Source organism: Cyprinus carpio, chromosome A4 (assembly GCF_018340385.1).
Source record: "Cyprinus carpio isolate SPL01 chromosome A4, ASM1834038v1, whole genome shotgun sequence".
Classification (NCBI taxonomy): domain Eukaryota; kingdom Metazoa; phylum Chordata; class Actinopteri; order Cypriniformes; family Cyprinidae; genus Cyprinus; species Cyprinus carpio.
Genome location: NC_056575.1, coordinates 52744 through 124832, shown reverse-complemented (window position 1 = coordinate 124832; position 72089 = coordinate 52744). Strand labels below are relative to the sequence as shown.

General features: G+C 37.1%; 5 protein-coding genes and 2 non-coding genes across 12 annotated transcripts in view; 1 reads left to right on the top strand and 6 right to left on the bottom strand.

Moving 5' to 3' along the window:
• Positions 1 to 32502: 32502 nt before the first annotated feature.
• Positions 32503 to 36892, bottom strand: LOC109073523 (60S ribosomal protein L18a). Its single transcript, XM_019089632.2, has 5 exons — positions 36788 to 36892; positions 35765 to 35944; positions 33114 to 33243; positions 32767 to 32876; positions 32503 to 32648 (listed from the first exon to the last, which is right to left on the bottom strand). Exons 1-5 carry the CDS (start codon positions 36803 to 36805, stop codon positions 32556 to 32558), a joined length of 531 nt encoding a protein of 176 aa, XP_018945177.1. The 5' UTR covers positions 36806 to 36892; the 3' UTR covers positions 32503 to 32555.
• LOC122141761 lies at positions 32950 to 33084 on the bottom strand. The gene has a single exon (XR_006158085.1). It is a non-coding gene; the product is annotated as a small nucleolar RNA SNORA68 (small nucleolar RNA).
• LOC122141760 lies at positions 34486 to 34621 on the bottom strand. Its single transcript, XR_006158084.1, has one exon. It is a non-coding gene; the product is annotated as a small nucleolar RNA SNORA68 (small nucleolar RNA).
• A 3305-nt stretch (positions 36893 to 40197) lies between the features above and the next one.
• Positions 40198 to 57249, bottom strand: LOC109081435 (dual specificity protein phosphatase 16). 2 transcript variants are annotated; one of them, XM_042736975.1, is made up of 7 exons: positions 56871 to 57249; positions 48941 to 49467; positions 47791 to 47926; positions 43408 to 43571; positions 43178 to 43337; positions 42860 to 42983; positions 40198 to 41338 (listed from the first exon to the last, which is right to left on the bottom strand). In XM_042736975.1, exons 2-7 carry the CDS (start codon positions 49163 to 49165, stop codon positions 40528 to 40530), a joined length of 1620 nt encoding a protein of 539 aa, XP_042592909.1. In that variant the 5' UTR covers positions 49166 to 49467; positions 56871 to 57249; the 3' UTR covers positions 40198 to 40527. The 2 variants fall into 2 exon arrangements, with proteins under 2 accessions (XP_042592909.1, XP_042592918.1); XM_042736984.1 differs by having other exon boundaries at positions 48941 to 49464.
• Positions 57250 to 58908: 1659 nt separating this feature from the next.
• LOC109074331 (cAMP responsive element binding protein-like 2) lies at positions 58909 to 60439 on the top strand. Of its 2 annotated transcripts, none has more exons than XM_019090383.2 (3): positions 58909 to 59095; positions 59647 to 59844; positions 59920 to 60439. In XM_019090383.2, the coding sequence occupies exons 1-3, from the start codon at positions 59081 to 59083 to the stop codon at positions 60079 to 60081; spliced, it is 375 nt and encodes a 124-aa protein (XP_018945928.1). In that variant the 5' UTR covers positions 58909 to 59080; the 3' UTR covers positions 60082 to 60439. The 2 variants fall into 2 exon arrangements, with proteins under 2 accessions (XP_018945928.1, XP_018945929.1); XM_019090384.2 differs by having other exon boundaries at positions 58910 to 59023.
• Positions 60440 to 64653: 4214 nt separating this feature from the next.
• LOC109074336 (probable G-protein coupled receptor 19) lies at positions 64654 to 68409 on the bottom strand. The gene is made up of 2 exons (XM_042736966.1): positions 68273 to 68409; positions 64654 to 66085 (listed from the first exon to the last, which is right to left on the bottom strand). Exon 2 carries the CDS (start codon positions 66058 to 66060, stop codon positions 64798 to 64800), a length of 1263 nt encoding a protein of 420 aa, XP_042592900.1. The 5' UTR covers positions 66061 to 66085; positions 68273 to 68409; the 3' UTR covers positions 64654 to 64797.
• Positions 68410 to 70301: 1892 nt separating this feature from the next.
• Positions 70302 to 72089, bottom strand: part of LOC109074335 (TANK-binding kinase 1) — a 16765-nt gene continuing 14977 nt past the window's right edge. For 3 of the 4 annotated variants that reach the window (XM_042736931.1, XM_042736948.1, XM_042736940.1), the window contains exons 20-21: positions 71967 to 72038; positions 70302 to 70702 (exon numbers count right to left, since the gene is read on the bottom strand). In XM_042736931.1, coding sequence (XP_042592865.1) covers positions 70651 to 70702; positions 71967 to 72038 — 124 coding nt within the window. In that variant the 3' untranslated portion in view covers positions 70302 to 70650. Of the gene's footprint in view, positions 70717 to 71966; positions 72039 to 72089 lie in introns of all 4 variants that reach the window. The other variant, XM_042736954.1, reaches the window with a different exon arrangement.

Here is a 72089-nt window from a genome sequence, read left to right as displayed (position 1 = left end):
AAATGTCAGCACACATTTCATTGCAGCGAGTACACTAGGCATAGCTTCAAGCGTGGTATGATGCTCCTGGAGTATTTGTTTAAGTGTTAATTTCTCGCCACTAGAAATCGATCTAGCCAGTACTTTACGCAGGAATTGTTGGGCCACAACAAATTCTGAATGAATCACTTCTGAATTAGTTAAGTTCATCATATCTTGTGCGAGTTGAGGATCCAAGAAAGTGCTGTCACACTGTGGATCAAAAGCTGAAAGAGCTTCAATTAACTTGCTATTTCTTTCTCCGAAACGCTCCGAGATTTCTGCAAGCACTGCGTCCAAAGTACTGTAGAATAATCGTCTGAGCTCTTGTTGATTTCCCAAATCACCTTGAGCCTGGCCAATGCTTTCCTCCAGCAGATATTCTTGAAGGCCCTTGTTGATGGTCCGCTTTCGTTTGGGAGGTCTTGGCATTTCAGTGTCGTCAGCCTTCTCCCACAGCTCTAAGAAGTCAGATTCACTGCGCAATTTCGTAAGGCATTCTGAGGCACATGTAACTAATTTGACTGCACTTAGAAGGTCCATGTCCTCTGACTGCATCAGTTTGTTTGGAGCATCAAGCAGCAGTAGAATCTTATACACCATGTGGGCAATGAATTTGAAGCTCGTCTCTGATACTTCCCTAATCAGGCCAGCTGCTTCCATGCGCACCTCCGTCTCGTATCTGCGGTTTCCATTGATCTCGGCTAACAACTCAGTAATCTCTTGAAAAGAATTCAGAATTGTTTTGACCGTTTGAAGATGCCCTGTCCATCGCTGTTCAAGTAATCTCTTAAGCTGCTGCCCTCCGTACAAGACAGCAACGGTTGGCTTCTTTATGAATTTATAAAGCAAGTTACACACATTAAAGAAGTCTTCAACCGCAGGCTCTGTGGATATTGCATGAACTACCACAAGATGGAGCTGATGATTGAAGCAATGCACGTACGGAATCACTCTTCCTAATTTGTCCTGCAAAATTTTCTGTACTCCTCCATTTTTTCCGGACATGAGAGAGGCCCCGTCATACACCTGGCTCAATATTTTAGAAGTACTGAGCCCATTCTTTTCAAGCTCTGTAATTATTGTGTTGGTAAGGGTCTGGGCATCCCCTTTTTCAGTTGTTGTCATGGAAAGAAGTCGCTCTGTGACTTGATAATTGTCCTTAACAAAGCGAACGATTATGGAAATATTTTCCATTCCAGTTGGGTCACGTGTGCCATCTACTTTGATTGTGTACCACGAGTCTGCAACTTCTCGAACTATTTCTTCAGTCACCAGACTGCTCATGTTTGCAATGATGTCATTTTGAATTTCGTGAGAACTGTATGTTGCATTGCGTGGTATTGACTTCATAACACTCCTTAATTCTGGGTCTTTTCGGAGGGTATATTCGAATAATGAAAGGAAAAGTCCACTTCCATCCTCTGTTAGACTATCAAAAGCATCTGTGCTTCCCCTTAGCGGCAAATGATTCACAACAAGAAACTCAATCATGTCCACTACAGAGGAGAGGTAGTAGCGATTCCTAGCTAATTGGTTACTGTTAACCATTGTGGAAATTTCAAGTCCACTTTCAGCCCGTTTTTCTCTGTCTTTCCAGAGTGTCATGCTTGTAATGTGTTCTTTTGACGCTGCATGTTTGTTAAGGCCTTTTCCCGCCTCTACAGCGTGCTTCCAATCACAGAAGCCCCTTACAGTGAAAGCGGAGTCTGATGGAGAAATTAAGTATTTCCTGCATGGAAAACAAAATGTAGCATCTGCTTCCATGGAGTATTCCAGCCACTCCCGTGACGTATACCATGACGCAACAAATGATCGATACTGGTTGTAGCAAAGGCGAAGAGGAAAACGTCTTAATTTAACCTGATTTGGTTTATCCTCACCAAGGTCGAAAGGCACTCTTGGCGGTCCAGGCGTGCATGAGCTGGAGCATGAGGGCAGAGGACCAATCGGTGTTGGTGTCTTGTCGACTAGCGTGTCTACTGAATTGCTGTTGGATGCTTGCAATTGCACGGTCGCATCTGGCAAACTATGAGACCGATTTATCATATATTTTCGTATATCCATTTTTTATACTGCTGTACGGTAATCTATCTAGTCATTACTGATGATTCACGCAATTGTAAGAAGCTCCCTGATAGGCTAGCGTTACTAGGAGACAAATCTCCGCCTACCACAAGTCTGACGGTCATGTCAGATTTTTGCCTGATATTTTTTAGTGGTTATGGTATGATTAAATCTCGATTCAATTTAAAATTAGTAACATTTTGTTTTTAAACTTTTTATTGAAATTACACCACATTTTATATCACATTGTACTTATTTAATTACGTTTTTATGTTCTCTTGTGCCAGGCTTGGGAGGGGGGTTTTTTGAGTTTTTATTGGGGTTTTATCTTGTTTTATATCACATTGTACACGCCGGGCCTGAGTAAAAGTAATGTTTTAAAGTTTGTCTAGAGGGCGTAACACTTACTTTGAGGCAAAGTGAAAACAGAAGGTATAAACTGAAAATCACAATTTTCCATTGGACAAATGTAAATATATATTTTGAATGGATTGCACTGATGTTTCACTTTTTTCAGTGAAGGATAAAATACCTTTTGGTGTAATGTAAAATCTGAATGCATGCTTCAAATGTAATTTATGTATTTTGTTTTTTTAAACACCTCTCATTGATTAAAAGTTGTTGCTGTTGTTTTATCCAGAGAGAGAGAGAGAACTAGGTAGAAGTAATGATGTGTAGCCTCGACTGTAAAGGAAAACTTTTGGAAAAACGACGTCATGCACCGGAGGAGAGTTTGCCATGAATGCTCACTTTGAGCAGAGGTTTTTCCCTCGTTGATGGACTCAGAGAAGATGGACTGAACTCCACTAGAGCGATGTATGAGCTGGGTGGAGTGTGCAGGCCGTGTTTTGTTTTTATTTGGATGATGTCAGTGTTCTAGGATTGCTGGCACTGTGGCTCCACTTCCAATGCCGCTTTGGAATGCCAATTTTATGCCTCCAAAAACACAGAAAGGAGTCAGAAATTAACATGGAATGTGGTCAGTGTGGTCAGAAACAGGTCAGGTGGCAACTTGGAAAAAAACTGAATTATCTTTCAGAAATAGCTTGATCATACACAATTAAAATAACATCCTATACGGCAAAAAAATTGATAGATAGATAGATAGATAGATAGATAGATAGATTTTTTCCCAAAAAAATTATTTCAAAATATACAAAAAATAAATAAATAAATAAATGCGAAGAATATTTGCTAAAATCTACTGATAAATTTTTAGCCATTTTTTGTACATTTTAAAAATATAAATTTCTTTTTAAAACCATTTAAAAATATATTTGAATTTAACAAAATATACATATGTCACATATTTGTTGTCTATAACACATGTGAAATAATAAATAAAGCCTAAATGTGAGATACTGTAAGACTGGAAATTTATTTTCTTGTCCCTGAAATACATTTTGGTATATGAATGTTGAAACCACATATATTTTCATTTTCAAACATAAATTTCATTGAGCTTCACTGTTTGCAACATATATTTAACATATTTTGGCCAAAAGAAAAACATAGTAACTATTACAACATTGACAGAAGCCACACAGACTCTATATAGAAATTGAAACATTGTTTCAAAGCAGCTTTAGAGAAAATCATGATGTTCATGTTATTAATGTCTTAATATCTTCATGCCTTATATTCGCATTTAGCAGATTAGAGCTGAGCGATATTAGATGGGAGCAATAATATAGTTATTTTGCAACGATAAACAATTAAGCAGGTGAGATTTGCTATATCAGGGTTATTACAGTTAACTAAAACTAAAATTAAGACCATGAAAAACATTTTTGTTACTTGAAATAAATTAAACTTTGAATTAAATTAAATATTAAAAAAACAAAACTTTTATTTCAGCTAGTTACAAAAGCAACGTTTGTTATTTTCAATGTAATAAAATTTTATAAAAACTATATGGACATTTATTTAAAAATAAATTAATTAATAAATACACATTTAAAAAATAAAAAAAAATGAAAAAATAAATATAAAAATAAAAAAACTAATATATAAAAATAAAAACTAATTTAAATATTAATAAAAACTATAAGAGTATCTCAGTTATAATATAAATAACGTCCTAAGTTAATATATACTGTATGTATATAAAGTTGTGCATATCCAAGAAGAGCTGGGCAAAAATATAGTTTTATTTTACAACAAAATAAAAAAAATGTAGGATATTGTATATAGTATATCATATACAGTATATACTGCTTTATGCGAGTACTCTGTATGTATGTGGATAAAACTGGATATAATATATATCCAACTTTATATATAGAACTGTACCATAATACAGTTTGCATTTTTGTGATGCTATAAACGATCACGCAGCTTAAATCTGCTATAGAGTAGCCTACTGTATATACTGTTTTCAGTAAGTAGTGTGTGTGGATCATATTGGATAGAATATCTAACTTTATATAAAGGGCTGTGTGATAATATAGTTAAATTTTGCTAGATATAAACAATCAAGCGTTAAAGATTTGCTATAGTATATATATCGCTTTTTTTTTTTTTTGTTACAAATAATAACAAGGCAGGGATTTGTTATAAAGTATATATTGCTTTACATGTACACAGGTGAATTAGGAGAAATTATATATCCAACTTTTAATATATCACATTTCTCTATGGTGTTTTTTATTTGTAACTACGGACATCCACGGTCTGATATTCTGCCACTCTGTCACAGCATGTCATACAAGCTCAGAACACTAACCAGAAACAATAAATGACAGAATTAGACAGAATGGGTTTCCACTGTTGAAATATCCTTTCAGTTCCTAAATCAATCATGTGAATTTGGAACAGGATGTCCATTTTTTAGGCTTTTTGTGTCCGTTTTGGCGTAGGAAGGGTCTCTGTGGTGCTGTAGGTGTTACTGATATCATGTTTTCCAGCTGTGCTGATGAGCTTGAAATCATCACGTGAACAGATGAGGAGTCACACTGAATTCTAAATATCTGCCACCCCTTAATGTTCCTCTCAGCACTGATAGTTTGGCCCATCTGCGACCTGACAGCGAAATCAGAGTGAAATCACTAAAGCCCGGATGAATCCCAGATGTGAGATAAATTAACCTTCAGCTAATAATTTGGCATTTGCTTTAGGTTCCTCTTTGATTCTGGGCTCCCCGTCCATGCCAATCCCTCAGGTAGCCGAAGAACAAACAGCTTTCAGCTCACGAAGGGTTTCTTCTTTTACCCTGTTGACGTGTTCGGCCGTCTCACGGGAGCTTTGCGGTCTCTGAAACAAAGCAGCACACACATCTCCTCTCAGAGTGATTTGCTTCCTGAGCGTACAGGAAACTCTCACTCGCACCGTGCTGCTCTGAAACACGGACCCCCCACTGCGCGAGACGGCTGCCAGATCCTTACAAACGACACACACTGCCAGCGTTTATAGAACAAAGGATGTCTGAGGTGCAACAGTTACTCTTAATTAAAGCAGTTCTTGAGTTTATCTCGCCATTCTGAGTTTATATTGCGCAATTCTGATTATAACGCACAATTCTGAGTTAATATCTCGCAATTGTTTATATTGCACAAATCTGAGTTTATGTCGTGCAATTCTGAGTTAATAGCTCGCAATTCTGAATTTATATCATGCAATTTTGTTTATATCGCACAATTGTTTAAATTGCACAAATCTGAGTTTATATCGTGCAATTCTGAGTTTATATCGTGCAATTCTGAGTTAATATCTCGCAATTCTGAGTTTATATCATGCAATTTTGTTAATATCTCACAATTGTTTACATTGCACAAATCTGAGTTTATATTGTGCAATTCTGAGTTAATATCTCGCAATTGTTTAAATTGCACAATTCTGAGTTTCTATTGTGCAATTCTGTTTATGTCGCACAATTCTGAGTTAATATCTCGCAATTGTTTAAATTGCACAATTCTGAGTTTATATTGTGCAATTCTGAGCTAATATCTCGCAATTGTTTATATTGCACAATTCTGAGTTTCTATTGTGCAATTCTGTTTATGTCGCACAATTCTGAGTTAATATCTCGCAATTGTTTAAATTGCGCAATTCTGAGTTTATATTGCGCAATTCTGAGTTAATATCTCGCAATTGTTAATATTGCACAATTCTGAGTTTATATCACACAATTCTGAGCTAATATCTCGCAATTGTGTTTATATTGCACAAATCTGAGTTTATATCGTGCAATTCTGTTTATGTCGCACAATTCGGAGTTTATATTGTGCAATTCTGTTTATATCACGCAATTCAGAGTTAATATCTCGCAATTGTTTATATTGCACAATTCTGAGTTTATATCGTGCAATTCTGAGCTAATATCTCGCAATTGTTTATATTGCACAATTCTGAGTTTCTATTGTGCAATTCTGTTTATGTCGCACAATTCTGAGTTAATATCTCGCAAGTGTCTAAATTTCGCAATTTTGAGTTTATGTCATGCAATTCTGAGCTAATATCTCGCAATTGTTTATATTGCACAAATCTGAGTTTCTATTGTGCAATTCTGTTTATGTCGCACAATTCTGAGTTAATATCTCGCAATTGTTTAAATTGCGCAATTCTGAGTTTATATTGCGCAATTCTGAGTTAATATCTCGCAATTGTTAATATTGCACAATTCTGAGTTTATATCACACAATTCTGAGCTAATATCTCGCAATTGTTTATATTGCACAAATCTGAGTTTATATCGTGCAATTCTGTTTATGTCGCACTATTCGGAGTTTATATTGTGCAATTCTGTTTATATCACGCAATTCAGAGTTAATATCTCGCAATTGTCTAAATTTTGCAGTTTTGAGTTTATGTCGTGCAATTCTGAGTTAATATCTCGCAATTGTTTGTATTGCACAAATCTGAGTTTATATTGTGCAATTCTGTTTATGTCACACAATTCTGAGTTAATATCTCACAATTGTTTAAATTGCGCAATTCTGAGTTTATATTGTGCAATTCTGAGTTAATATCTCGCAATTGTTTAAATTGCGCAATTCTGAGTTCATATCTCGCAATTGTTTGTATTGCACAAATCTGAGTTTATATCATGCAATTCTGTTTATGTCACACAATTCTGAGTTAATATCTCACAATTGTTTAAATTGCGCAATTCTGAGTTTATATTGTGCAATTCTGAGTTAATATCATGCAATTGTTTATATTGCACAAATCTGAGTTTATATCATGCAATTCTGTTTATATCGTGCAATTCTGTTCATATCGTGCAATTCTGAGTTATCACGCAATTCTGAGTTTATATCATGCAATTTTGTTTATATCGCACAATTGTTTAAATTATATCATGCAATTCTGAGTTTATATTGTGCAATACTGTTTATATCGCACAGTTGTTTATTTTGCACAATTCTGAGTTTATTTCGTGCAGTTCTGTTTATATCGCACAATTCTGAGTTAGTATCATGCAATTCTGAGTTTATATCTCACAATTATTTATATTGCGCAATTCTGAGTTTATATTGTGCAATTCTGTTTATATCATGCAATTCAAAGTTTTTATCTCACAAATTGGTGTTATTATATCTCGCAATTGTTTATATTGCACAATTCTGTGTTTATATTGCACAAATTTGAGTTTTTATATTGTGCAATTCTGAGCTTATATCTCACAATTCTGTTATGTATCGCAATTCTGGGTTTATATTTTGCAATTCTGAGTTCATAACTTGCAAATGTGTTTATATACCGAGTCTTCTGTAGAGCTGCTAAAATTGAATTTTTTTCATAATTAAGTAAACTGAATAATGACACTATTTGTCTTCTGAAATTGAAGTTGTTTTATAAATTATGAATTTTACAACACTGACACTGAACTGAGCACCATATAAATAAAAAATGACTTAACTTGTAATGCACGCTCACAAAGCTGCTCAGGCCAGAAAAACACAAACACAAGTGCTGTGTGAGAAAGGAGAGATGAAAAAACGAGATGAAAAACTAAATCCAACTCTTTATATAAGCACACACAGTGTGTCGCACACACTTCCCTCTGCTCAGCATCCTGAACATTTCCTGCGGGAAAAAGCTGCGACATGCAGCACAGTCAGGGGCCGGGCTGCACAAATTCATTTTTCAGAGGGAAACCATGTTTCCCCCTTAAGTACATTATACATGTACTGTGTGCTTATGGTGGTTAACCGAAGACTTCAAATTGTTTTCTCAAATCACAGAGTGTCCAAGTGAAATGAATGAGGCTCTACATGTACATCTGGCCGCACTTTTCAATTACTAACCCGCACATCGCGTCACGCGCAGAAAAAAATCAAATATGGATTCATACGAAAATTGAGCTGTCAGCTAATTATTAGGGTGTAAATGCACAGTAATCACTTACAATTAGTGGTCTTGGTTACCGTTTGGTCAGCATGTTTTAATTTGTGACGAGATCAGAGCTGACAGGCTGGACCAGTGTTTAATTTAAGGACATTATCAGGTATTAAAGGGCTGTGTGTCCTGTGCGGACGTCCTGTCCTTCTCCATCATGACCTGCTGTTTGAAAAGAGCAGCACACACGCAAACTCATTCATCAACTAAAAAATCAGCTCTGAGAATAACTAGCTGCTGAGGCAACTTTTTACTTGTATAAAATTTCATATCTGTGCTAATATTTTGGATGTTACCATGCACTCACCTATCTATCTATCTATCTATCTATCTATCTATCTATCTATCTATCTATCTATCTATCTATCTATCTATCTATCTATCTATCTATCTATCTATCTATCTATCTATTTGTGATTATGTGAAAGTATTCATTATATTATTATTATTATTATTTGATTTGAACAAACCTCTTTAATTAACGTATTAAACTTATTATATTTGTAATTGTGTATTATTATTATTATTATTGTTATGACTTGAACAAGCTCCTATAACCTAAGTAATAAAGTTATAATATTTAATTATTTATTATTATTATGTTTATTGTTTTTATTATTGTTGTTATTCAAACTTCTATAAACAAATTAATAAACATATTTATTGTTTAATAAATATTAATTTATTTATTTATTTATTTTGTGATTAAAAAACCCTTTATTAATTAAACTTATCATATTTACGTTTTTTAATTATTTATTTTTATTATTATTGTTATTACTAATTATTGTGATTTGAACAAACTCCTATGACCAAAGTGTTAAACTTATTCAATTTATATATTTATTTATTATCATGTGATTTGAACAAACCCCTATAACTAAAGCATTAAACTTTAATTTTTTATTTTATTTGTTTGTTTGTTTATTATGTGATTGAACACGCCCTATAACCAAACTATTAAACCTCAGGGACATTCCTGCTGTGTTTCTGCTCCAGATAGGAATGATTCCTCAAATTGTTTGTCTTGTTGAGGACTTTACTAAGTGATCAAATGCATAATTTTCATCTGACAGAAAATAAAGGAGGCAAACCAATCCAGTAGACAGAGATATACAGTCTCTAAAGACCATAATGTGCTCGGACTTGGAGTTCCGCTGTGTTCATGAATCACTCCTAATGAAGAGATAATTGCACAGGACTTTCCGTACCGTTTTTAAGATCCTGTATTATTTTTAGAAGTCTTCAGCCGGAAGCGAGATCATTGATGGAGTTTGACAACTGAACTTGTAACTAGCGCACTTCTCTAAGTGAAGATTCGCTGAAGGACTTGCTCTTCACACGCTGAACATCTGCTGTCAGATCCACTTAACGACTGCAGCGTTTCTCAGTGTTTAATTAGCACACAAGCTGTGACTGACCTTTCAGCCTCTCTGCTTTAATAAACGTCGCACATAAACTCGTTACCACATTCAACAGTTTCTCCAACACTACAGATAACAGATTTTTAACAACTGTCGTCATTAATAAAACAACTTCCTACAAGCAAGTTCTGCTCGGCTCCAAAATGTTTTACACAAACAATCTGCAATGTTTCTGTCTGTATGAATATGTAAATGAACCGTGAAACATATGTAGCCTACACATAAAATGCATACATTCAAATAACTTTTTTTTAGATGACTGATGACGTCAATGATACAAAGATTTAAATTAAACATTTTATAATTCAAATAGGCTAAAAAAAGTGTTAATGTTATTTATGATTTTACATAATTTTATAAATATTAAGTGCATATTTCTATATATTTGGATTACACGTGGTTTTATCATAAACCAAATCATAAACTTGAAGTGATGCATACATAAATGCACTCAAAAAAAAATTATGCCATAATTTTTCATTAACTATTTGATCGATTTGCTTTTATTTACAAAATCGTATTTTCAGACTGCATTTATTCAAATTGCTCAGAATAAGACTAAATCTGTTTCTGAAATTACATTTAACCACTTAAAAAAAAATATGATTAACATTAAAATTAGAGCAAGCAATATTCAATTAGTTAAACTGCATTAGATTTAAATAAATTGTATTCATTGATGAATAATATTGTGTATTTAAAACATAATCTCAATAATTTTATGGATGTTTGACTGAAAAAATTTCATGATTTATTGATTGGTTTATGAGTTTATATTAAAACTGTGCAATCCAAGTTTGATATGCAAATACATAAATCTCACATTTAGGCCTAAATATGAGTGTAGCTTGGGTTAATGCACTGTTGATTTTAAAGGTAATGAAGCGTGAGCATATAATTTGGTGATTGTGTTATGCAGCCAAACTCTAAACAGCAGTCAAGCTCAATTTGATTAGAATGGACCCACACTCACGAAATCTCCATAGCAAATGCTAAACGCGTTTCATGTTCACGGGGCTCAAGCTGAAACTTCTGCTGTGTTTGTCTTATCAAAGTGTGTCGGCACCGAGGCGGGTCGAGATCCAGGCCGCGATTTGACCCCTTCCACCAAAAACAGAAAACATCCATTTTAGTTCAAATAATCCGCGTGTAATTGAGTTTTAAAATGACGCAGACAGGAACAATCAAACGCGCAGCAGACGACGTGCTGAAACAAAGACACTAGTCAGCGGGAGTCCTGTCACCCAGCTCCAAAACCCATTACGCTTTCCCCAATCATTCTCTAATGGTCTGCGAAGCGGTCTGTTATGACACAGTATGTTTCACATTAACCAGCAGCAGTAGGAGTTTGCAGATAAAACTTATCGCCACCTTCCCTTTCCTCGGTTTGCGTGAGGCCTTGCAGCAAATAAAAAGTGATGTTTGTTAACTGCGCAAGCGGATTGTGTTCCATGTACATGGGCTCGCCAGCAGAAACTGCTTTTATTTCTTTATTCAATGGAGCATTTATGCAGCAGTTGCTGCTCAGTTATTTGTCTACACGTGAACGCCAGATGGAGGTGTTTAGATTTGACTTTCAGACTAGAGGTGGCCATCACAGGCTGATTTGTGGGGTAAAATTAGGATAAAGGTCACCCAAAAATGCTTGTTCATTCACCCAGGTCTGTTGCTTTGGAAAACATCATCAGCACTTTTTTTTTGTTCGTTTTAAAACACAGAAAGGCCATTTGCAGACTGAAAAGGCTTAATTAACAGGCCACTTTTATTATATTGTGGAATGGCTGGTTGACCATCATGCTTTGCAGTATATATGTGACCCTGCAGCACAAAAGCAGTCATCAGTAGCACAGGTATATTTGTAGCAATAGACAACAATACATTGTATGGGTCAAAATTATAGATTTTTCTTTTATGCCAAAAATCATTAGGATATTAGTAGAGTAGAGATCATGTTCCATGAAGATATTTTTTTAATTTCCTACCGTAAATATATTAAAACTTAAGTTTTGATTAATAATATGCATTGCTTAAAACTTCATTTGAACAACTTTAAAGATGATTTTCTCAATATTTAGATTTTTTTTATAGTTGTATCTCAGACAAATATTGTACTGTCCTATACTTCAATGGAAAGATTATTTATTCAGCTTTCAGATGATGTATAAATCTCAATTTTGAAGAATTGACCCTTATGACCCTTATGTTTTGTGCTCCAGGGTCACATATATATGTTTTTAATTTTAGGTTACTTACTAGTCTACACTTTTTCTGTGACTATATGTAGCATAACATGAGCAGAATCATCAGTTGAATGAGTAGCATCAGAGCAATTTATTTATGTTCATTTTTAGTTGTTAAAGAAAATAAATTCACATCTTCAATTCTGGCATTCATTATTATAACTTGTTGAGCATTCAAATGCGAAACATAATACGAATGCAACCTAAACAATAGAAAATAATTAGCCTATACACTATCAGCATGTCTGAACAAATCGTTTGAGTTAATAATTTAATGACTCATTCATAAACACAGCCACTTGGTTTGTTGCTGAATAAATCAGTTGAATGAATGAATGAATCAATGACTCGATCATTAAGACGTTGACTTGCCGTCAACTACTGATCGTTTTAGTTTCATAGTTACAATATACTTTCTGGTATAACACTTTATATTTCTATACTCAGTTTGTTTCGTATTTAAAACATTAATCTCATGCATTAAGCTCTGAGTCAATGAATCAATTGCTTCACACAATGATTCACTGATTCAAACCGCTCTGCACACTGTGAACATCTGCTGGTTAAAGCTGTTAAATGCACCAGCACATATATGTTCAGTAACATGTTATAGCGTGTGTGCTTTAATAAAGGCATTCAGATCCTCCAAACCCTGCTGTAATTCACACCCTGTCCTGTGAATCTGATAATTACCCTCAAAATACCCCAAACCCAAGCCTTCAAACTCCGGACCGCATGAGATGACAGAGCGCTGACAAATGTAAAAACTGACCTACTTTAAGACACTGCTGCTAAAAATGGATTCTGGCTTGTTATTGCAGACTTCCTTCGGTGAAATCTTCTGTGAAGTCGTTTATGGAATTGTTTTTGAGCATTTGTTTTTGTGTTAGTGTGTATGATTGTCAGTTTGTTTGTAGCTTTGTTTGTAGCTGTGATGGGTATGAGGAGCGACATGAAGACAGGCCAGATGATTGGCACTAAAACACTCTCAGTGCTGCCGAATGGAGAGCTGCTTAGAAAACTACGTTTCCACCACTGCAAAAAGCATTTTAAAAAGGAAAAAAGAAAAGGTCATTGCAATCTCACAAACTGCAAGATATAATCTCAAAATTATTAAATTATTATTATTGTTTATATATATCTATATATATATATATATAATATCTATATATATATATAATATATGTGTGTGTTGTGTGTGTGTGTGTGTGTGTGTGTGTGTGTGTGTGTGTGTGTGTGTGTGTGTGTGTGTGCGCGTGTGTGTGTATTACAATTCAGATTTTTTTTCTCTGAACTTCATGAATATATCTAAATTTTGAGAAAATTTTGAATTGTGAGAAATAAAGTTGTCCAAGTTGTTTTAATATTTAGCCATTCTCTGTGTATTTCTTTTTTTCTTGCACTTCTAAATTATAAGATATAAACTGAGAACTGTTTGGGAAAAAGTCTGAATTGTGATATAAAAAGTAACGATTACAATTTTTTTTTAATCCTGAGGCTTCCATAAATAAATGAAGGGAATTTATTACTAATGGTGATAACTAAGTTGCCGCATAAGTGTTTTTTTATTTATTTATTTTTGTTTTATTTATTTATTTTGCAAAATTTTTATCTCACAATTCTGACATTTTTCTTGTAACTCTGAGTGCAATCAATTCTGACTTTTTCTCCCAGTTCTCAGAATTGCAATATGTAAACTTTTTTTTCTCAGAATTGCAAGGAAAATATGAGATTGTGAGAAACTCAGGAACAAACACAGTTACAGAAAAGACATGCATTCTTTTGCATACTCCACTGGATTTGCACTGACATCTTATTGGGACTTTATTAAACGCAGGCATTAGGAGTTGGCTTAGAGAGTGAATGTTTATAGCGATTTCCGTGTGCCATGTGCTGTAACTCTGAAGCCCTCGGGAGCCGATCGGCTCTGGACAGAGACTGAGGGAAAGTGTGAGGAGAAATACTGTGACACGCACAAATGACCGGCATCAAAGCTGCTGCTGCTGGAAAAGCCATTACGAGCGAAGGAGAAGGAGAGGGAAAAAACAGACATCTGGGAAGCAGCAATATCTGCTTATTTCAACAGCCTTCATCACTAAAGAACTGGAACCGTCAGTCAATTTCAGACTGTTTAGAGGCTCTGTGTGTGAAGCAATGTTGGATAGCAACTTCTCTTTGATTCTCAGATCTGCACTGACAACAGTCACTTGTTTAGTACCTTAATGTATCTGTGTTTTTGATCGAAACGACTCAGTGAAGGATTCAGTGTGTCACATATTAAAACAGTCACTTGTTTTGCTCCTTAATGAATGGCATTTCTGAATGAAACACTGAGTGAATGATTCAATGACTCCCTAATAAACTTCTTTCTTAGGGCAGTTGTGGCTTAATGGTTAGAGAGTCAGACTTGTAACTCATAAATTGCAGGTTTGAGTCTTGGTACTGGAAGGGATTGTAGATGGGGGAGTGAATGACCAGTGATCTCGTTCAGATTTTTTGATTTCGGATGAGGGCTGTATGGGATAAAAGAGCTGAGGATAAGCGCTAAAGCAGCTCCAGTTTCATGGATGAGGAGACGCACATCATCAGAGGAGTCTGGGAGATGTCACTGCACACTCACTGCATGAACACAGGGACAGAGACGAGTCTCAGGCAAGAGTAATGAACAGCATGTGTGTGTGTGTGTGTGTGTGTGTGAGGTGATGCCAGGCAGATGACTGTAAATAAAGGGCTCCTGACTGTCTCGGCATTAGAAGTCATACAATCTATGACTTGACTTGAGCGAGGAAAAATATTATATTACCAACATTTATCTTTATGTTATTATTTATATATCTGATTTATAAGTAAAAAAAAATTATATTTAAACATCCATTCAGATATGACGTTAAAATGATTAATCCTATTATGAATTTTAAATGTTTAATCTTGATTTTTTTAATTTTAATGTGAGTTGTGTTTTTTTGGTGTTGTTGTGTGTTTTGTTTAGTGTTGATTGTTGTTTGTTTGCCAAAGTATTGCGTTGTTGTTTTTGTTGTGTTTTTTTTTATTTATAAGATATTGAATCATTCACTCAACTGATTCGTTCAAACGTTCTGATTAATTAAGGAACAAAACAAGTGACTGTTTTCATTAATGAAACATTGAATCATTCACTCAACCACAAAACAAGTGACTGTTTTCATTAGTGAAACATTGAATCATTCACTCAACCACAAAACAAGTGATTAATGGAAGATCAATGAATCATTCACTCAACTGCTTCGTTCAAATTGTTATGATTCATTCAAGGAAACGAAACAAATGACTGTTTTCATTAATGAGAACATGAATCAATTCATCTACCACCGATTCGTTCAATCGTTCTGGATCATTAAGCGATACAAAACAAGTGACTGTTTTCATAATTCATTGAATCATTCACTCCCACCGATTCGTTTTACAAGTTCTGATTCCCCATTTATAGGAACAAAACAAGTGACTGTTTCATTCGTGAACCATGGAATCATTCACTCCAACACACAAAAAATGGGACTTGTTTTCTTAATGAAAACATTGAATCATTCACTCAACCGATTCGTTCAATTGTTCTGATTCATTAAGGAACGAAACAAGTGACTGTTTTCATTAGTTAATTATTTGAATCATTGAATCATTCACCTAAACATGTGAATGTTTTAATTTTTTAATTATTGAAATCATTGAATTTCATTAGTCATTTTTTGTTTAATTAAGGAACAAAACAAGTGACTTTTTTCATTAATGAAACATTGAATCATTCATTCAACCGCAAAACAAGTGACTGTTTTCATTAATGAAACAATGAATCATTCACTCAACTGATTCGTTCAAACGTTCTGATTCATTAAGGAACAAAACATGTGACTGTTTCATTAATGTTATAATGAATCAGTCACTCATACGATCGTTCAAACGTTCGATCATTAAGGACACAACGATTCTGATTCATTAAGGAACAAAACATGTGACTGTTTTCATTAATGAAACAATGAATCATTCATTCAACCGCAAAACAAGTGACTGTTTTCATTAATGAAACAATGAATCATTCACTCAACTGATTCGTTCAAACGTTCTGATTCATTAAGGAACAAAACATGTGACTGTTTTCATTAATGAAACAATGAATCATTCACTCAACTGATTCGTTCAAACGTTCTGATTCATTAAGGAACTTATTCATTAAGGAACAAAACCTGTTTTCTTAAGAAACAATGCATCATTCAAAAGTCGTCAAAACGTTCTGATTCATTCAACATGAGCTCATTCATGAACATGTGTTAATTCTCCCACTTCATTTGCTTTTCTTCAATCAACGATTTCAATGTCATTAGGAATAAAAAGGCATGCAAAAGTATCATCATGAGCTCATACGGCAAACTTGTGCTTTTTAGTAATGGTCTTAGTCAGAAATAAATCAGTGTTGTCTTAAATATTTAAAATACATACCTTATTAAATATCGTTTACTTATTTAATTCCACTAGTAAGGTTTAGTTATTCAGTGTGATTTGGTTGGTTTAATTGTGGTATGGTAGGTGGAGTCTGACCTCCGTCTGTGGAACATTCCTAACATCTGCCTGTTAGTTTCTCTGATCCGCTTTGAATAGTTTGGTCTGGTGAAGCGTCAGGCACGGCCCATAAAGCTGCTGTCTGACACCTCAGCCCCCAGACCAGCCCCGTCTTTCTCTCGTTCTCTTTCTCTCTTTTTTCTTTCCATCCATCTGTGTGTTTCGCTCCTCAGCAAAAGCAGCAGCTCGGTTTATTTATGTTCAGCTTGTCTGGTGGGCTCCAGATTCTCTCGAAGCATCCATTCTCATACTCGCTCACGCAGCCGAAAACATCTGCACGCACACAGGTGGTGAATCTCATCAAACCATGTCCAGGTCACATCTAACTTTAAATCACAAGGGAAAAATATTTTTATTTATTTTTTTTTTTTTTTCACAAATAAAGCCTATTTTAAGGCTTGATTAAGCCTATTTTTGTAACAATATTTTATCACATTTAAGCATGTTTTGACCATTTTCTCATTACCATAATGCATATGAATGTTGTACTTTTTGTTTGTTATACTATTTTTATACTGTGTTCATTCATACATTCATTCATTCATCCATTCACACATTTTTCAGATAATTAAACCTATTTTAAGGGCCATTAAAAAAATTTGTTATACTATTTTTATTACAATTAAGTATTTTTTTTAATAATGCATTGATTGTGCATTTATCATGTATTTATATATGTATTTTATTTTGTTTTAATATATTTTTTAGTATTTTTTTTAATAATGCATTGATTGTGCATTTATCATGTATTTATATATGCACTTTTACCTTCAAATTCAAAATAATTTTGTAAATAATTTTTTTCATATTATATTTTTCACATTTTTGTGACATTTAAGGTCTATATATATATATATATATATATATATATATATATATATATATATATATAACTTTTTTTTAAAGTTTGTAATATTTTCACTGTGAATTTTTTGGGGTTAGAATTCTGTATTTTGTCTTTATTATGTTGCATTTACTTTAAAATCCTATAATAAGTAAAATATTTTAATTTTTTTAAATATATTTTACTATACTATATTTTTAACATTTTCAAGAAAATTAAGACTATTTATGGTTTTAGTTTTGATTATTTTTGTTTTTTTTTTATTTTTATTTAGATTTTTTTCATTTTAAAGTAAAAGAAACAAACAAACACACACACACACACACATATATATATATACAGGACATACATACATACATACACACCTATTTTTTTTTATATATATGTAATATATATATATTTTATATATATAATTTAAAATTTTGGTCCTATATTATTTGTTATATTTAAGCTGTTTTCCTTCCATTTCTCATTACCATAATGCACCTGTAAGTTTTTATACATTACTTGGTTGCTTTTAAAACTTCAGAAGGCCAGGTCTTCACCTGCACACTAACGGCTCCTGGTTTGAGAGCTGCAGGTTTAATCAGAGCTGGTTTCTAGTCTTTTCTCCTGTGTTAATGGTTTTGGCACCAGCGTCCTGCCGTGGCATCTGTGTGTCTGCAGACGTGACCGTGTGCCGTAGGAAACATTCCTGATTCCAGCTGTGAGACACACGGAGCTGCAAAGGACGGACAGACATGCGTCTCTGTGTGTGTGTGTGTTTGCATTGAGTTCCTGCTGCAGGACACATGGACTTTCTGGTTATTTGTTCAGCATTTAAACAAAGAAAGCGCTTCGACGCTCTGCAGAATTACAGCCCGCTGACCACCGCATGTTTCACGCATGGGAAGCTCATTATTCATGCGCAGGTTATTTATATTCAAGCATTATTTTTTTTCAAGCTGCGGGGAGGTTTCTATAGGTGATTTGGTTGAGATGGGTGATTTGTGATGGAAGTGTTGACCAAAATAATGGCAATTTTGTTAAAGAATAGATTTCATATAAGTCCTTCATTTATAGATTTACAGCAGTTATCATTGATATTCTATAGTTTTTAATTAATTGAATTAGATTTTTTAGATTTACTATTTTTGTTCAGATTTATTGATATTTTTGTTGTGTTTTTGTCATTTATTTAGCTTTTTTTAAAAATATGTCTATATAATTTGTATAAATTTTTAGTTTTAGTTATTTTGTTGTGTTTTTGTCATTTTTATTGATTTAAAAAAAAATAATATAATATTTATATATTGTCTTTGTTGTTAACAGAAGAGAAGATTTGTTGAACTATAATATAATAATATAAGAATATAATGTATTTGTTTTGATTATAAAAAAGGTAAAACGAAAAAAAACAAATAAAATATAATAAAATATTTTAATAACATATAAAATACAAATGCGACTATAAGTATGTATGGGTTAAAAATCATTTATAAAATATGTGTATATTTAAAAAGCATATAAATATTACCCTAAAAATATGAACATATAAAATAATAATAAAATGATATAAATACAAAAGCAATAATGTATTTGTTTTTTATATTTATAAAATATATGCATGTTAAAAATTAATTATAATACAAATGCAACAAATGTATTTGTTTATTTATAAATCTTTTATTTATTTTTATATATATTAATATATATATTTATTTTTATTTATAAATATGTTATATTTAAAAATTTTATATTTAAAAATATGTAATAATTAAAAATGTTTATTAATATATTTTTAATTTTTTTTTTTTTTTTTTTTTTGTTGTGCATATAAATTATGTATATGAAATGTTTATTTTTTAATTTGTTATATTTAACAAATAAAATTTAAAATACAAATTTATAAATATGTAATATTTATATATATATATATTTATTAACAAAATATGAACAAATATGATAGATTTGAAATTGTTTTTGTTTTTTTTTTTTATTTATTTTTATATTTATATATATTTATATATATGTAAATGTATGGTCTTGGATGATGTTGCATGATGTGGACTTGTTGTTAATATTGGTTCTATTTATGTATTCTCCACCCACAAGAATTATGCCAGAGGAAGTTCATCCACCTAAAGGATGATTTACACAACTTCCCGGATCAAATAACCAACATTTATACTGAATAATTCATGCTAGTGCTTTAACAAAAACACATTTCTGCTTTTAAACCTCCTTTTTACATGCCACAAATACTGTCAATAGAGCTGCACTCATATTCAACCCTGTATATTCCTTTAACCGCCTACAGAAGCACTGACTGTGTGTGTGTGTGTCTGTGTCTGTGTGTGTGTGTGTGTGTGTGTGTGTGTGTGTGTGTATGTGTGCCTGTGTATAGGGTGTGTGTGTTTCTGAAGTGTTTCTATTGGCGTTTTGCAGGGAAAGCCCCTGAGCTCATGAGGCATGTCATTCCCCAGAAAATTACTGCAATTACTTTTCCATAACAGTGTGGAAAGGTGAGAGTGTTTCTGAAGTTATACATTGAGGAGAACAGTTTCCATGTGAAATACACTCTCGCTCATGCATGTATTTATGCGTTATGTGTCTAATATAGAAAGAAGGCTGTAAAAACTTTGCAGTAAACAATCGCTGCTCAGTCTGGAATGATTCCTCGCATCCGGATCCAGCTGTTTAGTGTCTGGATATAGACATACAACCATAAATATATGTTTATTTAATACATAATAAATAATTATTATATTTATTTACGTTTTTTCTAGAACATCTTAAAAATGGTAATTAAATAAATATTTAGTTTTATTTATTATTGGGAAAAAAATAATAATTTAAAAATTTTTTTTTTTTATTTATTTTTTTTTATTTATTATTGGTATATATATTAAATTGTATCATTTAACAAACACATTTTTAATTTGAAGTAGAAATAAAAATATATAAGTATAAGATTATCATTGTTTTTGATTATCAAATATTATATTAATATATTATATTCATCATACATATATATAAAATATTTTAATTATAGAATTTAAAGTAGAAAAAAGGATATAAAACCTTCACATGGTCCTTAAATTACTTCACATACCATATAAATATATTTATATAATAAATAATAAATCAATTGTAATATTATATTTATTAAATTTTTTCTAGAACGGGTTATAAATAATTTTTTTAGCAATTTTTTTTATAAACGTAATATCAATTTATTCTCTTTTTACACTATAATTTATATCTAATCTTTTTATATCTTTAACTGTTTTAAATTAATTTTAAATATATTTTTAAATTATTTTAAAGTTTTTAAATTCCTTGTTTTATTGTTGCGATTATTTTTTTATGATTATTTTACTTCCTTTTATGTAAAGCACTTTGAATTACCATTGAAATGTGCTATATAAATAAACTTGCCTTGCCTTTTATAGTGTTTTAGGGAATATTTAATTGTATTTTTGTTGTGCACATCATGAAATGAGGAAACAATCAATCTGTTGCTTCTAAATATTAGATGCTTGACATGACAATAATAAGAAAATTACTTTAAATGACATCAGATGGCAGTAAGTTCATGTTGAAATTTTAAAAAGCTGTAAAAGCCAATAACTGAATCATCCGTTCAGTCTTGTCCCAGTGCATTATGGGAAAGCGTGGTTCAACTGCTGATACACCGTGATGGGATTTTCTTGTCATTCGTCGCTCACGCTGTTTTTCCCTCACCCCCCGCCGCCATGAGATGAAGGGTTTAATTTTTAATGGCATCAGCTGCTTGGTTATGGCTGTGGAATTACAGTAAAGTGCAGTGAAACTCAGTTGTTCTCAGAGGAAGCCGATTGGTTATTCGTTTCGATCTCAGGAGTGTTTGGCTGCAGAGCATCTGAATCAGAAACACTCATTGGTTTTTGGTTTCGGTTTCAGTGGATCTTGGATGGAGTGAATTTGAATAAGGAAATGCTTTAATTCCTGAGTATATATGTGAGTATATTTATTAACTATACAAATTGTTTATTCGTTTATTTTTAAGACCTTTCGTATAAAAACTGCATTTAAACAGCATAAATGAGTCTATGTTTATTAACATATATTAGTTTACTATTAGTGTGATGTATATATATTAGTTATATAACTTTTTATATTTTAAAAGTTTTTTAACTAAATTAAATGATATTTATATAAGTAGTCCATGTGACATCAGGGGGTCCGTTAGAATTTTTTGAAGCATCGAAAAATACATTTTGGTCCGAAAATATCAAAAACTACGACTTTATTCAGCATTGGAACTGCATCTCCCCACCCCCTGACCAGGCGATGCGGTTATGGAGCGCGTTCAACAACACGCAGTTAAGTGATAGCCGGGTCGCGGAACGGAATCACTCGATGTAAACCGGATCTTCGTGAACCAGTTCAACCAAAAATCGAACTGATCGTTTTGAAACGGTTCGCGTCAACAATAAGCATATCCACGAAATGACTTAAAGCGCTTTTAACTTTTTTAACATGGCGACACCCCTCATTAGGTCAAATAAACCATATCCACTGAGTTAATTCCCATTACAAAACAGTACACGGGACTGAACCGGCCAGATAACGACGAAACATTGATCATTCCCGATCAAGAACCGTTGCTCGGTGTTGGATCACGGTAGTGAAGGGGGAGGCGTCTTCTCCGCGAACCCGGTTATTTCGGACAGTTTGTTGATTAAATAAACCGGTTTGCCGAAAACGGTGCAACCAGTTTGGGTGTGTTCGCTCGACGTAATGACGGCTTGGCGATGATGCTCCCTTGGATTCAAGCCTTCGTTACACCCGCGCTACATAACATTAGCACCGAATCCGGTTGTCAGAAGCAAGTCATCAAGAATACCCAGTTCGGTTTTCAGACGCCCCTGTGTGTCTCTGCTTCACCGGAATCACGCTGCGGCAGTATCATCAGCTCGGTTCTCGAACCGACGCCGTCCGACAGAAACGGTTCTTGACTCGAGAACGAAGTCAATGTTTCGCTCGCTATCTGGCTCGGTTCAGTCAGTGTACTGTTTGAGTAAATGAATTACCCGGATATTGGTTTATTTGAACTCAGAGGGAGTGTCAGCCATGTTAAAAAAGTTAACAGCTTAAGTCATTTGTGGATTAATGCTTATTGTTGACGCCGAACCGTTTCAAACGATTCAGTTCGATTTGGTGAACTGGTTCAAGAAGATCCGTTACATCGAAAGTGATTCGCTCGCGAACCGGAAGATCACAAACTGCAGTGTGGTGAACGCGCTCAGAACATACCCGGAGAGAGTCAATGCGAAGAAAGTCGTAGTGTTTGTATTTTTGGCCAAATGTAATTTCGATGCTTCAAAAAATTCTAACGGACCCTCTGAGGTCACATGGCTACTTGAAGATGTTTTTATTACCTTTCCTGGACGGACAGTATACCGTACATACATTCTCAATGGAGGGACAGAAAGCTCTCGGACTAAATCTGCGTGTATTAAAATATACAACATTATGATATTACAGCAGTGAATGTGTGCTCTACAAGATGACACATTATATATTTCATTTTTAAAAATACATTAGTATTTCATTCTAAAGCATAGAGTAAATACATTATTTTTATGTTTTATTGTTTATTGACCCATATTTGATTTTTAGACAGCTTGAAACACTGGTTATACTAGTTATTTCTTCTTCAAATTTGGTGGATTTTTCTCATTTGGTGTCTTGAACATGCATGCAAAGATTCAAGACATAGATGTGTTTTGGAAAGGCTTTACACATTTTGGTGCCTACGATGGTGTTTGGGTAAAAACTGACTCCCATTGGTTTCCATGCAATTTCCCAAAAATCAACACTTTGAAAAACAGCAAAGAGTCTCAGAAAACCTTTACTGTAGTTTGTTCAAAGACTAAAATATGAGATACATGACAACTTATCAAATCAAACTACAGTTTTCAATTACAGTTTGGTCAATTTGTCCCAAACTTGATTTTAAAAACTGTGTGAAACACTGGTTAAACTATTTATTTTTTCTTGAAATTTGGTTGATTGGTCTCATTTAGGGTCATGAATGAGCATGCAAAGTTTCAACACAAAAATATGTTTTGGAAAGCTTGTACACAATTTGGTGACTACGATGGTTTTGGGGTCAAACTGACCCCCTTTGTTTTTTGGAAAGCTTGTACACAATTTGGTGACTACGATGGTTTTGGGGTCAAACTGACCTAAAATAGTTTTCAAAAACCATTATCATGGCTTTTACACAATAGTTAATTTCTATTGTTTAGCCTCTGACAAGCTGCAACAGAGGTTTTAATGTCAAAACATGACTCTTCTGTGTTTTTCGTAGTGTTCATTGTTGGCGAATCGCATGGAATTTGACCCTAACACAAATCCAGTACCCATATTTTCAATGCAACAGGAGGTTTTATGAATGCAAATTCATCTAATTCTGCAAATTAAATCTGTTCTGAATCAAGATTTTGCAATAAAACATAACAGCAATCAACTGAGGCTTATAATTCGTGGAGCAGCAGTTAAATCAAACCGAACAAACCCATGAAATGTGATTAGTATTTATATTTCAGTCCGAGTTGTTTTTAATTTTTTTGGGTATAAATCTTTTTAAGTTAAATCCTGAAACGCTGGGCAGTCGCACTTTCAAACCTCTGGAACGTTAAAATAAGCTTCTCTCCTGTTCTGTGGGAATCAAAGAAGCAGATCTATTTGAGCTGCGCGTTCGTCCATCGCTCCTCTCAGCTGACGTTCCTCCAGTCATATCCTGTGGTCGCCACTGGCAAAACATCCCAGAATTCCACTGCTGTCACCGGAAAGGAGAGGCCTTCTTTCTCCCACGTTTTTTTTTTTTTTTTTTTTTTTTTTTTTTTTCTCTTTGCATCAAAATCCTTTGAAAGAACTGTTGGACCTTAGAGGAAAATAGGGTCAATTTGACTCATGGCACAAACAAAAGCACATTTATCATTCCTTCAGCAGCCCAGAGCGCCGTCCTCGTGATAATGCTGGCTTTTAATTTGAGCAGACAGGGGGCTTTTGCCAGACAATGTGCCAGAAGCGTTTCCTTGGATGAAGCAAGAAATTCATGGGAGTTATGAGCGTTAACGAGCACAAACGGAAGTAAAAACTCTTTTAATATCTTTTAAACATCTGAAGACACTCTTTTTTCTACTTATTCTACTTAGAATCATGTTTAACAATGGAATTCTTAGTGTGAAACTACATTACCCATGATCCCGGGAAGAAATCTCCACCAATCAGAGAGTTCCGACAAGTAAATGGACCAGTTTAGCGCCTGCCCACTTTTTAAGCTTCACTGATTCCGGAAGGATTTTTCCAATCATTTTTCCCATAGAGGGATTTTAAAAATGTTTTGGTTAATGCATTAGAAGCCATGAATCATACCAACCAGCTACGAGGAGAATCACAACCTACAAACTTTTATTTGAAGCAAAAAAAAAAACGAAAATCAGATACAAGACTGCAAACTTTTAGTGATGGGAAGAACTACAAAGCCATGAAGCATTTCGAATGGCATAAATCGAATAAAAAAGGATGGAGAAATTTAAAAATATTAATACAATAAAAATACAATATGTTGTAAAGTTCATTGCATATATATATATATATATATATACACAAATATTAAAGTATTTTTAGAGCATAGGGCAGAGTGGGCGGAGCTAAAAATCTCTTTTTGCTCGCTACAACTCCCTGATTGGTGGGTTTTTCTGTACAGCATCATGGGTAATGTAGTTTTCACAACAAATTCTTCTATTAAACGTGATTATTTACAAAATAAGTTGAAATAATGTTGTTCTGTTGCTCGTGCCAAACGGATCGCAAGTCTGAATGGAGACCTTGTGTGTGTTCACAAGGCATTTTGTCTGTCGTTTCATGCCACGATTTGTCACTCTGGACACAACAGAGACTGAACTGAGCAGACCAGGACAGCACACTTCCGGATATATCAGCCGTGAATAAACAGAATGAGAGTCCTTCAAAACCTCAAACACAAACTGTGATAACAGCTTTCTGATATGCTGTTGCCATGTGACCTCATTAAATTGCATGAGTGGCATCCAATTATCGTCTAACAAAAAGGATTATTTTTCATTGTAGTCTTTTTTTTTTTTTTACATCATCTTAATATTTGACAATCTGATCAAAACCAGTCTGTATTTTACTTTTGTATCTTTTATCAGAATGAAAATTATGGAAGTCTTTTCTTTTTTTCAGAATAAAATAATATATATAATATATATATTATTATTTATTTATTTTTTATTAAAAGGTAATTGCAACTTTTGGTTTGTAATTCTGAGTTTTCTCACAATTTTAAGCTTGTATCTCGCAATTATCTTTTTTCCGGGAATTCTAATTTTATATCTCGCAATTCTGACTTTTTTTCTTGGAATTCTAAATTCGCATCATGCAAATCTGGTACTTTTTCCTCTGAATTCTGACAGTTGCATCTCTCTGATTTTTTTTTTTTCCTTCTCAGAATTCTGACTTTACATCTCTACATCTCACAGTTGCGACTTTTTTTCTTGGAATTCTAAAGATGCATCTTGCAATTTCAATTTTTTCTTGGAATTCTGAGTTTACATCCCACAGTTCTGACTTTTTCCCATTTTGAAGTCCTTTTTTTTCCCTCACCATGGAATAAAAAAATAAATAATAATTAAAGGCTGAGCATATTGCATTGTGGGATTTCATATATTCTCTACAGTGTGTCAGATTTTTTATCGCATACTTCCAGGGTGTTGTGAGGCAAATGAATGACAGCTATTCAGATGCTAACGGATAAAGACTCCAGGTATATAGAATTTGTTGGCAGTGTTATACTGTAAATCTGTGTATTCTATGCATACTCAGCACACAGTACATACTGCATACAGTCATTTGTTCTGATACTCCAGCATGAAATGTTCTATTTAATTATTCTTTTTTTCTCTTTCCCATGTTGATTTTCTCTCTTTTTAGATCCGTGTGTGAGGCCAGTCATTCATGGCAGGTTTTCAGTAGCCGGCCTGTGTCTCAAAAAAAAACATTATACTTTTTAAGTGTTTGCTGCGGACCAAGTGTTGAAGCACTACCGCAGTGGGAGGTTTTGACATGGCTCTCTGCGTTTAACTGCACATCCTGTGAAACTCTCCCTGTGTCCTGAATGTGGGAACTCTCGGCCCAATCAATCAAATTGGCTGCCGTGGGCCGTGAGCTGCTGGGTCAGCGCTTCTGATTCGGGTAGTGTGTGGGAGAACTGCTGTACTCCAGTGTGTTCTCAGCCATTTACTCTACTCAGGACAGTTTAATGCTAAAGATGGAAATGTGGGTTAAACTGTAATTAAAGTCAACATGTAATCAAAATTGACTTTATGTACTTTCTTAATACATATTATTATTGTGAGTCATGCAATTCTGCAATAATTGATGCAATTATTCGAGTTTTTTTTACACACACACACACACACACACACACACACACATATATATATATATATATATATATATATATATATATAAAATTGGGCAACTTGCTGATTTAAGTGTATATGTTTATTATAATATTATATTTTATAAAATATAATGGATTTATTTATTTTTCCTTTTGATTTTGGGATGACTATTCAAATTTTATTTTATTGATTTTTTTATTTTTACTTTTGATTTTGGGATGACTATTCCAGTTGCTGATATAAGTGTATATCATTTATTATATTTTTTATATAATAAAATCTAATTTATTCATTTATTTTTTACTTTTGATTCTGGAATGGATGTATTCTAATTTATTCAAAAAATGTAATTTATTTTTTTATTTTGTTTATGTAATGTATGTATTCAAATAAATTGAGATGATGTAAAAAAAATAAATAAATTATTTATGTGTGTTTGTGTGTGTGTTTTTAGGTTTTTTATGTTGTACAAGTCAACTTAAAACACTCCTATTGTCTTATTAATAATGCATCACTGTACATGGTCTACTTTTATTTGTGTACACTCACAATGAAAACAAAATATTGTGCTTTTGTAAAATAAAGAAAACATAAGATGTCGCTTAAAAAAAATGTACATGGTCTACTTTTATTTGTTCATGTATTTATTCCTTGTATGTACGTATCTAGTATTTTCACATCTAGGTGGAAAAAAAATATAAATTTGTATTACTGTCTGTTCAAAATAAATGAAAAGAAACTGAGAATAGATTTTTACACCCCTTATTTTAATATATATATTTATTTATGATTATTTATTTATAATGGTGAGCCACTTAAAAATGTAACATAGGGAGGTCATGTGACAATAATTATAATGGTGAGCCACTTAAAAATGTAACATAGGGAGGTCATGTGACAATAACGAAGCACATAGAATGACTTTCCACGTTTTCTTCTCCTCCTCAAAACCACAAACCACATAAACACACACCGAGGCGAGGTACCGTGGGCGTGAGATAGTAGCTTTGGAAAGGTGCCGTGGAAAGTTTTTGGGTTTTGTTGGTGGAAGGTTGATGTAGAGTGTCTGTAGCTTGATGGAGTGTGTAGTCTGAGGGGGTTGTCGACACACTGAAGCTGCCGAACCCACAGATTCACCCATCAATCAATCAATATACCTCCTCCATGTGCAAAGTATCGTCTTCTAGAGGATTGCAAAAACTGACATCTTAAAGAGGTTTGTACACAGATCTTTAACAGACCTCTTGCAGACGTGCATGTGATATCTTGTGAACAAGCATTTAGAGATTGTCTTTATGTAGTAAAAGGAAAAAAAAAAGAGAAATTCGTATGTATATCTTAGAGATTGTCTTTCGCATAATATTATGTTGCAAGTGATTCTGTTGAACCCCCAGGATAGCAGAAGTAACGTTTGCAAGATCGCTCATACTGCTGTGTACAAACATCTGAACGTCTTTAAGATGTCGTTTTTTAAATGCTGCTAAATCTTAAAGACATCTTGTAAACGTCTATTTGACATCTGATAGAAAGCATCCTCTAGATCAGGGGTACTCAAATATAAACTTGAAAGGGGCACCTACCAATTTTCCAATTCTAGCCGAGGGGGGGGGTCGGAACATTGACCATCCAAATTCCAAATACAGAACTCCAACACCCCCCACAAAAGCCATTCCCAAACCTTTTCAAACTCTACCCAAACAAAATATATGGTAGACGGTTTAGTGGGTGAAAGGTGACACCTTCTTTGTGCCACCAGTTGTTTAAACTTGGGCAGAAAAGGTGTGAAGGCCAGGCGGAGGGCAGGCATGATGTAAGTGATTCCTTGGTGGACGTGTGCTGCGGGTAAGCATTTTTCACCCATGTGACATGGTTGAAAAGGCAGATTCACAGCAGTACGTTGAGGGAAAACATGGTTGAGACTAATGACGGGCCATCTTCTGCAGAAGAGGAACACCTACTGCAGTAAACCCTCTTCGTCCAGAAGGTGACAGGGGTCACAGTGTGAGATGCCTTGCAGTCTAGGTTTTCTTGGAGGCTCAATTAGCTCTGTTTGCAAGAGAAGCAGCATTGGCCCCTGGAAGACTTTGTGGCTTCAGTTGAAAATTCTGCAACATTTTTGACAAGAATAGAAATGGATTTTCGATGCACAACACAGAATAGTTTTGCCCGAGGGAAATATTCAAAGCGGAGTTTGGAAATTTTTTACTCATCTTTTCCAGGAATTCAGCATAATTTATGACGGGTGATGTTGTCCTGCCACAGATCTGAATCCAAAAGTCTTGGAAAGTGAAGAAGGTTCTGCTGTAAGTCCACATTTGAAGACCTCCAAGATTCCTTATGGAAAGCACGGACAGCTGAAATGAGCGTCACACACTGTGCTGTTTTTGACCTGGAGCTTTATATTTAAGGTCATTGTGAGAGGGAAGTACATGTCAGTTAGAAAAGCAACAACTTCAGTGTCTTCTTATTCGTTCAGGATGAAATCCAAAAATGGTTTGGCTTTTGCCACTCTTCTGATTCAATAGAAAATGTCTCCAGATCTTTCCGCAGGTCCAGTGCCAAAAAACCGCTCTCGAGTACCTTGACTTTACTAAGCCACAGGACATCGTTGTGAAGGAGAAAATCATCAAATGTTGCATTTTACATCTACAAAGGAAGGCTCACAAAACGATGTGTTGCAGAGCCCGAGGATGCTCTCAGATAGTTGATACAAGTTTCATGAGGTGTGTTGTCATTAATTCTTGCGTACTTTTCTCCAAGGCTGGCCCACACAAAAACAATTGGTGAATTATGCAGGGGATGTCATGAGGTCAGGGTCCGGTGAGTTTCTCAAGCGTGACACTAATCCCCCTCTCTTCCCCATCATACATGGGCACCATCATGTACCAATGGAAAACAACATGCTTCAGGGCTATCTCTCTGTCTCTAAGGCATCTGTGTCACTGCTTCATAAAATGTCAACACCCCTTGTGTGGTCCATGGAGGTTTGTGAGACCCAAAACATCTTCATGAAAAATTCTCCCTTTTGCTCATCAACAAATCTGGACAAAGGCCCCTGAGTTGTGCATTGTCTGTGTTGTCTGTGGATTCATCCACAGCCCAATGAATGAATTTCGGTTTTTTAATAGCCAAAGCATAAGTTTGTCAAGCAAATAATCCAGCAAGTATTTCAGTTCGTCTTGCAGCAGTGGAAGCAGAAACAGGGTAGGTCGGCTTATTTTCTGGGAATTATTTCATCCTTTTGAGTACATTCAAAACAAGCGGGTCACCACTTCACTAATACACTCCCTTGGACTATTTCAGCATCCAAAGAAGGATATTATAGTGTTTCCCAGGACCCAAGCTCCTTGTTGTGTGGCTGATCTAACTATTACAATGGCTTGTAAGCTTCATAGGATGATTCAGCAGCTGGTTATTTTTATTGTCCTTACCTCGGTGTTCTGAGGGTAATTTTGTCAAAATGGGCATGCTTGGTTCATAATGTCGTTTTACGTTACCACTTTTGGTGATTGCTACCGTCTCGGTGCAGATTAAACCACTTGGTTTTCTGCTTCCCACGGGGAGCCACGAATGCATTTTTTCTGGTCAACTCACTCTTAAACTCGCGTTGGTCAGAATCAACTTTTCTTTTTTTTATAAGCGGCCCCAACTTTGAGAACGCCATTTTGCACTTTGCAGTCAGCAAAAAAAAAAAAAGGTCAGTTAGTTATCGATGAGTTGCACTGTGCTCGCAAATGGTTAGAATGCCTGTTCGCCTGCCCGGGCCCAGGAAGATGTGATGTGGTAGATAAAATCAATCTGGCTACCTTGAGTGAGCGAGCGAGCGTGACGTAGTGAGCGGACGTTGCTATAGCGACGCTGTACAGCTACTGTGATTGGACATAGATGAAGCAGCCAAACCGACACTAAAAAATACGTCTTGCAGACATCAAATAGACGTCTGTGTCATGTACATGTGATATCAAGGACATATTTAAAGATAGACACACACATTTACAGCACAAAACAGATATAACAACAATAACAGAACAAATCAATATTTTTATATTTATACAATAAATTAGCTAATTATATAGACATGTGATCGCATCTACGAATTTATCCGGAAATGTTTTCCATCATACTTTATATCTATCTAACCAAATAATCCAATAATTAGAAATATCCACCTCACGTTTTTTCTCGTTTCATTCACATATTGGTGTTTCTATCCAGCATTTTCATGAAATATTTTCAAATCCACTTAAAAATATGTTTAAGTATTTAAACATAGCATTTCAAACTTTAGATTAGAGTCTGAAAGCGACCACCAATAAACCACCAGCAACACCCTAGCAACCAAAAAGAACACCTTAGCAACCACCTCAACACGTTAGAATCGTAGCAGCAGCACAAAAAAAAACAAAAAACACACACACACATATATATATATATATATATATATATATATATATATATATATATATATATATATCGTTTTACCTGAGAATATTTGGCACAATGTTGAAGATGATGTCATCTATATTGATATAAGGCTTCCTAATAATTCTTTCATTGTTCAAACATATACTTTTTATCGTAATAGTGCTTGTATCTGATTAAAACTACGGTTCCATCTCTAATCAAACACACCTGAAGTTCATTTATCTTAATAAAGTGTTAATAACTCTACCAAAGAAATCGACGATACCTACAAAAAACGCTGGCTTTGAGATTGGGAATGCCATAATAAAAGCACAATTATTATATGCTGTTTTTGTATAGTCTCTATTGTAATCGATGATACCTACAAAAAACGCTGGATTTGAGATTGGTTAGTGGTCAAACTCTGCCCTCTTGTGGCGGCGACTGAGAAACGCAGCTCTCATATTTCAAACGGATTGGTTCTCATTAAAATCATCAATTTCCCCCAACATGTGGCTTTCAAACTACAAATAATTTAAACTTTAAACGAAAAAAGGACTGCTGGATTTATGCACACCTGCCAATGCTAGCTATATTTCACGTCCCTTTCACTATATTTACTACACATTTATGTGAAATGCAATGAAAATGGATTTCAAAAGTGCGAAAATGGATTTTTGAAGTGCATACTTATGAACATTGGTAATGTAGTTTTGAATTGAATTGAGTTTTGCAGTATTTGTTTAATTTTGTTTTTGTTTCTGTCTACTTTTGTTTTTTTTTTATTTTGCACTTATATTTATATTTTTAATTGTAAATTTTGTTAATTTTAATAGAATTAAATGTACAATAAATATATAATTGTAATGTGGTTGTAAAGTATTGTCAATGATCAGATTACTGCTGCTTATTAAAACTAACAATTATAAACAAAGAAAATATGAACAAAATTTAAACACGTCGTCTAATGTCACAATGCAAATTTATTGGTCCTAAAAATGTTTTCTTTTTGAAATTTTCACAACTTTCTGATTGTAAGGTGACTCTTTATTCTTTGAGCACCTCAGCAATCTGTCAAGCACTTTGAGTTCACTAAAAACCATGCAACAAGATTGATTTTCTCCACTTTTATTCGTCTGTAATGTGAAAAGCACAAACATACACTTTAGAAGAAAGTGTTTGGTCTCTTGGTGGTGAAACGGGGCTTGTGCTGGCGACGCAGAACCCTGTGAGGAAGAGGGAACTTGATCTTGGAGTCCTGTTGAATCGAGAGATGAAATATTAAAGCCTTTAGATGCACGTTTAAACAACTCGCAATTAATGTGCATGTGATAAAAGCTGAAACTCGTAAGCATCATTTGAATGTGTAAACTCACGTGGAACTGCTTGATGGCGGGTCTGCGGCATTTGTTGGCTGGGATGATCTGCACCTTCATGATCTGGATGGCGTGAGCGCGGGCACGATGCCTGGCACCCATATCACGATCTGAAGCACAAATCAAAAACATGACATTTCCTATAGAGTTAAAACAGAGCAGCAACGCTCATGCAGCAGGATCTCGTGTCGCACCTTGATTTCACTTTCAGTGGCACGTTTTACAGCCTATGAAAGGCGACAAGGTTCGGTTTTTCTTTGTGCACACATGGCAAGGGCATGACACTGGGAGGAAATGTCCTTTGGGTTAGTGTGTGCAGGCTGAACGAGTGTGTTTGTGAAACTCACAGCACTGAGTGACGGCTCCAGACGTGGTCAGGTCTCTGTACTCGCGGTACATGTTGTGGGTCCCACTACGAGAGTCGTAACGCAGCCAGATGCCGAAGTTTTTCACCTTGAGGGGAGATTTCTCATGGACCTGTGCAAGAACACAACAAGAAAACAAACAAGCGTTTAGACTCCAGGCATGTCATCTCAGAAATAGGAAAAACGCTCATGACTTGCAGCTCCACTAGACTGAATGCATTATTTTGTAGTGCCTCAAAGCAACAGGAAAAGCTCTGTGCTTGCTGCTTTCATTACTAGGGCTGGAATCAGTTCCAAAGGGAATCAACCCCCTCAGTCCAAAAAGGGGAATGAAACCCCCCCCCCCCATCAAAAAGATAAAAAAAATTAAAGGGAATCAACCCCCATCCCCCCACCACTGCCAAAAAGGGGGAATTGACCCCTTCACCACAACTGAAAAAGGGAACCTACTGCCACCATCAAAAAAGGGCAATCGATCTCCAGCCCATCAAAAAAGGTGAATCAGCCCCACCTCACTATCAAAAAAAGGGACTCGACCCCCACACCATCAAAAAAAAAAAAAGAAAAAAAGGAATCAGCCCCACCTCACCCTGTCAAAAAGGGAATCGACCCCCACCCCATTAAAAAAGGGGAATCGACCCCCACCCCGTTAAAAAAGGGGAATCGACCCCCACCCCATTAAAAAAGGGGAATCAACCCCCACCCTGTTAAAAAAGGGGAATCGACCCCCATACTGTCAAAAAGGGAATCAACCCCCACCCCATTAAAAAAAAAGGAATCAGCCCCACCTAACCCTGTCAAAAAGGGAATCAACCCTCTCCATCAAAAAAAGGGGAATCGACCCCCACCCCACTTAAAAAAAGTGGAATCGACCCCCACCACATCAAAAAAAAGGAATCAGCCCCATCTCACCCTGTCAAAAAGGGAATCAACCCCACCCTGTAAAAAAAAAAAACAAGGAATCAGCCCCACCTCACCCTGTCAAAAAAGGGAATCAAACCTCTTCAAAAAATCACCCCACCCCGTAAAAAAAAGGGGAACCCTCTTCAGCAAAAAAAAGAGGGAATCGACCCCCCCCCCCATTAAAAAAAAAGGAATCAGCCCCACCTAACCCTGTCAAAAAAGGGAATCAAACCTCTCCGTTAAAAAAGTGGAATCGACCCCCACCCCATCCCCGTTAAAAAAAAAAGGAATCAGCCCCACCTCACCCTGTCAAAAAAGGGAATCAAACCTCTCCGTCAAAAACGGGAATCTACCCCACCCGCCAAAAAGGAACCGATTCATGTCTTCACAAATAAATGACGGTTGTTAAAGTGTAACAAGCACAGAGCAGACACACTCGTGCAGCAGGACCTCGTGTTGCACCTTGAATTTCACTTTCAGTGGCACGTTTCACAGCCTATGAAAGGCGACAAGGTTCCAGGTTTCTTTTCGCACACATGGCAAGGGCATGACACTGGGAAGAAATGACCTTTGGGTTAGTGTGTGCAGGCTGAACGAGTGTTTGTGAAACTCACAGCACTCGCCGCCAAAGGGAATCGACTTCAACAGGCTTTAAAGGGATACTACATCCCAAAATGAAGAGTGTCATTAATCTTACCCCCATGTCGTTCCAAACCCGTAAAAGCTTCATTCGTCTTCGGAACACAATTTAAGATATTTTGGATGAAAACCGGGAGGCTTGAGACTGTCCCATAGACTGCCAAATAAATAACAGTGTGAAGGTCCAGGAAAGTATGAAAAGCATCGTCAGAATAATCCATCTGCCAGTGATTCAACCGTAACGTTATGAAACGACGAGAATACTTTTTGTACACGAAGAAAACAAAAATAACGACTTTATTCAACAATTCCTCTCCTCTGTGTCTCTGCAAATCAGCGTACGCTATTTTGTGTCAGCCGTGCTGCTCTGATGCGCGGTTTTCTTTCAAACAAAAGCATAAATACACGTAAAAAACGTATCCTTGTGGCGCTGCTGACACAGAAGAGCATACGCCGCCTTTTTGTATTCTTTGTGAACGAAAAGTATTCTCGTCGTTCATAACGTTACGGTTGAATCACTGATGGTAGATGGAGTATTCTGACGACGACCTTCATACCTTTCCTGGACCTTGACACTGTTATTTATTTGGCAGTCTATGGGACAGTCTCAGGCCTCCCGGTTTTCATCCAAAATATTTTAAATTGTGTTCTGAAGACGAACGAAGCTTTTAAGGGTTTTGAACGACATGGGGGTAAGATTAATGGCAAAATTTTATTTTGGGGTGGAGTAACCCTTTAATAGAGTGAATCATTAATTTGCATCTTTTGCTCACTAACAGTGAAGGGATGTCTGACTCACTTCTGCAAACCTGTTCTTTCAGACTATTCTTTTCAATGAATTAGCAAAGAAAAAAACGATTGCAGATGCTCTTTTGTGCATTTCTAACAACTATGTCACAGTATGTCCAGCTGAAAATGATAAAAAGCTTTGTGTGTGAACGGATATTGCCGATCATCTTTCATTCATTCATTACAGCTGAGATTTCTCATCAGTGTCACTCTCTAATACTGCGTCTCATAAACATAATACTGTTTAGGCAAAGGGAATCGACTCCAAAACCCATCTGGGAATCAAACAGCCCTATTCGTACCAGGCCACAGTAGACAATCTCTCCGGAGGCTTTCTTCATCTTCCTCAGCTGGGAGACGAAGTACCAGAAGCGAGACTTGGCCACCACATGGTTTGGGGCGAAGATCCTCATGCGGTACAGAGGGGGCGCCGGGTTTTTAGCAGAGGGCAACAGACGCCCAACAACCTTATACTCCCGAAGCTGCAGAGAGACAGAAAACACATTCAGAGATCAATACTAATTACATTTCAGCTTAGATCCTACTTGGGGAAACTGGGAAGTTTGGGAAGACCTGACTAACAAAATACAGGTGTGACTGATAAGTGGAGGATGTAAACTTGCACTTAATTTTTTTATTTTTATTAACTATTTAAGATATAATCCCAGAGCATTAAGAAAATATTTCAGCCTTTCCGCTTCAAAAAAAAACCTTAATTCAGTGTTACTTGCAATTTCCTTGTGAATTTTCTATGTATTATTAGATATTTAATTAGATTGGTGTCTTATTTCATTGTGGTTTGACACCATTAGGCAGTGTTTAAGGTTTACCAACTAAACCCTGCAGAAAGCAGCTTGATTGAGCATCTTTGACTTATCAAAATGTATCTAAACCTGAATATTATTTACTTTAATGTGCACAGAATAACATAATCGCTACTAAATCAACCTAACATCCGGGCACTGAGTGCGTCTAAATGCACAGTGTGATTAGCGCTCACAAAACGAGGACAACCGCTGACCTCAAGCACACAAAACCGTCTAAAACATAAGAATAAAGCACTTAAGAGTGTGTTAGACAGCAGATTTAACGCGAAACCTGTGCTGTGTTATGTGTTCGCTGCTGAGCACATGGAGTCACTCCACAGCCGCCATGTTTCTCTCTCCGCTACGATCAACGCGTCAAAAGCGAATTTAGCGATTTAATCCTAAACGTGTGTTGGGTGAAGTCACTGTTACGGATAGCTGGGTGCTTTATGTGTGTTTTCGGTTTATCACTGTGAGGTTTAAACGACTATGAGTTGATTTAAAAAGTTTTTTACGTACTGTGCCAGACGCCTTCATGGTGTCTCTCGCTGACGGCCAACTGTGAAAGAGGAAGCAGCAAGGCGGGGAATCCTGACGTCAATCCTCTTCCGAGGGGGCGGGTCTTGCTGGAAGCGTTTTTATTGGTCACTCAGAGCCGTCAATCATAGCCGTTACCGATCTTTTTATTTTATTTTATTTTTTTTCAAAGAATATACAATGCATACAAGTCAAACTACAAAACACACGATGCCACGCAATTCTGCAAATTATTTATTTCAATTTACGAGATGTTTTTATGACTTCTTATTTCTAGTACGCCTTCAACGAGTCAAAATATTTACAGTAGAGCCTAAAGGAGCTTTATGTATATGAAACTTCTCAAGAATTAACTTTATTGTGTTATCATTTATATCGTGGTGAGATATCTTCTTTAAACCTATTAAGAAAAGCATTACAGGGATAATATATATATTTTAAAACGAATAATTTGGCGAGAAAAACCTTACTTGCTGACAATATTTTATCCCTGTAAGGTATAGAAAACAATTCTTTCCATTACACAAGTGCTTTTGGATAACAACTAATGTGAGAATTATTACATTTCTCATCCAAAAGACTTACGGCGATATTCCTGGTGGAAAAGAACTACATTACCCATGATGCATCAGAGAGAGAGAATACTTCCGCCTGCTGGACACACACATAAAACGCATCTACGGCAGCATCGTTTATTATTTGAAATATTCAGTTTCTATTCAGCAAGGATGTGTTAAACTGATAAAAAGTCATAATAAAAACATATTGTTACGAAATATTTCTATTTTGAATAAATGCTGTTCTTTTTAACTTTTTATGCTTTAAAGAATCCTGAAATAAAAGTAGCACAGGTTCCCAAAAAATATTAAGCACCAAAACAGTTTCTAACATTGTTAATAAAATCAGCATTATAGGATGATTTCTGAAGGATCACGTGGCATTGGAGTAATGATGCTGATGAAAATCCAGCTTTGCATCACAGGAATACATTATATTGTAAAGAATATTAAAATAGAAAACCATTATTTTAAATTGCAATAATATTTCGCAATATTACTTGTTTTTTTCCTGTATTTTTGATCAAATAAATGCACCCTTGATGAGCAGAAAATATTTTTGAAAAAAAAAATTACAAATCTTACTTATCTAAAACTTTTAAACAGCAGTGTGTGTGTGTGTGTGTGTGTGTGTGTGTGTGTGTGTGTGTGCGTGTGTGTGTGTGTGTGTGAGTGTGTGTGTGTGTGTGTGTGTGCGAGTGTGTGAGCGAGTGTGTGAGTGTGTGTGTGTGTGAGTGTGTGTGTGTGTGTGTGAGTTAGTGTGTGTGTGTGTGTGTGTGTGTGTGTGTGTGTGTGTGTGTGTGTGTGTGTGTGTGTGTGAGTGTGTGTGTGTGAATATGTGAGCGTGTGTGTGTGTGTGTGTGTGTGTGCGAGTGTGTGAGTGAATTTATGTCAACGATAGTGTGTGTTTGTGTGTGTTTGTTTTTTTGTGTGAGTTTTTGTGGACAGTGGGGATAAACTGAAATAATTATAATAAGAAATGTTGTGTGTGTGTGTGAAATTAATTTGTGTGTGTGTTGTGAGTGAACATGTGAGTGTGTGTGTGTGTGTGTGTGTGTGTGTGTGAGTGAGTGTGTGTGTTTGTGTGTGTGTGTGAGTGTGTGTGTGTGTGTGTGTGTGTGTGAGTGTGTGTGTGTGTGTGTGTGTGTGAGTGTGTGTGTGTGTGTGTGTGTGTGTGCGAGTGTGTGAGTGTATATGTGAGTGAGTGAGTGTGTGTGTGTGTGTGTGTGTGTGTGTGTGTGTGTGTGTGTGTGTGTGTGTGTGTGTGTGTGTGTGTTTTGGATTGCTTTGTTCACTGATTGGTGGGTTTTTCTGTACAGCATCTTAGGAAATGTAGTTTTTCATGACATAATCCGCTATTTTTTCCACTAATTTCCCGGAAGAGAAAGTGATCACGTGATCACCCGTGGTCCAATCACAGCAGGGCCATTTGTAACTTTAATGTGCAAGACTTCCAACTATCTTAGCTTCACAAAAACAATCCGTTATGCTGCTTGATATTGCATTTTTTTTATCATATAATTCATTATGGTAATCATAAACACACTGGTTTGTGGTGCAAATAGTTTTAGTTTACCTAGTTTTAAACAAGAACAGCTTCTGCAAAACAAGGTGGATAGTTAAAGGGTATTTTGTTATAAAGTGTATATTATGATATATGCACACAGCGCCACCTATGGACCCGATTCATGAAGTGTTCCAGATGAAGATCAGCTCTAAACATCTAATCATGTTTTAATAGAGACAGCAGAAGCTGTTCAAGATGTACCACTTGTGTTTTATTTCCATAATCAATAAACAGCTACGGATTAATATCTCCAGAAACGCTCAGCGGTACCCTCCCAGACACCAATCACAAAAATAACGGCTGATCTGTCTCAAGAACGATTATAGCATCAGTCATCTGACTTTATTGTAAAAATATAAAACACTGATCACTGTAGATTTGAGGTCTGTGTAGAGTCGCTGCTTCTGATTGGTTCAGCTCTATTTTCACAGCTTTAGGAAACTCTGAGTCCTTCTGTTCTAAGTCATCGAATGCAGGGAGGAAGGACGGTCTGAGTGAGTCTTTATGGCCCTCGACGGCTGATCCTGGAACAGTCCGGTGATCCGAGGAAGAGTTCACGAGCTCTGAGCCTTTGAGAAGGTTAACCTCACTGTCACGTCTCGTGTTGGACCGAGCATCATCACATGTTTGAGCCTGACGATGGAGAGAATCAAAGATCTGTGCGTGTGTGTGTTTGATTCTAGATCTCCAACAGATTCGCAGCTTCCTGAGATCATAATTCAACACATGCATGTCAGAAAGACGCTCTTAAGGCAAGACACTACAGTGTGTTTTCATGCACTGGTCAGTTTTGTGCTCTAGTTTGCTGCTTCTTTCAGACTAGTGGACTGAAAACATCCAAAATACACATTTAAGTGCTTATTTTATTGCATTTTATCTTTTGATTTCAATTCCAATCCATTTCTTTTTTCTCTTTCATACACCGGTTTTATTTTTATCTATATTCTAAAGGCTTTAACTGGACCACAAAACCAGTCATAAGGGGGTGCAGTTTAATTATTGAGATTTATAGACTTATATAATAAATCATCTTTCCAGTGATATATGGTTTATTAGGATCGGACGATATTTGGTTGAGATACAACTATTTGAAAATCTGGAATCTGAGGGAGCAAAAAAATCTAAATACTGAGAAAATCACCTTTAAAAGTTGTTCAAATTAATTCTTAGCAATGCATATTACTAATCAGAAATTAAGTTTTGATATATTTACGGTAGGAAATTTACTAAATATCTTCATGGAACATGATCTTTACTTAATATCCTAATGATTTTCGGCATAAAAGAGAAATTTATCATTTTGACCATACAATGTATTGTTGGCTATTGCTACAAATATACCTGTGCTACTTATGACTGCTTCTGTGCTCCAGGGACACAGTTCATTCACGCTGAAATCATGGTGAAATGTTTGTAATTCTTAATGTAATCAGTCAGCTGGTGATGTATATTAAGGTTCAGCCTGTTCATCTGTAGTTTCTTGCCTTAATTTGTGTCGTGAGGTCCTGGATGTCTGTGGTTCAGAGAGACTCCCACCAAATCGAGTTCAAATCTGAATGAGAACAAAGCAAAGAAACGAATGACCGCGTGTGGAGTCCTCAGGAGACCTCGATGATTTCCAAGCTGCCGGAGAAGCTGGACTGGCTGCTCCTCGTGCCCATCTCCTCTCGGGATCGGCTGTCCGTCATGCCGTCCATCTGGCAGCTCCTGCGCTTCAGCTGCTTCTCGAAGCTGCTCTCCTCGTGCCAGCTCCTGCGCGAGTCTCCTCCGTCTCCGCTGCGCTGCCGGCCGCGTCTCCTCACCGCCTCCAGACCCGGAGCGCAGCTGCCGCCGCTGAAGATGGCCGAGGTGGAGTAGAAGCGTGCCGACTCTGAGGAGAGGAACCAGCCTCCGGCCACGGGTCCCAGGACGATGTCCGAGTGCCAGCCCTTCAGAGCCCCCGCCGCCGCTTTAGACGGGTGCTGCGAGTGAGACGGGACCCCCGCTGGAGCTCCATCCACGCTGCCGCTGCGCTGGAGCATCTTGTTAGCTTGATCTTCAGCTGGACTTTGCTCTGAAACCTCCTGCACCGGCGAGAACTGGCAGGGTTCACCGACGGGAAACGCTCGCAGAGGCGCTCTGGACTCGCCGTACGACTTGATGTCCAGGGAGAAGGAGCGTTTGGGCCGGACGTCCTCCTCCGGTTCCTCGCCGAGCTGAAGGCCGCAGAGCGCACGGGCCAGAAGATGCTCCTCGGGGACGCCGGCCAGAACGCAGGGCATCGTCAGCGGCTCCGGCTTCTGCTCGTCTGACGGCGCTCGCGGTTTGAGCGGCGCCTCGCTCGCGCTCTTCAACTTCTTCTCGAAGTCCAGCAGCTGACCTAAGAAGTTGAAGTTGGGCGAGATGGTCGGCCGTTTCTCCTTCACGAACCTGCAAACGGACACGCATGTGGTGAGGTCACAGTAACAGCTTTGAGATTGATCTGTCATAGCGACTTTTTACCTCACAATTATTTGCAAGACATAAACTATGAGAAAAAAATTATGAGAAAAAAAGTAAGAATTGCAAGAAAAAAAAGGTCAGAATTGCAAGAAAAGAAAAGGTCAGAATTGCAAGAAAAGAAAAGGTCAGAATTGCAAGAAAAAAAAGGTCAGAATTGCAAGAAAAAAAAGGTCAGAATTGCAAGAAAAAAAGGTCAGAATTGCAAGAAAAAAAAAGGTCAGAATTGCTAGAAAAAAGTCAGAATTGCTAGAAAAAAGTCAGAATTGCAAGAAAAAAAAGGTCAGAATTGCAAGAAAAAAAAAGGTCAGAATTGCAAGAAAAAAAAGGTCAGAATTGCAAGAAAAAAAAGGTCAGAATTGCAAGAAAAAAAGGTCAGAATTGCAAGAAAAAAAGTCAGAATTGCTAGAAAAAAGTCAGAATTGCTAGAAAAAAAAAAAAGTCCAGAATTGCAAAAAAAAAAAAAGGTCAGAATTGCGAAGAATTCAAAAAGGTCAGAATTGCAAGAAAAAAAAACCTTCAGAATTGCAAGTAAAAAAAAAAGGTCAGAATTGCAAGAAATTAAAAAAAGTCAGAATTGCAAGAAAAAAGATCAGAATTGCTAGAAAAAAGTCAGAATTGCTAGAAAAAATGTCAGAATTGCAAGAAAAAAAAGGTCAGACAATTTCACATGCAAGAAAAGAAAAGGTCAGAATTGCAAGAAAAAAAGGTCAGAATTGCAGAAAAAAAAGGTCAGAATTGCTAGAAAAAAAGTCAGAATACATTTGCTAGCAAAAAAAAGTCAGAATTGCAAGAAAAAAAAGGTCAGAATTGCAAAGTCATTTTCCTAAAAAAAAGGTCAGAATTGCAAGAAAAAAAAAGTCCGAATTGCAAGCGAAAAAAAAGGTCAGAATTGCACTGAAAAAAAGGTCAGATTTGCAAGAAAAAAATCAGATTAATTGCTAGAAAAAAAGTCAGTAATTGCTAGAAAAAAAGTCAGAATTGCAAGACTCAAAAAAAGGTCAGAATTTGCAAGAAAAAAAGGTCGACTCAAATTGCAAGAAAAAAAAAGTCAGAATTGCAAGCTGTGCGTGCAAAAAGTCAGAATTGCAAGAAAAAAAGGTCAGAATTGCAAGGAAAAAAAGGTCAGAATTGCAAGAGAAAAAAAGGTCAGAATTGCAAGATATGAATTTGCAATCACGAGAAAAAAATTCAGAATTGTAAGATATAATCTGGATAAAATATAAAACAAGGTAATTGCGACTTTTTATCTTGCAATTCAGTGGCGGGAACGGGCTTCCATAGTGAGCCACTCCAGGCAAAATAGAACCTTTTATTAAGCTACAAGTAATTTCTGTATTTCTTTTCATATAAGGATGATTTAACCTTTAAATCAAGAAATTAAATTCAGCTCAATATGTACTACGAGATTCATCCTTTAATTAACGCAGATCAGAGAACCTGCTGTGGTACCTGTACGCTTCATCTAAAGACATGTCCATCCTCTTCATGATGTAAGCGATGGCGATGGTGGCCGAGCGAGAGATTCCCGCCAGACAGTGGACCAGGACGCTGGCGTTACTGGCCTTGGCTTTCTCTGACAGGAAACACACAAAAACACTTCCTGTCAGCTGACCTCACACCATCATTATTACTTCTACAGTCACACGATCATGTCTGACCTATAATATCTGTGAAAATTATGTGCGTCTTGGTCATTGCATGTATTTTCATTCTGGATTGGAAAAATAAAAAACTCAGGAGACGCATAGACAGATGATGGTGTCTGACCTATGAACTCCACGGATCGGTCCAGCCAGGGCAGGATCTTCTCGCAGAAGCTGTCGTTGACCGGCACGCGCAGGAAATGCGAGTCGGGGATGAAGTCTGGTTTGGGGCAGGTGTTGCTGGCGTTGAGCACGTAAGCGATGTCGTTCTGCTGCATGAGCTCCTGCGGGAACACAGACATCAGCACGAGGTCATGTGACGCGCTCGTAACTCGTGTCTGTCGTGAACGTCACCTGGTTGAGCACGTCTCTCTGGCAGCCCAGGTACAGGTGCGGCAGGATCCGCGTCGGCCCGCTGCTGCTCACAGGGAGACAGGGCTGAGAGATGCAGGATGGCACCAGCGGGGACTTGCCTTCACACAGACCCGGGAACAGCTGCGAGAACGCCACAAAACCACCTGCGGACCAGGACAGGACACAGACCGGTGTTTTATGAGGACGGATGGAGATGAAGACATGACCTTAGATTCATGTCCAAAGCAAATGATGTCTTTAAGATTGCATCCAGGTTTGTGTCACCTCAGATGAAAGTGAGCACGTCAAAATTAACTTAAAAATTAGAAATGCTGCCTTGGCAACTAAATAAGTTATAGTTGAAGCACTAAAGTTACTAACTGTAAAATAAAAAAATAAAAGGAACAAATGACTAAAACTGAAATTAAATTTAAACAGTCATATTTAAAAATGCTGAAGCACTAAAATTACTAACTGTAAATAAAAAAAATTAAAATTTAAACTATAAAATAAAACTGAACTAAAACTGAAATTAAATTAAACGTAAATAGTCATTTAAAAAAAAAGAAAAAAAAAGATTAAATTAAACGTAAATAGTCATTTATAAAACTACTAAACTGAAAACTGAAATTAAAAAATAAATAGTCAAATTTAAAGCTGAGCACTAAAAATGACTAAAAAATAAAAAATAAAATGTGAACTAAAATAAACTGGAAAACTGAAATTAAATTAAACTTAAATAGTCATACTTTGAAAAGCTGAGGCACTAAAATGACTAAATGTAAAATAAAATTAAACTATAAAAAACTGAAAAAAACAATCAATAGTCATACTTTGAAAACTAAAACAACTAAAAAAAAAAAAACCTACTAACTAAAAACAAAAACTACTTAAACTGAAAAACAGAATTAATGGCAACCTAAATAGTATTTATTTAAAAAATATTTAAAAAGTTGAAGCACTAAAATTATAAACTGGGACTAAATAAAAACTAAAACTAAACTGAAACTGAAATTAAATTTAAATAGTCATATTTTGAAAAGCTGAGGCACTAAAATATTTAACTATAAAATAAAAACAATAAAATAAAACAACGAAAAAAAAACTACTAAAACAAACTAAAACTGAAAAACAAAATAAATGGCAACCTAAAATAGTAATATTTAAAAAGTTGAAGCACTAAATTATTAATTTGGATTAAATAAAAACTAAATATGAACTAAAACAAACCCTAACTAAAATCGAAATAACAATAAAAATAATTCACGGAAATTTAAATGCAATTAAAATAAAAACTGAACATATAAGAGTAAAAACTAAATATTAATAAAAACTTAAAAGATGTCAAACATTATGAATATGAATAAACATATGAATAGCGTCTCATTCGTCTCACATTAATCAAGTCAACGAGTTATTAAATTTACACACACAGGTTATTATCTGATTATCAGCGTCTCACCCATGACATCATCACCTGACAGCTAACCTGACCGGGTCAACACAAGGAAAACCAGAGACACCTTACAGTAACATGCAAAAGAGGAACAAACACACCAAACAAAAGTCCAGTGAGCTTCAGTTCCTCTCCATCTCTGGATTCACTTCCTGTGTGAATCAGCGGTGATTTCATCGGTGAGTGACATACACACACACACACACACACACGCAAGTGTGCGGTTATGTAATGATGAGGTCATACTAAAGCTGGACTGAGTGTTTGTACCTCAAAATCATTTGAATCAGTGAGTTGTTCACTGGAGACTTACTCTGACCCGATCATCTGAATCAGTGAGTTGTTCACTGGAGACTCGCTCTGACCGAATCGATCACCTGAATCAATGAGTTGTTCACCGGAGACTCACTCTTACTGAATCGATCATCTGAATCAGTGAGTTGTTCACTGGAGACTTGATCTGACTGGTTGTTTTTAATAAGTGAGTTGTTCACTAGAGAATCGCTCAGACTGAATCGATCATTTGAATCAGTGAGTTGTTCACTGGGGACTCGCTCTGACTGTCGAATTTGAATCAGTGAGTTGTTCACTAGAGATTTGCTCTGACTGATTCGATCACCTGAATCAGTTGAATCTGTTCACTGGAGACTCGCTCTGACTGGATCATTTGAATCAGTGAGTTGTTCACTAGAGACTCGCTCTGACTGAATCGATCATTTGAATCAGTGAGTTGTTCACTGGAGACTTGATCTGACTGGATCATTTGAATCAGTGAGTTGTTCACTAGAGAATCGCTCAGACTGAATCGATCATTTGAATCAGTGAGTTGTTCACTGGGGACTCGCTCTGACTGAATCGATCATTTGAATCAGTGAGTTGTTCACTGGAGACTTGCTCTGACTAGATCATTTGAATCAGTGAGTTGTTCACTAGAGACTCGCTCTGACTGAATCGATCATTCTGAATCAGTGAGTTGTTCACTGGAGACTTGCTCTGACCGGATCATTTGAATCAGTGAGTTGTTCACTAGAGATTTGCTCTGACTGATTCGATCACCTGAATCAGTAATTTCTTCACTGGAGACTCGCTCTGACCGGCCTCAAAGAATCAGTGAGTTGTTCACTAGAGACTTGCTCTGACCGATTCGATCACCTGAATCAGTGAGTTGTTCACTGGAGACTCGCTCTGACCGAATAGATCACCTGAATCAGTGAGTTGTTCACTGGGGACTCTCTCTGACTGAATTGATCATTTGAATCAGTGAGTTGTTCACTGGAGACTTACTCTGACCGGATCATTTGAATCAGTGAGTTGTTCACTGGGGACTCGCTCTGACTGAATCGATCATTTGAATCAGTGAGTTGTTCACTGGAGACTTGCTCTGACTGGATCATTTGAATCAGTGAGTTGTTCACTGGAGATTACTCTGACCGGATCATTTGAATCAGTGAGTTGTTCACTGGAGACTCGCTCTGACTGAATCGATCATTTGAATCAGTGAGTTGTTCACTGGAGACTTGCTCTGACCGGATCATTTGAATCAGTGAGTTGTTCACTGGAGACTTGCTCTTACTGAATCGATCATTTGAATCAGTGAGTTATTCACTGGAGACTTGCTCTGACTGGATCATTTGAATCAGTGAGTTGTTTCACTGGAGACTTGCTCTGACTTGATCATCTGAATCAGTGAGTTGTTCACTGGAGACTAGCTCTGACTGAATCGATCACCTGAATCAGTGAGTTGTTCACTGGAGACTAGCTCTGACCAGATCATTTGAATCAGTGAGTTGTTCACTGGAGACTCGCTCTGACCGAATCGATCACCTGAATCAGTGAGTTGTTCACTGGAGACTCGCTCTGACCGGATCATTTGAATCAGTGAGTTGTTCACTAGAGAATCGCTCTGACTGAATCGATCACCTGAATCAGTGAGTTGTTCACTGGAGACTAGCTCTGACCAGATCATTTGAATCAGTGAGACTCTCTCTGACTGAATTGATCATTTGAATCAGTGAGTTGTTCACTAGAGACTTGCTCTGACCGGATCATTTGATTCAGTGAGTTGTTCACTGGAGACTCGCTCTGACTGAATCGATCATCTGACTCAGTGAGTTGTTCACTGGAGACTAGCTCTGACTGAATTGATCATCTGAATCAGTGAGTTGTTCACTGGAGACTAGCTCTGACCAGATCATTTGAATCAGTGAGACTCTCTCTGACTGAATTGATCATCTGAATCAGTGAGTTGTTCACTGGAGACTAGCTCTGACTGGATCATTTTGAATCAGTGAGTTGTTCACTGGAGACTTGCTCTGACTGAATCGATCATTTGAATCAGTGAGTTATTCACTGGACTTGCTCTGACTTGCTCTGACTGGATCATTTGAATCAGTGAGTTGTTCACTGGAGACTTGCTCTGACTGGATCATTTGAATCAGTGAGTTGTTCACTGGAGACTAGCTCTGACTGAATCGATCATTTGAATCAGTGAGTTGTTCACTGGAGACTTGCTCTGACTGGATCATTTGAATCAGTGAGTTGTTCACTGGAGACTCGCTCTGACCGAATCGATCACCTGAATCAGTAATTTCTTCACTGGAGACTCGCTCTGACCGGATCATTTGAATCAGTGAGTTGTTCACTAGAGATTCGCTCTGACTGAATCGATCATCTGAATCAGTGAGTTGTTCACTAGAGATTCGCTCTGACTGAATCGATCATCTGAATCAGTGAGTTGTTCACTAGAGATTCGCTCTGACTGAATCGATCATCTGACTCAGTGAGTTGTTCACTGGAGACTCGCTCTTACTGAATCGATCATCTGAATCAGTGAGTTGTTCACTGGAGACTCGCTCTGACCGAATCGATCACCTGAATCAGTGAGTGTGCGATCAGTGTTTGTCATGGTGCAGGTGTGTGATATGAACCTGAGAGCAGGTGGACTGATGGGAAACTCTTCTCCAGCTTGGCCAATAGGACGCTGAGGAAGGCCTCTGATGAGAGGGAGGCGGGGTCAGACGAGCTCTGGTCATACACCACGACCTCTTGACCCTGGAGCTCCAGCTGAAACACACACACACACACACAAACACACACATAATGAAATAGTGAGTTCATATCTGCTCCTTATTTCCTGTTTTCTAGTGTTCTGGTTATTAAAATGACATTCTATATTTATAATCATGTTTGTCCAGTTGTGTCAGTGTAGTTTTCTACTTCAGTTAGTAGCTTGCAATGTTGGGGAAAGTTACTTTTAAAAGTAATGCATTACAATCTTGTGTTACTTCATTAAAAGTAACTAATAGCGGAACTTAAATCCTTTTTATGGAACATAATGCATTACGTCACTTTTGTGTTACTTTTTGTCACCTGGGCTGGGCTTGTTTATTTGTTTTTTTAATATAAAAAAACAAAACAAAAGTTGTATTTTTGACAACTGTAAGGGCTCATTCACACCAAAAATGAAAAGAAGTGCCTCTGCACATCACTCCTGATTTCTCTCAGCTGATATAAAGAGCAATAAGCACTGAGAGAGACTGAGCACTCGCACAGATAACTATGGGATGAGGTCACTCGGCAACCTGTTGCTAAGGCGTCTCAATGGCCCTCATGAGAGACGATGGCTTGTTTGTAGAGACCGTTTCTTAGCTCTTGAGATGCCTTTATTTGTTCATTTCGCTTTTTTTGTTTCATTATATGTTTGTTATAAAAATATCATTGATTAACATAAGCTTCAGAATTTCATCATATTATAAATATCAGCATCTGCAGCAAATTGCATATTTTTGCTCATTTTGAGTCTCTTTTTTTCACTATTTCAGAGCCATTAAAGCCTAATGCATCAAATATGCAATCTTTTGTTTTAGATTTTGACATTTACTCATCGGATTCACACTAAATCTGATGTTTAGCAGGATATTCACTCTGCTCTTTTACATGCAGTGAGCGAATAAGATCCAAAACACTGTTTTGTTTTATTTTGAGCATCATACAGCATCCAGTCTGAGTGTAAGAGAGCAGCGTGAACATCCCGCTGAACATCTGCTCGGGTCAGATGAGTAATGTAGCTTCACGCACCTTCCTCTTGGCCGAGTGCTGCAGGAGTTCACTGATCTGGATCTTGTCCTGCTGTAATCTCCTCTTCATCAGTTTGGAGCAGTTGACGTTCACGGCCTCCAGGATGTGACACGCGTTGTACTCCACGAACGGCCGGCTGTCGATCAGCAGCACGCGGTCCAGAGAGCCCTCCAGCAGAGCCACCAGACCCTCGGCCCCGATGGGCCGCGCCGCGCGCTCACACATACCCACAATCCCTCAGTCCGTCTCTGCACTAACAGTCTCTGTGTCTCAGTGACGCTACGCTCAGGAGATCAACGGCCCCATTGTAGCAGCTGATGATGCGTTCGGCAGGCGGCCCAAAAACGTATGAGAAACAGCCAGAGGAAACTCCAGAGGAAAAACACACTTACTCGCAGCCTGTGTGTGTGTGTGTTTGGGGCTCAGTGGCTGATAGGAGTTTCTTTCACACCATCACAGGGGCTCCACAGACAGGCGGCAGCGGCGTGACCTCATGCACCTCCTTACCGCTGCACTCCGTCATCCTGCTGAGACACAAAAACACATCATGAACCCTCAGGGAGAGTTTTGGGGAAAGTTACTTTTAAAAAGAATGCATTACAATATTGCATTACTCTATACTCTAAAAGTACTTAGTTACTTTTTATGGAATGTAATGATTTATGTCACTTTTGTGTTGCTTTTTGTCACCTGGGCTGGGCTTGTTTATTTGTTTTTAATTAAAAAAAACAGTTTTGGAAACTGTACGAGCCCTTTCAAACCAAAAGTGAAATTAATGATCCTCAGGCTGAAGGAAGTGCCTCTGCACATCACTCCCGATTTCTCTCAACATGAGGACAGGAGAGCTGCCAGGCAATAAATAGGAAACAAAGTACTTATTTGAAGAAGTAACTCTTGTAAATTTAAAAGTAATGCGTTACTTTACTAGTTACTTGAAAAAATGTAATCGGATTACGTAACTCACGTTACTTGTAATGCATCACCCCAAACACTGCTCACGTCACACTGCGTCTATAACACACGCAGACTCTCTTAAGTCTAAATTGGGCATTTGACAAATCCAAGAGTAATATGCATATTAATGATGTGAGAGTTTGTGCGTCACAGTGATTTCACCATGAAAACGGCTCATTCAAGCAGCAGCTTTGAGTTCACGTGTCTGTTGGAATGTGAGTGCTAAAAACAAGAGAGGTCTGCTTTAATTATGTCATCTCTTTCATGTGTACAGGATTGCACAGAAACCAGTGAAATTCCCCTGTGTGCCGTAATAACCTGCCAGTCAGTCCCGTATGCCGGGAAAATCCCAACAACAACAACAGCAATGAAATATCTGAGTTACTTGTTTAAATCAGTAACCCAAGTTACTTCGTTTTCCCAGTTATTCACTGACAAGAAAAATCGGGAGATGCAGAGGCACTTCCATCAGCCTGAGGCTTATTATTTTCACTTTTGGTGTGCTTAGAGTTGGCAAAAATATAACTTTGTTTTTTTTTTTTTTATTATTAAAAACAAACAAACAAGCCCAGCCCAGGTGACAAAAAGTACCACAAAAGTAACATAACACATTGCTTTCCATAAAAGTAACTAACGCAATTAGTTACTTTTTAACGGAGTAATGCAATATCGTAATGCATTACTTTTAAAAGTTACTTTCCCCAACACTGGTTATCGCTATTATTTTAGAGTTCGACCGATTTTTAAAACTTTATATATTATTATAACTTTATAGTCATCATTACAGGTCTTGTTGTGAATGGGCCTTAAAACAATAAACTATAACAATAAGTATTTTCGCATTCATACCAGTGGACGATAAGCTCTTTAAAGACGAATGGATTCTAATTGGCTGTCATTGTTGGAAAAAAAAATTGCTCTGAAAGAGACATCAGCAATATTGTTCTTCCGTGTCGTTATCATTGAAGTTGTGGTGTGGACTTCACAAGTCTCTTAGGGTTAAAGTGATTATTAAAAATGTACAGTTATTGTTATGGTCATCGTTGTTGGTGTGAACAACAAGTATTATGTCACGTGTGTCTGGATCAAATCAAAGCTCTGATCCTGACATCAGGAAAAAACAATCTTTCCGTCTGTTTGATTCACAAACTGCAGCACCATGTGTTCTCACATCTATCCTCACTATACTAACATCCTATGAACTATTGGCAGGACTTTATGAAGGCTGCATGAATTCAGAATGTGAACAGAGCCAATCGTGACGTCAGAATCACGGTTTGAAACTGTCACAGAAACATCAGCTGAAAGAGTGAAAGCGAAGTCCAGATGTGAGCGAGACTGAAGCCATGCTGACATGAGAAGATCAGCTTCACACGCGTGTGCGGAGGCGGCAACATGAGATCATGTGACGTCATCATGAACAGGCCTCAGGGAAAAAAAAGCGTTTCCATCCCCCATCAAATATCAAACAAAACCAGAGTTTCTGCATCTTGTGTTTCCCTCTAATAAGATGAAACTAGAGCGACGAGCATTTCCTCATATAAAACACAGATCTGATTTCAGACGTCATGGAGCCGTTTCTCACAACGTTTATTTCTGGATCTGTTTTAGGACCGTTCAGGATTCAGCTTGAATGTTTATTCATGAGCATTCTAGTGTTTTTCTCAGCTTGAACTCTAATTTTAAATTGTTGGCGAACAAATTGGCATCACAGTTTCTTCAAGTCACGTCAATTTTTTCTGACCTTCCCTGCGTGTTTGTGAAGGCCGAGCTGAATTAAAACTGTTTGCTCTGTGTTTTTCTGACCGAAGGTTAATGGCTCAACCTGCCTGGAAGAGATAACAGCCATGGAGGACTTTGACCCGTCGAATGGCCATCAAAACACAAACAGATCAAACGAGGCTGAAATCAAACCACAGACACTTTAAAGGCCCGAGGCGTTGTAAATGAAACACACAAACTGAGATTTACAGTCTCTGAGGTGAATATCAGTCCAAAGTCACGCTGAAACCTCTAAAACGATGTTAAACACGGCTTTTCTAAAATCAAATTTAAGAGTATTTAAGATACTGTATGTTGTGTAGTCAATATACCAATAATAGCCAGTGGGGGGGGGGGGGGGGGGGAGAAGATTTTATGCATAATGAGGGAATTTTAATCATAAAATATTTTGAAATGTCTATGCTTTACTACTTCCAGCAGCTCATTCAAACAGATGATAGATACAAACTAAACTAGCTGAGTAAAGTTAGTGAGAAAACTTTTGACTTTGGCCTGAGAAAGCCTAGCCTGAGAGTTTGAGGCAGTTGTAAAAGCTAAAAGCTGATTAGCATGATGTTAGCATGTCCTGCATTTTGCTAATGTGTTTTTAGCATGATTACCATGTTGCTAGCATTTTGCTAGCATGTTTTATCATGCTGCTAACATGATATTGCACATTGCTATCATAAGATCATATGAAAATCATAAGTCCGATCAGTTGGAAAATAATAATAAGAATAAGCTTTCTCAAGCCAACCTAAATATGCATCTTACAACCATCTACAACAAATTATACTATCAAAACCATAACGATCCTTCGGCATACACTGATTGCGAAGAATTAAGACTTTTGTTTAACTATTTAAGACCAAAACCAAATGGCTACGTTAACACTTTTTGCTCAGATCCAGTTTGTTATATTAAATGTGGCCAATATCAGATTTCCAGTGTGAACAGATCATGGTTTTGAATTGACACGCATGCGCAAAAAAACAATACCAACAGGGTCGCCAGGTTTTCACAACAAAATCCACCCAGTTGCTTCTCTAAACTAGTTCGAAACTAGCCCAGTCGTGTTCCAGGAGGGTATATATTACGTTAGTGGGGTCGCTTTAAACAACGGAGATAAAAACATCTGTGGACTTGGCAACACAGCACGCTGTCATACGGAAGTAAAAACAGAGAATATAAAGTAAGCTATTATGCATTTATTTATAGTGTGAACTGCTGCAGAAGCCATCGAAATTATGCGCAGCCAATATGAAAAATAAAGAAATGGATGTGACAGAAGAGAGCACAGTTACGAGCCCTCATGTTTTGCTTGTATATAAAGTTGTCACTGTAATATGAGTTTTGATAACTTTGTCTTGATAACTTCGGGTATGTAAAATCTTTGAAGTGACTCCCAGTTTATTTGTATAGCGCTTTTAACGATACAAATCGTTGCAAAGCAGCTTTACAGAAAATTAGTTTTATTTTTACAGAAAATAGTTGCAAATTGTAATCCAAGAGATTCCGTGTACTGCTTTTTGGTCCAGTAAGTAATATCCCTGTCTTATCCGAATTCAATAGGAGAAAATTATTGGTCATCCAATCTTTTAAATTTTTAATACACTCTGTTAGCTTAGATAATTTAGAAATTTCATCTAGTCTTGTTGAGATAAATATTTGAGTATCATCAGCATAACAATGTAATGTATATTGAAAATAGCAGAGGACCTAGGACAGATCCTTGTGGCACTCCATACATTACTGGTGATAATTGAGATGACTCCCGGTTTAAATAAACAATCGTCGCATTGCAAAACATCTGACCTGTATCGGATTTAGTACCACATACCTAAGTGGCACAAATCGGAATTGAAAATGTCAGATTCTGTGCTGTTCACACTGTCACGAGAAAAACAGATCGGAGTCACACGTGAGAAAAAAAAATCGGATTTGGGCCACATTTGTCTGCAGTGTGAACACAGAGTTTTTAAAGACCTGTGGAATCCCTGTTTTCAATAAATATTCATTAATTATCAGTCAAGTTGATCAGATTGGTTGTTGTTGTCCTGCACTAGTAGATCCAGCAGGGAACTAAAGTTCATAGTTGTGGCCGGTTGCATAAACAAGCCTTTACTAGTTTGACCAACCAAATGCTAATCAGCCTTAATTTTCAGATTTAAATATAAAATCTACCTTTTTGTAACTGATCTGTCTTGGAAGAAAAAAAAACTTTTAAAGACTAATCTAAGCTGTTAATTCAACCGGCCTTTGGCCTCTATGGGTCGGTTACTAGATAACTGCTGGACTGACCAACACAACTAGCTGCTTTATTGAATGATCCTGATCTAACCGGCTTCTTCTTCTTCTTCTTCAAGTAAGACATTTGTGGAAATGAAACGGTGACGTGAGCACGTTCAGCTTTACGAGGGGAAATTCTCGATTCCCCTAGAACATCACAGATACGAGTTCCTCATCGGAAGATTCGCGACCACAACAAACCGCCGGGAAGCCGAGGCTTATCCTAATGACAGGCCTCCTCCTGCGCGCCTGTGTTTAACGAGGAGACGATAACGAGCTCCGAACGCACCATTACTCTCACTGTCTGTCTGCTGCGAGTCGCGAAGGACCCGCACATCACAACGTCCTCTTTAAACATGGATGTAAGAGTGTGAGAGGTTAATTTTAGGAAGTTCTCCTTCAGTGCCGTCACACCCCTGGATCGATGCCAGGTCGCGATTAGCAAACCAACTTCCTCTTCAGACGCTCACTGGACAACATCATACTGACTGACCCTTCATATGGAGTCACTCCAAACCTTCGGACTCACTTAAACATGATATAAACACACAAACCCAAACCCATCTTTGGCTTTATTTGTACTCTTCTTGTTTTGTAGTCAACAAACATCTGAAGAGCCGATCTGTTGGGAAATGCTGTCTTTAAGGGACCCAGGCATAGACTTCTGTCCTCTGTAGAGGTCATTATAAGTTTTAAGTCAAGATGTCCTGTACAGAGCACATTCAGGGATTTTTAGGGATAGCAGATATTTGGAGGTTTGATCACAAACACACTTCCTCCTTGGTCTTTAAATATCACTGATATTGACAGAATGATCAATTTTAGTACTCTTAGGGAAATATGATAATGTTTTGTAATTATAATTTAAATCTGGCTAATTTTCAAATTGTTTGTCGTATATAAACATCTCAGAAAAATGCTATGGGGTTTCAAATCAGAATATGACTTTTTGTTATGAAACAGGGCATCATTTTCATACATGTCTTCTGTAGAGGACTCCAGGACAAATGGCATGTTAATCAGGCATTTTGGAGAAACAGCAAGAAATTATAGATCAATATTCCTATGAAATATGAGATATCTAATGAAAATGTTGCCAAGTTATTACTCCCATTATCACACTTTTTTTCCATTATGGTTTGCCCCAAGAACACATTAATATGCAAATTAGATTCAATGTAGTCTACAGAATGGGAATACCAATATATGAACATTCTACACACATATTCCATAAAATACAGTAGTATATCAAATCATTCTGTTATATCTTTCCTAACATAGCTGAGAATCATCTTTGTACAAAGTTTGGAAAAACCTAAAACCTGAAACCTAAAAACTATTTGGGGAATGAAAAAATAAAGCATTGTTTTTGCCTGTACATACCTTTTTTATTATTATTATTATTATTTTTAATAACTTAGTCTTGGCATACTCTACTAAGGACATAGAAGAAAATATGAATAAAATATATTTTTTCAAAAATGTTTTTCTCCATTTGTTTCTTATGCTGTAATGACAAAATAATTTTTTTTTTTTTTTTAAAAATCACAAAACCTTTATTCTGGGTTTCAGGAGATTAAATCCATGGGAAAGTCTTTCATTTGTATAGAAATGATATTTTAGTGCAGGTAGTGACCCTTCATAACATGTCATGTTTACTCCGAGTCTGTATTTGTAACATAGAAACAGTCACACAAAAACAACAACAACACCATAAGTGCTTTCTGTTCCTCCACAGGTGATTTTTATGATGCCGCTAGTGAATAAACATGTTGAACTTCCCTTTCAGAAATATCCTGAAATGAGAGACGTGATCATGTGACTTTCACACACTGAAAACAGACACAGTACCATGCTATTACCATGTTTTGTTTTGTTTTTCAGATAGATATGATTTTGAGTGTTATTTTTAGTATCACTGAGATGATATTACACTTTTTGTTCCCTGATAGCACACGTACATCTCGGAGACGTCTATTTGACGTCTGCATTACATCTGCAAGACGTGTTTTTTAGAGTGTTTGCTCATCTGCAATACGTCTCCTTTTAGATGTCAAATAGACGTCTATTAGATGTCTCTAAGATGTTTATGATTTAGAATGTTTGTAAAACTGACATCTGAAAGACGTCTAGACGTCTGTCAGACGTTTGTAGACAGCAGATGCTTTCCAGATCAAGAGATCTTTAACAGACATCTTGCAGACGTATGTGTGCTATCTGAGTTATTATTTTGATTTTATTTGTATACTTTCTGATTTCATATTACGTTTTAGTAAATTTGTTGAGCGTTTCTATCATTTGTATTTATTGTTTTCTTGTTTTTAAAGATATCTATATAGTTTTTATTTTAGTTTTAGTTTCAGTTATTTTAATAAGTTTAATTTTTTTTATATTTTATTTTATTTAGTTAACATTTATTTTATTTTTAAAGTAACAAAAAAGCTAATTTTATGCTTTTAATTTTAGTTAACTATAATAACCCTGATTATTATTATAACAGATTTATATGTATTAATTGACTGATGGCGATATTATGGTAATGTTATCTAAGTGAGAACAGAATATACTATGGTAATACTATAGTACTCTATTAGTAATGGTACAGAAATGTGATAATCATTCTGTACCATAGATTACAGTACCATGGTATCACCACACTATTTTACTGTAAAGTTACATTTGAACAGGACACGAGTGTGTTTTCTGTGTTTTTCTTTACAGATGTCAGTCATATAATGTACAGTATTTAATGACAGCAAAGTAAATATGAAACAAAAACTGAACTGAACGGAGCTTTCGAGAACTTTAAACTCATTTTTACCAGGTTTACTTAGTAAACGAAACTAACAAGAACATCGTGTCTCAACACACACACACACACACACTCCGCGAACTATTTATCATTTAACACATGTCCGAAACTCACCGTGAAAGTTTCAGTCCGTTTCATTTTACAGCAAATCCACAGATAAAGAAGACCGGGTGAGTAGTAACCCCGACTGAGACGCGGATGGGTAGTTAGGCTAGTTAAAGCTGGTCAGTTCGCCGCTGGTGAAGTTAGAGTGAGTTCGTGAGCTCATCTGGTAAAAATAACATCATGGCGTCATTGAAACTCACACCGGCCTCAAACTCAGACTCAGGCTAAAAACCGGAGAATAAAGATCCGCGGATCCGCTGACGCCCGCTAATGAGCGCAGAATCCGCTCTTCACGCCGACTCTGAGCGTGTAAATGAGTGTAAAACAGTGTAAAAGTGTTTATGAGGCGGAGCTTCAGTCGCGATCCGGCTCTCATTACACAGTCAGCAGCAGAGCTCCATTTATTTCACACATACACGCTTTATTACTGCTGGACATTCACCCAGACAGCACAGGCACGTCTGCAAGAGGTCTGTTAAAGATCTGGAAAGCATCTGCTGTGTACAAACATCTGACAGACGTCTTTAAGATGTAATCTTTCATGCATTCTAAATCTTAAAGACATCTTTTAAACGTATATTTGACATCTGATAGGAGACGTCCTCTAGACATACTACACTCTAAAAAACACGTCTTGCAGATGTAATGCAGACGTCAAATAGACGTCTCCGTGATGTATGTGTGCTGTCATGGAATATACTTTAACTTTTTTTTAAAAAAAATCAACTATCTTCATATGAGGATGTCATCCCTGACCCAGATAGCACACGTACGTCTGCAAGAGGTCTGTTAAAGATCGCTTCATCTGGAAAGCATCTGCTGTCTACAAATGTCTGACAGACATCTTTCAGATGTCAGTTTTACATACATTCTAAATCATAAACATCTTAAAGACATCTAATAGACATCTAAAAAGAAAAGTCCTATAGACATATTTCAGATGTGCAAACACTATAAAAAATATGTCTTGCAGATGTAATGCAGATGTCAAATAGACGTCTCTGTGATGTACGTGTGCTATCAGGGGACAGCACATGTAGCTACATCACGGAGACGTCTGTTTGACGTCTGCATTACATCTGCAAGACATATTTTTTAGAGTGTTTGCTCATTTGCAATCCGTCTATCCGTCCGAGTTTGTTTCCTATCAGATGTCAAATAGACGTTTAGAAGATGTCTTTAAGATGTTTATGATTTAGATAGAATGCATGTAAATTTGACATCTTACAGACGTCTATCAGGTGTTTGTGCACAGCAGATGCTTTCCAGATCTTTAACAGACCTCTTGCAGAGGTATGTGTGCTATATGGGATAGATTACTTACAAATTGTAATCCGTTACTGATTACAAATTACATGAGAAAAATTATCCATTATGACATTGTGGGGACATTTTTTGGTACATTTTTTGGACATTTGAGGAAACAAGCTTATAAATCATACAGAATGAAGTTTTTGGAAAATCTAAAAATGCAGAATGTTTTGTGTGAGGAGTAGGCAGAGCTGGGTGGAGACCGAATACATGTAATCTGGATTACGTAATCAGATTCCAAAAATCGGATTACTTTTACTTTCGATTGCTTTAGTCTTCCAAACACACGAAAATGCACAAATTTACATAATTTCTTATTTACTTGTAACGCAGGCATTCCCAAACTTTTGTGTCATCTGAACTTCACTTAACGTATTTACTTGCATGGCGTAATGTAACATTTAATGCACATCATGTTGTTAATTATTTTTTTAATTTATTTGCTTGATTTGAATTTTGTTACATTTAATGCACATCATGTTGTTAATTACAATCAAAGGAACAGATTTACAATCAAAGGAACAGATTTTCCTACAATTTTTGTCGTGCGATTTGGAATCAGTAACGGACTACAATTTGCTCTCGGGGTATATTTTTTGTGAGTTATTATATTGGTGTTGTGTACATATATATATATAGATATGTGATGAGTGTGAGTGTAAACCCATGATCTTTCTAGAATGATTAATTTTGGCCATCGGGAGGAAACTACAAGTCCCAGCATGCAGCGCGGTGGGCGTCACCCGCGCCAGAACCGGAAAAGCTCTGATAGCATTCGGCTGAAAACACAGGCAGCTCCACTGGAAGATTGATCAAAAATCATCTCAGTCGGACTCTCTGATCGATTACAGGTGAATGATCGAGGATCAGCACTCGACTGCAGACTCGCGTCGATCGGAAAACACGCGATGGATGACAGTAAAGTGCGTCATATGAACATTTATGAACATCATCAGCATCTAAAGCAGCGATTAATACATATGTGCAATGATATTCTGCGAAATACCTCGGAGTAGCCTTTTAATATCACTGAATCGTGGTATGCATGAAAATACCACGCCACCTCCAAAGCACTAATGCAATTTTTAATTAAACATTTATTTATATGCAATAAAGATTCTCTCAAAAGCAGCTTTACAGTAATAAAAGTTAATGAATCAGTACAATGAGTCAATTATAATACAAACTCAATTTCAACATTGAACCAGCTCTAAAAAAAAAGACTATAATGTCAAAATAAATTATCAATAAATTATGAAACTAATTATTTTTTTAACAGAGTGCGTCAATTTAAATACAATTCAGATCAATGCAAGTGTCAGCATTGTAAAATTAATCAATTATGAAGCATAAATTCAATTTATTTCAATAGGCAGCTATACAGACGTCCACCTGTGATTTTGATTGTTTACAGCAATTGTTTATTAATGTGTCATGATCATCACATGACCGTAAAGTCTCTTCTAAACTCTAGATGGTTGCTGGAAAAGTGAAGAAACCCGGCAAGCGCGGCCGCAAACCTGCCAAGATCGACCTGAAGGCCAAGCTGGAGAGAAGCCGGCAGAGCGCCAGAGAGTGTCGCGCCAGGAAGAAGCTGCGCTACCAGTATCTGGAGGAGCTGGTGTCCAGTAAGGAGAGGGCCATCTGTGCGCTGCGCGAGGAGCTGGATATGGTAAACACACACACGCTCGATCTGTCGCTCGCCTGCGTCTGCTCAGCCGCGCTGATGCTCTTCATGTGTCCGCAGTACAAGCAGTGGTGTCTGGCCATGGACCAGGGGAAGATCCCGTCCGAGATCAAAGCCCTCCTGACCGGAGACGAGCAGAAAGCGCCGCAGAGCTCCAGCAACAAGGTCCCCAAGAACGGCAAGTTCGGCTCCAGCGGAAACAGCCAGAGCAAGACGTGTTAGAATCTGAACAGTGTTGATCCTGTATGTTCACTCACAGTGTTTATCTGTCGTTTCATTCACATTAATGTGGCAGTTCAGACAGAGAGGTATGCCTCATGCGGACGTGATTCACGTTCAGGTTGTTGTGTGATTCGTAAACATTTCCTCTTCCTTCATATATTTATTCTGGAACCGTTCTGGTACCAAATCACTTGTGATGAGAGGAAGGATTCCCGCGTTCCTGAGTTCAATCTGTGGAACCCTGGATAAAAAAAACTACTTTTTATTTCATGATTCAGCCTTTTGTCCTCACAATTTTACATTTACATTTAGCAGACGCTTTTATCCAAAGTGACTTACATTGCATTCAGGCTAACATTTTTAAAAAAAAATTTGTATTCAGGCTAACTTTTTTTTTTTGCATTCAGGCTAACTTTTTGTTTTGCATTCAGGCTAACTTTTTTTTTTGCATTCAGGCTAAGCTTTTTTTTTGCATTCAGGCTAACTTTTTTTTTTCATTCAGGCTAAGCTTTTTTTTTGTTTTTTTTTTGCATTCAGGCTTTTTTTTTTCAGGCTAACTTTTTTTTTGCGTTCAGGCTAACTTTTTTTTTTCTGCAATCTGGCCAACTTTTTTTTTTTCATTCAGGCTAAGCTTTTTTTTTGCATTCAGGCTAACTTTTTGTTTTGCATTCAGGCTAACTTTTTTTTTTGCGTTCAGGCTAACTTTTTTTTTGCATTCAGGCTAAGCTTTTTTTTGCATTCAGGCTAACTTTTTTTTTTGCGTTCAGGCTAACTTTTTTTTTGCATTCAGGCTAACTTTTTTTTTTGCGTTCAGGCTAACTTTTTTTTTGCATTCAGGCTAACTTTTTTTTTGCATTCAGGCTAACATTTTTTTTTTTTGCATTCAGGCTAACATTTTTTTTTTTTTGCATTCAGGCTAACTTTTTTTTTTTTTTTTTTACCTAACGTGTTTCCCTGGGAATCGAACCCACAACCTTTGCGCTGCTAACGCAATGCTCTAATTTTGCGCTGCTAACGCAGGAACTCTAATTTTACTTTAATTTTAATTGTTTACATGTCACAATTCACTTCTTTTTTCTGTAATTTTGAGGGAATTGTGAGATATAAACAAAGAATTAAGAGATTTTAAATCAAAATAATGCAGTTCCTAAATTTATAACTACTTGCAATTCTGAGAAGAAAAGTCAAAATCGTGAGATATTAACTTTAAAATAAACCTTTTTTTATTTTTTGGTTGAAACAGAATTGCGATATGTAAACTCCGGAGAAAAAAGTCTGAATTCTAAGTTTATATCTGGCGGTTCCCAGTTGTTTTCTCAGACCTGAGATAAAAAGTCACAAGTACCGTTTTTTTATTCCTTTATCCCATGGTAGAAACCAGCTTCCATCGCAAACAGACAGGAGTTGCCAAAATCTCTCGCTCGACTCTTTGCACTTTACGACATTTGAAAGATTTCGACGCATAGCACTTCCCTCTTCTCTCGTACAGACAGAGTTCGTCGGTGTTTGTTGTTGATCGTGTATTTATTTCACCAACCGAATCTCAAAGCACTTTCCTTCAAAGCTCTAATTTTTGTACTTTATTTGATCTTTCTGCTTTAATTGGCAGGTTTGCCAAAAACAAAGAGTTACGATCTGAATCAATCTGATGAATGTAAAACTATGTTATCGGTGCTGATCGGCCCAAACACAGATGTAGAAGTGTTTCGTGAAAAGTTCAAGTTTTAATGAACGTGAAACACTTTCGTTGGCCTTCGGCACGTTTCCTTGTGACTCTATCCTGGCTGGCATAATCTATGTTTAGAGCTCAAATATATTTTTATATGGCGTGTATAATATTTAGATTGTAATTTGTAGCAGGATGATGCTTATTAAAGATAAACGTCTTATTAAAACATGTACCTTTGCTCCACCGCAGTGCATCTGAGTCTTCTTGTCTTCCTTGCTTCAGTTTATGTTTAGAGCTCATTTATTGCTAGTACAATAATGTTCTGTTTGTGTTGTCAGATGAACAGTATAACTGATGTATTTCTAGCGCAGACTGATAATGATTCAGGTACATGTGCTGCTGCTATCATTCTGTGCAGCTGAAGGGTTTTCTTTTGTCTGGGTTCAGAATCCAGAGCTGCACAAGCGCTTTCATTGTCCTCGCCCTCAATATGAAATCTCATTATGATGTGTGTGTTTCATTAAAGCCCTTCGCTTTCATCCCAAATAACAATAGAGCGTCGTCATCCAACACTGAGCATGCAGAGAGCAGCGGACGATGAGTCTTCATCAGGTTTAGTCAGTTCGGATCAGTAATATCCTCAGCAGTGGATGCTCTGCAGTGAATGGGTGCCGTCAGAATGAGAGCTGATAAAAACATCACAATAATCCACAAGTAATCCACAGCACTCCAGTCCATCAGTGAACATCTGGAGAAGACAAAAGCTGGAACAAATCCAGCATTGAGACGCTTTTAACTAAAATACCATAGAGTCCATAAAAGTGCATGTTTAAACAGTGCTTGATCTGTGCAGATTTCTCTCCTGATTCAGACCAGAACCCTTTTTCTCTGAAGGAAGCTATGGATTATGGTATTTTAGTTAAAGCGTCTTAATGCTGGATTTGTTTCAGCTTTTGTCTTCTCCAGTTGTTAACTGATGAGTTTTTATCAGCTGTTTGGACTCTCATTCTGACGGCACCCATTCACTGCAGAGCATCCATTTGTATACAAGTGATGCAATGCTACATTTATGATACATTTCAGACAGTGGCTTACATTTGAATCGTACAGAATGTTTAATTGTAAAGTCACAGGGACATATGTCTGTGTTGCATCATTAAATGACACACAAAACTATAAGATGACGTTTATCTGTAACTACAGGCACAAAACGACACAAACGCATCTTCTGAAGATTAACATGAACCCTGTTTGGCGCCTCCAGGCCACCGTAGGATCACAGACTGACCAGAAACACAAACAGAAGAACACATGACAATCAAACGCTTTCCTTCCGCTGGATCAAGGGTGTGACCATACCATCAGTGTGTATCTGAACTAGTTAGCACCACGTTTTTTGCATTTCAACAGATTTAGTTTAGTCGTTTTGATTCTGTTGTGTGTGATCGTGGTGCAACGGCAGGTAAAGCAACAGCAACTTACTCATCCGCGTATCATTATAATGAGTTAAAGGGATAGTTCACGCAAAAATAAACATTTTGTCATCATTTACTCACCCTCAAGTTGTTCCAAAGTGGTTCAAGTTGAACACAAAAGAAGATATTTTAAAGAATGTTGGTAACCAAACAGCTGGTACCCATTGACTTCCATTCAAAAATACTATGGAAGTCAATGGGGACCATCAACTGTTTGGCTACCAACATTCTTCAAAATATCTTCTGTAAGGGACCGTTCACACAGAATGACTCGGGACTTAGGGATGGTTTTAAACAAAAATGCAGCGCAGGACGCCTCCTCCGGCATGTAGCCGTCAAATAAAACAGTTGCAACTGTAAACAAAAGCTGGCAACGCTTGCCCCGCCTCCGGGGTCTTCTGATTGGTCCACTGTTTTGAAACTGACATCGATCGAAATTCTTTTAACTTGACACTGCATCGTAAAAACGCAAGACACGAACATGTCTGTCTAGCACGTTTACATAGAAAAACATTAGAAAAGTAGCGCATTGGAATGGAAAAACGCATTGTGTGTGAACGGCCCCTAAGAAAGAATCTCATACAGGTTTGGAACAACTTGAAGGGTTAGTAAATGATGACTGAATTTTCATTTTTGGGCAAGCTATCTCTTTAAAGGGATAGTTCACGCAAAAGTGAAAATTCTGTCATTAATTACCAAACCCGTAAGACCTTCGTTCATCTTCAGAACACAAATTAAGATGTTTTTGATGCCTTCCGAGAGCTCTCTGACCCTCCCATAGACAGCAAGATTCCTTACACGATCAACGCTCAAAAACATAGCAAGGAGATCGTTAAAATAATCCATGTGACATCAACTTTACAAAGCTACGGGAAACTTTTTGTGTGCAGAGAAAAAAAAAGACTTTATTCAACAATTCATCTCCTCCGCGTCACCCTGTAGCGCCATTTTTGAGAGTGTCACATACGTTGTTGGGTTGTTTTTCATGTATGCGGGTTGAAGCGACCCCAATAACGTGATATTTAGCTCCTAAACTGTGAATTTTACCAGGGGAACACCACCAAAAAACGTGTATTTTATCCCCTGGAATGCAATTTTTATTGGTGGGACCCCCTCGAGATGCTATTGGGCTAGTTTTGGGCTAGTTATGAGTAGCAACTGGGCGGGTTTTGTTGTTAAAACCTGGCAACCCTGGATGTTCATGTATGTGATACTCTCCAAAATGGTGCCAGGGTGATGCGGAGGAGACGAATTGTTGAATAAAGTCATTATTTTTGTTTTCTTTGCGCACAAGAAGTATTCTCGTAGCTTTGTAAAGTTACGGTGGAAACACTGTTGCACATGGATTATTTTAACGATCTCCTTGATATGTTTCTGAGCCTTGATCGTGTAAGGAACCTTGCTGTCTATGGGAGGGTCAGAGAGCTCTTGGAATGCATCAAAAATATCTTAATTTGTGTTCCAAAGATCTTACGGGTTTGGACTGACATGAGGGTGAGTAATTAATGACAGAATTTTCACTTTTGGGTGAACTTCTTGACCCAAATCTCTTAAACGTTAATTTCTGAGCCTTTATACGAAGGTGTTGGGTGGGTTAGTGCTAATAGGCCATGCCAACTTCTTCTCCTTTGCTTCCCGGTCAAAAGTGTCGTAAACCGAGTCCTTGATGAGTGTCTTTGCCGGCACGGGCAGATCGATAACGCCCACGTAGTTCTTTTTGGCAATCCGCGAGCTGGCGGTGATGGTGTACGCGTTACTACGGTAACACTTCATGGACGACATGCAGAACGTCTCTCGCATGCCGCGTCTGAAGTTGGCGTTGTACACGGAGTACAGTGTGGGTTTGGACGCCGTGGAGCTGAAGGAGATCCATGCCACGGCAACGAAAAACAGCGCCGACTGTCGGCTTGGGCCCGTCGTTTCCTTCGGGTGCCAAAGCTGCGCGACGTAAAACGGCGTCCAGGTGAGGAGAAACACAGTGTTGAGCATCAGGAACATCTTAATGGTTTTGACTTTAGTCCTGGGGACGATGTTCATGGTCCTGCGCACCGTTCGCCCGTCAGCGCCGATCCTCCAGATGTAGCGCACCACCCGCTGGTAGAACGACACGATGAGCAGCGCCGGCACCAAGAAACCAAGAAGAAGATGCGCGACGGCGTACGCCACCCCGTCCCAGCTGTCCGCCAGGAAGAAGTCGCAGTGGTTTTGCGACGCCGACGATCCGTAGAAGAACAAACACGGCGATACGAACGCGGCGTCAAAGAGCCAAGACGCAAGAATCATTCGTTTGGCTTTCTCACGCGACACTTTAAAGCTCAACGGATACACGATGGTGTAGAAACGATCCACACAGATGGACAGAAGCACGTAGATCTGGACTCCAGGGCATAGATGCTGCAAGTATCGCACGGCTTTGCATGCGGCCGCGGTCAGAGGCCAGTGACCCGCGGAAACCTGCAGGAGAACTAGCGGCGCGCAGGCTAGGCTCAACAGCAGATCCGCACACGCCATCGACACCACGAAGTAGTTGGTGGTCGACTGGGTTCTGCGGCTCCGATGGATCACCACACACACCAGCGAGTTCCCCAGCACCGATACGACCCAGAACACCCCGAACACGAGGCCGAGGAGCGTGACCTCCGCCGGCGACAGCTCGTACGACGTCAGCGAGACGTTGCTCTGCAGCGAGGCGGCGGACGAGGGGGTGTCCGGACGGCAGATGACGGGTGTCGGCGTGGAGGAACCGTTCCTGTCTGAGTGGTTGATGGCGGGGTTAAAGAGGACAGCGGAGTGGAACGAGGGCTTTATGCCCTCCACGGACAGGAAGTACACCATTTGCCCTCTCTGTGTCAGATCAAAGCTGAAAGACACGACAGGTACAATAAAATTACTGTGTTTCAAAGCAGCTCTACAGACAATCATGAAGTTAATGTTTATAATATTTTAATATCTTCACGCTTTTAATGTTTTGATATGTTGAATTTATTTTGTTTGTTTCAGGGGATTTGTGCTTGACTATAATATAGTAACATTTGTGATGATATAAACACTTTGCTGTCACTGTGTCTGATTGATAGTTTTTTAAACTCTTTTTTTTGCATCCTCCTTCAAATCTGATCTTTTGAGTCAATCTTTTTTGATCAAGTAAAGGTCAGAATAACTGCAGTAATATCTCCAGATGAACACATACTGGACTGAAGCAGCTCAGCTTTACTTGATTCTCCATCAATCATGTTTTAGAGTCTCAAATCTGATCATCAGGATCTTTTGAGGAGCGTTTGTTTCCAGAAGCTTTACTTTCACTGTTGATCTTCACAAGCCTCCAGAACATCTCACATCTTTTGAGGAGCGTTTATTTCTACATCTCTCAATCAGCACTGGATTGCATTTCATTATATGTTTGGATCGTTTCAATCTCATGTTACTAAAACAGATTATTGGAGATATAGAGTGACGACTGATATTTATATCATTTAATGCAAGTATCTGCTATACTGTCTTCTTTTAATGCTGGGCTTTTTTGATTGGTCACATTATGCTGTCAATGGGCTCAAAAAAATCATAATTCAAAGGAAATGTTTTCCTCATTGCCCTGACAGCACACATACATCACAAAGACGTCTATTTGACGTCTGCATTACATCTGCAAGACGTGTTTTTAAGAGTGTTTGCTCATCTGCAATACGTCTAGAGGACGTTTTCTATCAGATGTCAAATAGACGTTTAGAAGATGTCTTTAAGATGCATTTAAAACTGACATCTTAAAGACGTCTGGAAGATGTTTGTATGCAGCAGATGCTTTCCAGATCTTTAACAGACCTCTTGCAGAGGTATGAGTGCTATCTGTGACAGATATATGTTCTTATTTAAGCATAAAGTACTTATTTAATTTTCATACAATTTATACGAAAACAGGACATTATATCTTCAATTTGCATTTTAAGTAAAAATATCTTGATTATTTAGATATTTGTACTAGAAAGCAAAACATTAATTTTTGCAATGCATGCCCCAGATAGCACAGGTACATCTGCAAGAGGTCTGTTAAAGATCTGGAAAGCATCTGCTGTGTACAAACATCTGACAGACATCTTTAAGATATAAGTATTACATTCATTCTAAATCTTAAAGACATCTTCTAAACGTCTATTTGACATCTGATAGGAAACGAACTACAGACGTATTGCAAACGAGCAAACACTCTAAAAAATACATCTTCCAGACATCAAATAGATGTTTCAGTGATGTACGCATGCTATCAGGGGCAACGAATTCTGATTTAAGACCTTTACCGCGAATTAAGATCTTCTTTAGTCCAGCAGAAACCAAATCGTTCAGTTCTAGATCTGAATCATCCGGGAGAGCTCGAGCTGAAGCAGAAATTCAATTAAAACCTTCAGAGACTAAATGCTGAAGATGTTCCTCCAGAGACATTCATTAGGATGTGTGTGTTGTGTTTACTCCGGTGGCTGCTGTAGTTCATGCAACCCTGACAACATCTCAGATAGCACAGTTTGTCTGTTAAAGATCTGGAAAGCATCTGCTGTGTACAAACATCTGACAGATGTCTTTAAGATGTCAGTTTCAAACGCATTCTAAATCTTAAAGACATCTTCTAAACGTCTATTTGACATCTGATAGAAAGCGTCCTATATGTATTGCAGATGAGTAAACGCTCTAAAAAATACGTCTTGCAGACGTAAATGCGACGTCAAATAGACGTCTCCGAGATGTACGTGTGCTATCAGGGACAATACACAGCAGCATCTGCGAGATTCAAAACGATTCATGATTCATTCGAGATTCGCAGAAGAAAACGCTCGTTTATATCAACATCTGAGAGCCTGTGACGATCATATCAATTAAATATCAGCCCAAACTGTCATTTATGACGGATAACGCGTGACTGTATATGAAATAAGCATCTCCTGTGAGATGTTCGGATCTTCTGCAGGCCAGTGGATGTTGAGCATCAATAAAACGCGTCAGTAATGTCTAGATCTCATTCTCCTGCCTGTCGTGTTGTTTTCATCACACGTTCACTCACTCGTCGCGTTGCTGTCAGATGGAAGCGCACCCCAGTTTCTGCTCCTCACATGAACGCGCTTCTTCTTCTCCTCGTATCGCTTATTTCCTCCATCAGGAATCCGCGTCGATTCTCATCATAATCATTATCATCATCGTTTTTTTTTTTTTTATTTGTTAAGTCATGGAGTCGAGTCGCGTCACCCGAGATGAGCGGATCCACAGATGCGCGACCCCGCGCGCACTCTCATCAGAACCGCGGATGCGCGCACTCCAGTGTGTGTAAATCAGAGTCGATCCGTGACGCGGCACTCTGGTTGAGCTCATGAATTATTAGTATGCGAGTTAGTTTGCATTACTGAGCCAATGATATTTTCAATCCTCTAAACACGATCCTCACGCAAACATTTACATATTATATTATATTAATGATATAATATTATATCATTGAAATCTCACTTGTGATTATACGGAGTAAAAAAAGGGGACTAAATATTTTGTATGTTTTTGTTTTTTACTTGTAGGTTGCATCTATTAAAATTAATAATTATAATGATGCTTGAGGATCAAACTGACCCTATTTTTTATACAAAATCACACAATGAAAAATAGTAGGCTAAACATTAACTATTGCAAAGAGTAAACGGATTAAAACAGCAATATAGGCCAAACAAAATTATGACTTTACAAAAACACATTACAAAATTCAAACAATAAATATGAGAACAATAAATAAATACAAATAAATAAAACTGTATTTAACAAATATTTTTTTTAAACATTTTCATTTTCACAAACTTCAAATGTTATTTGATGTTTATTCTTTGGATCTTTATGTTTATGCATTGGAAATGGAGCTTCACTATCCCTGATTAGGCATATTATTTTGCATTTTAGGGTCATTTTGACCACATAGTATGTGCTTTCTACAGATAGTAATATATACACATACATACGTTTCATTATTACTGTAAATCATTTAATTAAATCGTCGTTTCTACTAAAATAGCACAGAAACACGATGAGTAACTGCATTACTGCATAAATATGTAATAAAAAACACGAATTCGTATATTATTATTACTATTATTATTATTATTATAAATGATCAATCCAGGTTACTTGTCCTCCTTTAAATTCTCTCTCATTCAACTCTTTGTGTATTATCTGTTTGTTTGATTGCTGTAGCAATCTCATTAGTACATTATTTAGCATGTTTATTAGCTGTTTTTCTCGTGGGAACAATTGGCTGCTCACTGATTGTTTTAATACTGAGCCTTTGAAATTCTATCGTCTACACAAACATTTCTGCATATTATATTAGTATACTGTATGTTTAGGTAATGTTTAATGTAAAAATGTTTAGTTAATGATCTTGTCCTTTATTCTACATATAGTATATATTATTATTATTATTAAGGTTAACACTTATACACACTTTCCATGATCATTAATGCATTACATGACGTGTTTATAAGGCGTTTTTCATCGTCTGCTCCCCAAAGTAGAACCGTGTGTTTACTGTAAGAGGACCTCTGGTGGCAGGTGACTGTACATGAACTGATGTTAAATTTTTGTTTTATTTTTTTTTGTATTTTAATTTATGTTTTGTAAATTTGTTAGTGTCCTTATATGAGTGGATATTTGCCACGCTGAAGCTATTGAGTGTGTTGCCTTGGCAACAGCATCTTCAGAGGATGTGCTTGTGTGTGTGTTGTCATGGTGACTGACAGCTGTATCATCAGAGATGCAGAGAGGCGGACGATGGTTTCTAATGCGGCTCAGACATAAAACCGCATTTTCAGATGCACTGTAAAGACTCTTGAAACAGCTGAGCTTTGACCCCCGGCGTCAGTGTTTGTGGTGGTTTTAGAGCAGCTGCGTGTGGCGAAGCAGCTAATATTTCCCATCATGAGCTGTCAATCATACGGGCTGAGAGTGTCTGTTCCGTCACATGCAACTACATGAAGATGACTGTGAGCAGAAGCAAAGCATTGTGGGTACAGATGTGGCATGATGGAATGTGAAGCCGTGCAAAATAAGAAACACAATGGTTTTATCAGGTTCTTTTTACTCATTTACAGAAACAAACATTAATGTCTATAAATAGCGCGAGCGCTTTCATTTACACTTAGTCGTTCAGTAACGTTCACCAACACAAGAGCAGGAGCGCTTCCGAACCGCACACATGCTGACGGATCTAAAGAGGGATATGCTTCACTTTCATGACGGGAACAGAAATAAAAGCACTTATTCGGGCTTAAAAGCAACTCTAGTTTAACGTTCACATTCAGAGAATTAACGCAGGATTAAAATAATGGCGTTAAGTGAAGTTTAAGATGTGTATTTACATTCTATTCATATATACAGTACGACTAACAGAGTTTGTGCGAGAGCGCGTCACATCCGATCCACGGCCCTGATGCCGCCGTCCACCGTCAGCGTCCCGAACCTGAAACACAAACACTATTCTGCATCATTAATACCAATGTTTTAGGTGACACATTACAAGTAACGAATAATTTCAAACCTGTAATAATTAAATAAATAACACAAATATCCTTTATGTATTTAATCCCATTTTATTAACCAGTGTCTTTGCTGCTGACCTTTAATGATCCAGTTCAACCGTAATAATAAGCAGAAATGACTTTAGATAAACTAAAATTTGTGCTTCGTTGTTTTTTTGAGTGTTCCTGCGTTCTACTGTACAGACGTGAATTTACTCTTCCTTCAGACTGAGGCTTATTCCCTTCACTTTTTGATATGAAAGGGCTTTTAAATTTGCTAAAAATATAACGTTTTATATTAAAAACAAACAAGCAAGCCCAGCCCAGATTTAAAAAGTAATGCAAAAGTAACATAACGCATTACTTTTCCAATAAAAGTAACTAAGTAACGTAATTTTGTAATGCACTACTTTTAAAAGTAACTTTCCCCGGCACTGATTAATACTAGGGCTGTCATAACATCAGACCGTCACTACACGATTTATGATAACAATATACTGTGATATCTATAGAAATCTTGAAAAAATAAAATAACTTTATTTTGACCTAAAAACTGCACACAAAAAGAATATTTACCAGTCACAATATATATATTTTTTTCGTGATTTTTGCAAACAAAATGACGTGTTTATAACTGAAATCTGTGCGGATATAAGCTACGATATGAATGAAATCTCTGTCAATCTGACACTTATTGTCATATCAGCCAAAAACAATCATTTTGCTTGCTTCATTTCGCTCGTCTATTTCAGACATCGTTAACTGCTTGTGTTTGATTCTGCAGGTCTCTATTTTGAGATCTTCATTTTTGCAGTGAAATGGCAAATTAAGCAACATTTTGTTGATCAGGCTTTTCAAATGACACAGCCATATAAATGACTTGGCTAATGGAAATAAAGTCCTTGGCTTTAACGCATCCTCTGTAGTGGCCAAGAAAGGGAGTTTAGCACTGTGTACTTCTTATGGTTCATGGTTATTATTGTGATATATTGCAACACTCCTAATTAACACAATAATATTTAATTTTTAATATTATGACACCCCTAATTAATACTGTTATCGAACTGAACTGATCTGAATAATGACTGAAACTGAATGTTCCTTGATGAATTCTGTAACATTCACACTGTAACTGTCCTGTTTGTTACTGCAAAGCTGCTTTGAATGTTCTGTATTGTATAAAGCGCTGTGCGTGTAAAGGTTCACCTCTCCAGGAACAGGTTGTTCTCCACCAGCTCCTTCACGACTCCTTCCATCTCCTCCTTCAGCTTCTTCATCCTGTTAGACAGAATCATGTGTTTATGCATAACTTAACCCATTCTGTGCCTG

Coding starts and splice junctions, on each gene's coding strand:
- LOC109073523 (XM_019089632.2), bottom strand. Junction 33,244..35,764: donor AGATTGTCTACTGTGGCCTG/GTACGAATAGGG, acceptor GTTCTTGCACAG/GTCCATGAGAAATCTCCCCT. Junction 32,877..33,113: donor TGGAGCCGTCACTCAGTGCT/GTGAGTTTCACA, acceptor TTTGTGCTTCAG/ATCGTGATATGGGTGCCAGG.
- LOC109081435 (XM_042736975.1), bottom strand. CDS start 49,165: ATGTGTGAGCGCGCGGCGCGGCCCATCGGGGCCGAGGGTCTGGTGGCT. Junction 43,338..43,407: donor AGAGAGACGTGCTCAACCAG/GTGACGTTCACG, acceptor GTGTTCCCGCAG/GAGCTCATGCAGCAGAACGA. Junction 41,339..42,859: donor TCTTTAGATGAAGCGTACAG/GTACCACAGCAG, acceptor GTCCGTTTGCAG/GTTCGTGAAGGAGAAACGGC.
- LOC109074331 (XM_019090383.2), top strand. Junction 59,845..59,919: donor TGCGCGAGGAGCTGGATATG/GTAAACACACAC, acceptor ATGTGTCCGCAG/TACAAGCAGTGGTGTCTGGC.
- LOC109074336 (XM_042736966.1), bottom strand. CDS start 66,060: ATGGTGTACTTCCTGTCCGTGGAGGGCATAAAGCCCTCGTTCCACTCC.